The sequence below is a fragment of the Pecten maximus genome, chromosome 12 (genome assembly GCF_902652985.1).
Source record: "Pecten maximus chromosome 12, xPecMax1.1, whole genome shotgun sequence".
In the NCBI taxonomy this organism is placed as follows: domain Eukaryota; kingdom Metazoa; phylum Mollusca; class Bivalvia; order Pectinida; family Pectinidae; genus Pecten; species Pecten maximus.
The window spans coordinates 17025808-17086755 of NC_047026.1; the positions used below are offsets into that span (position 1 = coordinate 17025808).

At 38.0% G+C, this 60948-nt stretch overlaps 1 protein-coding gene across 1 annotated transcript; it reads right to left on the reverse strand.

Annotated features, from left to right (window-relative positions):
* Positions 1 to 4684: 4684 nt before the first annotated feature.
* LOC117339820 (cholecystokinin receptor type A-like) lies at positions 4685 to 59977 on the reverse strand. The gene is given in 3 exon segments (XM_033901530.1): positions 4685 to 5803; positions 5805 to 6213; positions 59382 to 59977. Coding segments are annotated over 3 exon segments (1179 nt in total). The 5' UTR covers positions 59725 to 59977; the 3' UTR covers positions 4685 to 5376.
* Between the last annotated feature and the right edge of the window lie 971 nt (positions 59978 to 60948).

Below are 60948 nucleotides of genomic sequence, written 5' to 3' on the forward strand. Positions count from 1 at the left end.
TGAAAAAGCTGAAATTTTAAATAATCATTTCACTAGAATATCTACATCATCCCCTGACCTAGAATTACCTCAAACAGCACAACCCTTCACATCATTTTCACTAACAAATATCCATATCACCGAACAGGATGTATTTGACCAACTAAACATTCTTAACACTAACAAACCACCAGGTCCTGATGGTGTTATTCCCAAAGTTGTTAACAAACTTAGTTCTTCTTTAAAAATTCCCCTAACATTACTATTTAACAAATCCCTGGAATCAGGCACAGTACCAAACACCTGGAAACAAGCAAACATTAATGCTATATACAAAGGAAATGTATCAACTAATGATGTCCTAAATTATAGACCCATCTCAATTACATCTTGCTTCAGCAAAATAATGGAAAAAATTGTTTTCAAGTATCTTTATAACTACCTTGTTGAGAATTCCATTTTAACAGAACATTAGTCTGGTTTTATACCTGGTGATTCTACAGTAAATCAATTATTATTTATTTATAATGAAATTGTTAGTAACATGGATCAGGGTAAGGAGTTAAGATTTGTATTTTGTGATGTTAGTAAGGCCTTTGATCGTGTATGGCATCAAGGCCTACTCTATAAACTTAACAAATATGGTATCAAAGATAATATACTTAATTGGTTTCAAAATAATCTAACCGATAGGTTTCAAAGAGTAAATACTGAGGGTTACTTTTCACAATTCAAGGTTGTTAATGCAGGTGTACCCCAGGGATCTGTTCTTGGGCCTTTTCTTTTTCTTCTTTACATTAATGACATAACTGAAAATATTTCTACTAATATCAAGTTGTTTGCAGATGACACCTCACTTTATGTAATCATAGATGAAGACCAAGCACTAGCAGCACAAGCACTAACAACTGATCTTACCAACATGACAGAATGGGCAAATACTTGGGATATTAAATTCAACCCAAGTAAAACTAAATCAGTTATATTCTCCAGGAAACAAAACACAAACCACCCTACTATAATATTTGAAAACAGCCAAATTACTGACACTACATCACACACACATTTAGGACTTACCTAAACAGAAGATGCATCATGGAAACAACATATCCAAAATACTTACAAAAAGGCCTACAATAGACTCAGCATCCTTCGCTACATTAAAACTAATGTCAATCGCAAAGCACTAATATCAATCTGTACTGCATTTATCAGACCTATACTAGAATATGCTGACATTGTTTGGGACAACTGCACACAACAATCCAAAAATCTATTAGAATCTGTCCAACTTGAAGCAGCAAGAATCATTACAGGCCTTCGTTCAGGAACTACACAAAACAAACTTTACATCGAACTTGGTTGGGAAACTCTGGCTGCCAGACGAGAAAAACACAAATATATAATGCTGTACAAATTGACACATGAGCTAGCACCGCAATACTTACAAGACATATTAACTCCCCTTATTAACAATCCTGATGACAACCCTTATCCTTTTCGACAAACTAGACTTTTTAATCCACCTATATGCAGAACAGATAACTACTTCGATAGCTTCATCCCATCTATGTGCCGCACTGCTAATACTAATGATAAAACTCCCCTAGATTCGAATACACTTCAAAATTTCATGCTACAGTTAGACAAAAACAAAATCCATGAAATGGAATCGGTTAAAATTTTTAAAAATGAAGGCGATAGACGAGCAAATATAGTTCTAACACAATTAAGAAATAAATGTAGCGACCTAAATTTTGATTTGCATAATGACCACCTAAAAGACAACCGAGAATGTACATGTACAAACCATTTAGAAACAGTATCCCATTTTTTTCAAGAATGCCCACTATACAATGACCTGCGTAATAATCTTTTTAACTTTCTTGATAACTGTGCTGCTAACCATAATCATACTTCTAGGGAAGTCCTAGTAAATGGATGCTCGAACTGTGATGGAAATACAAATAAACTGATGCTACACCAGATTCATTATTATATAGGTAAATCAAATCGTTTCAACTTATACAAAATATAAATTACATGATGCCATTATATCAAATATATTTAGAAATTGATTATGTTATACATATTAAATGGACAGTCTAATAATTAAACTATAATAACTCCTGTTAGTCTGAATTCAGTTGAACACTGCTGTGAATGTACATGTATTTTCACTTGAATAAAATTTAACTTGCCATCACTTCATATTATTTTAATTTTCCTCTATGTACAATTCAATGTATCATTCATGCAGTATTTCCTTATTTCTTTTATGATTACAGGTACATGTATGATGTAGTGAAATGTTTACTCTAAAAAAAACACAGCTTGGTAGATATGACTTATGCAAAATTTTGCATACGGACATTTGGTCTATCTGCCAAACTGTTTACTGAATAACTGTCGCCGGTACCAGCTGATAGCGGAAGGGTGGCAGATTACGGATAGCCAACAGGAGGCCATGAATCATCTCAGCAGGGTGATGAGTTGGTCGGTCCCCAAGACGTTCGATTTGGATCTAATGAATTTCCCGGCTGTCCTGTTGCATTGGCGGTGCCTGAAGATGGCTCTACCACCACTACCTTGGCGGATTTGAGATTCCACAACAGGTACCTGCAACAGTGGTTCATGAGGTGGCATCCGAAAGGGCTCCTGAACCCGTAGATCCGACGCGACGAAAGCGCCGGCTGTCCCCAAGGCGTCTGTGACCAATCTGGTGGAGACAGTACCTGTACCACCTCAGAAGGAGTCTGCACTGGAGATATCAGGGGTGGTAGTCTTCTGTGACCCTGAGACATATCCTCCAGGGCACAAAACTTAGTTTTTTGGGCGAGTTTGACGCAACGATGTACCGGCTACTTCTTCTACACTACTTATCTGATTTCAACGAAACTTCATGACAATAATCCTTATACATTATAGATGTGCGTAATCTATATCACGTCGTAATTTTTTGTATAAATCCCATTCACACTTTACCTTTCTCATAACCTTTTTAATTTTTTCTTTGTTATAAATTGATCAATTGAAAGATTTTCTCATGTGAAATCATTTCATAATGTCATGTACAACAATTTATTCATAATATAGATAAAAAAAGAATTAGGGTAACCAAGAAAACTGAATACGACTAAGTGAGATTTAACTGTATATCTCGTTTATTGTATAAATGAACACATAGTAACGATGGGGGTTGCAGGAGCGGGGGTATGAGTTGGCCCTCTGGACGACAGTTCTAGTTATGACCGATTTCAAATGCATGGTTGGTTTGTATGTTTGGGGCTAAATTGTCCAGAAGCCCTAGCAGATAGGAATTTTACGTTCGTCTCTTCAACTCCTCCTTCTTTCTAGAAGTTTCTTTGGAGGTGAGCTTTCCTGTCCGTACATTCTCTGGAGCATGGCAAAATGCATGTATATAATACGTTTAACCGTCAGTAGTTATCGGTCATTGTGTGTTGCAATTGCAGAATAAGTATATTTGTTCAATAAAAACCTGGCTTATATTCATATGCTTCAATCAATATCGTAACTTTCAGAGAGAAATCGGCAGTGTCTGCAATTATAACCGCCGCGAAACGATGTGAAGAGAGACAAAAAATAATTGCAGATTCCAAAACACAAAACGAGAGAGAAAAATCAGAACATAGATTATATTCGGATTTCTGCGGCGGATGTTACCTACTGGCTGAAAAGGATAGGAGCACGTTGATAAAAGACAATGAGGAAGTTTTATGTGTGACGTCATGTTCTCGTTAAAATAGTTTAGGTCCTTGTTTGATATGACGTCAGACGTGTTCAGTGATTGTTGATAGGACCATTCAATGAGTTTCCTTTTAAAGGGCCGGCTGAAAGCCATCATAGCTCCAGTCTTTTAGAAAGAATATCGCCGCTTCTCAATAGACTACCGTCCAGGTGTTCTGGCATCTGCCCTCAGCTGAAACTCCATGAACATATTCTGTGTCGCCATCTATTATGTTGAGACAAGTTTGCCCGGCACAGCGTCTTGTTATCTCTAAACCATGGATTAGGTGTTGGATACCATATGAATCCCGTCAAGGGATTCGGTTGTCTCTATGACACGGACCATTTAGACCACCATTTTCATTTTCAATTTTTCGAAAACACTTAGCACTGTGTCTCAACAACAACTCCTAAACAAGCTGGAATCGTATGCAATAAGATGCAACTTGCAGCTATGGAAATGAGCAAAGACGTGAGAACTCTAGGTGTAGGCGAATCCTCCAGTGATGGACCTGTTATGCGTCCGACAAGGAACAGTTCGCAGTCCCCTCCTATTTTTGGTGGCGTAAAAGTATCTGCCCGATACAGTTAAGTTTGCTTAAGACTGCTTACTGTTTCGCACTATCCGCTCACACAAAACCAATTTGCGCTGGAAGAGGACCTTAAAAACTTGAGACAAATAAAAGGAAGCAGCTAATTAATTAGAGCTCTCCAGGTTATGGAGTACTTTAGCCTATCACCCAGTAATGAAGGTTTATAGCATAATTGACCGTTTTGGTATGTACACAATTTGAGCCAATTTTCAACCATAATTGGCTAGACCGGTTTACCTCTTCGCTATTATTCATAACAAGAAATGGTTTGTCAATTTGAAATGTTTATTTACATGAAATGCTATTAGACATATACATTTACAATAAAAATATTCAAAATATCTAAATATGAGCAAGTATTATGTCATAGAGCGCATGACTAATTAAATTTAAATAACTGCCTACGCTAGGGATCGAACCCGGGACCTCTGGCTTACTAGTCTTACGCTCAACCGATTGACCTAAGGAGAAGATCTCTCTGACTGAGCGGTATATTACGGCTAGTATTTCCAGGGTTACAATTAAAAATGTTCTAAACTTGACATAAGACTGTTTGAGTACCATTGAGGTATCAAAGGCGAATTCCGGAATGTGCTGCCTTCTTAAAGAACTGAGGTCTTGAAGAGAAGACTGCAAATAATTCCTCATTATAAACAATATCTAAACGTATCAAATTGAATTTTAATTCTTCTGACTTTATGGTCAATAATGTTTCACTCCACTCTGTACATACTGATTTTAAACTTTGGTTTTGCTTTGGTTTGTTTTTGTTTAAAGTCCTATTAACAGCCAGAGTCATTTAAGGACGTGCCTAGGTTTTGGAGGTGGAGGAAAGCCGGAGTACCCGGAGAAAAACTACCGGCCTACAGTCAGTAACTGGCAACTGCCCCACGTAGGCTTAGAACTCGCAATTGATGTTAAACAATGCATAACAGAGTACCAATGTTTAAAAAGAAGTTGCATACTGATAAGTTGTAGTAAAATGCCTCGGATTATTCCGACATTGAATCAGTTTTCATTAACTAATATCTTGGAAATTTAAATCGACCACGTGTCATTATGAAATGGAATGAAACGAGATTTCTATACATATCCTCCGTGAATTGTTGCTATTAGTGCCCAGCTGATTTGTCGTGAAACGTTTCAGACTCAAATCTTTCCCGTGCACGTGCTGCTTATTCTTGTAAAGACGCTGACCACTCGCTGGACTGTACGTACCCCATACTCTTCGGACGGCCAGTTTGAACTTTGTAGAGGCCAAACTATATATAACTGGGTTACCAGCACTATTGAGGTAGACCATTGCCCGGACGAAAGCTAGGAGATTAAAATAGCCCTCCATACCGAGAGCTTCCACGTTTTGCGGGTGAGCGTATACAATCCACAAAGTTACTACTCGCAAAGGAAACATCGAAAGGAAAAATAACACCACGATTGCAATTAGCATGCGTACCACCTGATGGCGTGTCCTAATATTATAAATAGAACTGGGGTTTTTGTGTGATAAGATTGATGCAGAGTCGTATATAAGACAACGAATGATTTTGGCATACATGAAAACTAGAACGAAGAGAGGTACAATGAAGAAAACGGAAAGCATAGACAATAGGTAGCCATAATGCCACATTTTCTCGATTTTTGTACGACAGACTTGGCATGGTGTACCGTCGTAGAAATCGCGTGTCCTCTACGGATGTCATGAAGACAAAGGGCATTGCCGTCACGTAGGATACTATCCAAATCACAGCGATCACCTTGACAACCACCCGAGCCGTGAACTTGAGAGTCCGCTTAAGAGGGAAGCAGATAGCGTTGAATCGTTCTGTAGTAATGGCGAGGATGGTAAGAATAGAGGCATGTATCACAGCATTTTCCAATAGTGGTATGGCTTTACCTACAACGACAAAACAACAGATTTTGTAAAACAAAGGTAGATCTCAAATTATTACTCATTTTATGCTCATTTTTTTTTTTTCTTTTTTTTTTTTTTTTTTTAACTTTTGTTACTGTTTAGACCCATTTCCCGTGTCACGATAATGGACATATAGCTTCGATAAATGATGAATAGCACCATGTACCCAAATTGTACATTCTTTGTGACGTAAGTCAAACTTTTCTTGTTTCTCAGTGATTGATCGTTTAAATCACTGAGAAATGGAAACAAATAATTCAATATCTTATGTAGCGTGTAACATGATAAGCAAGCCATATGGGTCTCAGAAAAGGGTAAAGGATTTTATCGGAGACAAGTTATGTACTAGAATATTGAAATATGAATTTAGTGGTGGAAACAATGTAAGCCTAATTCTAAATATAGAACGGCACAATAAGCTGCTTCGTCCTTCTATATGTTTTTCGGCATAGTCGTATAATGTCCTTTTGGCCCCGGATATGACGCGACAGGTGGCGTTACTGGTCAAGATGATTGGTTTGGTTTATTTTGTTTAAGAAATAATTAACGATGATTCGTGTATTGTTGCAGGATATACAACGAGGACGAGGATATTTTGCAATTAAATTAATAACGAAGGCCGCAGGCCTGAGTTGTTAATTAAAATTGCAAAATATCCGAGTCCGAGTTGTATATCCTGCAACAATACACGAGTCAAAGTTGATTATTTCTATTCTACCATGTACGGTTTAGTTCTGAGATCGACCTCTTTCTAATAGAAAAACAGCAAAGAAACCCAGGAAAACCTTGTTATTTATTTCTTGAGTATTTGCTGATGAAATATACATGCCTTTACAGGCACTACAGTTTTACGATCAAGAGCATCTATCATATGGCATTGATTTTGAAAATTAAAAAAAAAAGATTAAAAAAAGAAAAAAAAAGGGGGGGGGGGGGGGGGGGGAGCCTCCATAGGATTCGAACTCGCGTCGTGATAAAAATTTGATGAAAGACTAAACCATTAGCCCACTCAGCTATGGTAACCTTATATGAAGAGTGTGAATATTAGATATATATGAAATTGTAACAGCCGTGACTCACGAGCGTGTGTTAATGACACGAGCGTGTATTATTGGCACGAGCGTGTATTATTGGAAAATAATACATGGTTTTAAACCAATCAAAACTGGCGTTGCATAGCAAACATGGTAGAATTAACGTTTAACTATTAACAGCTAAGGTCATTTAAGGACGGCCTCCCGTGCTTGCGACATGCATGCGTGTGATGAGTGCGTATGTGTGTTTTGGGAGGCTGCGGTATGTTCGTGTTAAGTCTCCTTGTGATAGGCCGGAACTTTTGCCGATTTATAGTGCTACCTCACTGAAGCATACTGCCGAAGACACCCAGCAGCACACCCCACCCATGAAGTATGTGATTGGTCAATGTAGCGGTAAATGCAAAATGCAGATATGCACTTAAAAACGAGACCATGTATTAAGATTGGATGCAAGCTGAATAACTGGATGCATCTTTTCAAATGACACATTGATAAAATTATATTCCTGATTCAAATGCAGTCTTATTATCACCAAAAATGGTTCAAACTGATATAATTTTGTTATTCGTGCTGAAACGCATTAGTTCGTTAATTTATTCCACCAGCAGTTTTACATTATAACCACCAACATTAGAACTATTCCGTTTATCTTTAGAAATTTCTTGTTATAGGACATTATTTTGCATTTCCTTCTTAATTCGTGATGTCTAAGGACTCAAACAGTCGAATCGCTACCGATTGCTATTCGTGTGTTAAAAAAGTAAATTTGTTTCTGGAGTAAGAAATCAATTTTATTTACCTAGCATGTATAGAATGATTATCTCAAATGTTTAAATGGTATTAGTCTGTATGTGTTCGGAGACCTAATTTACGACACGTATGGTGTCGTTGGGGGCCTCACATAGTAGAAGTATTAGTTCTGTATGATGTCGTGGGGACCTCACACATTAGAATTATTAGTTCTGTATGATGTCGTGGGGGCCTCACACAATAGACGTATTATTTCTGTATGATGTCGTGGGGGCCTCATATAGTAGAAGTATTAGTTCTGTATGATGTCGTGGGGGCCTCACACAGTAGAAGTATTAGTTCTGTATGGTGTCGTGGGGGCCTCACACAGTAGAAGTATTAGTTCTGTATGATGTCGTGGGGGCCTCACACAATAGACGTATTATTTCTGTATGATGTCGTGGGGGCCTCATATAGTAGAAGTATTAGTTCTGTATGATGTCGTGGGGGCCTCACACAGTAGAAGTATTAGTTCTGTATGGTGTCGTGGGGGCCTCACACAGTAGAAGTATTAGTTCTGTATGGTGTCGTGGGGGCCTCACACAGTAGAAGTATTAGTTCTGTATGATGTCGTGGGGGCCTCACACAGTAGAATTATTAGTTCTGTATGATGTCGTGGGGGCCTCACACAGTAGAAGTATTAGTTCTGTATGATGTCGTGGGGACCTCACACAGTAGCAGTATTAGTTCTGTATGGTGTCGTGGGGGCCTCACACAGTAGAAGTATTAGTTCTGTATGGTGTCGTGGGGACCTCACACAGTAGAAGTATTAATTCTGTATGGTGTCGTGGGGGCCTCAAACAGTAGAAGTATTAGTTCTGTATGATGTCGTGGGGGCCTCACACAGTAGAAGTATTAGTTCTGTATGATGTCGTGGGGACCTCACACAGTAGAAGTATTAGTTCTGTATGATGTCGTCGGGGCCTCACACAGTAGAAGTATTAGTTCTGTATGATGTCGTGGGGACCTCACACAGTAGAAGTATTAGTTCTGTATGATGTCGTGGGGACCTCACACAGTAGCAGTATTAGTTCTGTATGATGTCGTGGGGACTCACACAGTAGAATTATTAGTTCTGTATGATGTCGTGGGAACCTCACACAGTAGAAGTATTAGTTCTGTATGATGTCGTGGGGGCCTCACACAGTAGACGTATTAGTTCTGTATGATGTCGTGGGGGCCTCACATAGTAGAAGTATTAGTTCTGTATGATGTCGTGGGGGCCTCACACAGTAGAAGTATTAGTTCTGTATGGTGTCGTGGGGGCCTCACACAGTAGAAGTATTAGTTCTGTATGGTGTCGTGGGGGCCTCACACAGTAGAAGTATTAGTTCTGTATGATGTCGTGGGGGCCTCACACAGTAGAAGAATTAGTTCTGTATGATGTCGTGGGGGCCTCACACAGTAGAAGTATTAGTTCTGTATGATGTCGTGGGGACCTCACACAGTAGCAGTATTAGTTCTGTATGGTGTCGTGGGGCCTCACACAGTAGAAGTATTAGTTCTGTATGGTGTCGTGGGGACCTCACACAGTAGAAGTATTAGTTCTGTATGGTGTCGTGGGGGCCTCACACAGTAGAAGTATTAGTTCTGTATGATGTCGTGGGGGCCTCACACAGTAGAAGTATTAGTTCTGTATGATGTCGTGGGGACCTCACACAGTAGAAGTATTAGTTCTGTATGATGTCGTGGGGGCCTCACACAGTAGAAGTATTAGTTCTGTATGATGTCGTGGGGACCTCACACAGTAGAAGTATTAGTTCTGTATGATGTCGTGGGGACCTCACACAGTAGAAGTATTAGTTCTGTATGATGTCGTGGGGACTCACACAGTAGAATTATTAGTTCTCTATGATGTCGTGGGAACCTCACACAGTAGAAGTATTAGTTCTGTATGATGTCGTGGGGGCCTCACACAGTAGAAGTATTAGTTCTGTATGATGTCGTGGGGACCTCACACAGTAGAAGTATTAGTTCTGTATGATGTCGTGGGGGCCTCACACAGTAGAAGTATTAGTTCTGTATGGTGTCGTGGGGCCTCACACAGTAGAAGTATTAGTTCTGTATGATGTCGTGGGGGCCTCACACAGTAGAAGTATTAGTTCTGTATGATGTCGTGGTGGCCTCACACAGTAGAAGTATTAGTTCTGTATGGTGTCGTGCGGACCTCACACAGTAGAAGTATTAGTTCTTTATGATGTCGTGGGGGCCTCACACAGTAGAAGTATTAATTCTGTATGGTGTCGTGGGGGCCTCACACAGTAGAAGTATTAGTTCTGTATGATGTCGTGGGGGCCTCACACAGTAGAAGTATTAGTTCGGTATGATGTCGTGGGGACCTCACACAGTAGAAGTATTAGTTCTGTATGGTGTCGTGGGGACCTCACACAGTAGAAGTATTAGTTCTGTATGATGTCGTGGGGGCCTCACACAGTAGAAGTATTAGTTCTGTATGGTGTCGTGGGGGCCTCACACAGTAGAAGTATTAGTTCTATATGGTGTCGTAGTGGCCTCACACAGTAGAAATATTAGTTCTGTATGATGTCGTGGGGGCCTCACACAGTAGAAGTATTAGTTCTGTATGGTGTCGTGGGGGCCTCACACTTTAGAAGTATTAGCTCTGTATGGTGTCGTGGGGACCTCACACAGTAGAAGTATTAGTTCTGTATGATGTCGTGGGGGCCTCACACAGTAGAAGTATTAGTTCTGTATGATGTCGTGGGGACCTCACACAGTAGAAGTATTAGTTCTGTATGATGTCGTGGGGCCTCACACAGTAGAAGTATTAGTTCTGTATGGTGTCGTGGGGGCCTCACACAGTAGAAGTATTAGTTCTGTATGATGTCGTGGGGACCTCACACAGTAGAAGTATTAGTTCTGTATGATGTCGTGGGGGCCTCACACAGTAGAAGTATTAGTTCTGTATGGTGTCGTGGGGGCCTCACACAGTAGAAGTATTAGTTCTGTATGGTGTCGTAGGGGCCTCACACAGTAGAAGTATTAGTTCTGTATGATGTCGTGGGGGCCTCACACAGTAGAAGTATTAGTTCTGTATGGTGTCGTGGGGGCCTCACACATTAGAAGTATTAGTTCTGTATGATGTCGTGGGGACCTCACACAGTAGAAGTATTAGTTCTGTATGATGTCGTGGGGGCCTCACACAGTAGAAGTATTAGGTCTGTATGATGTCGTGGGGACCTCACACAGTAGAAGTATTAGTTCTGTATGGTGTCGTGTGGGCCTCACACAGTAGAACTATTAGTTCTGTATGATGTCGTGGGGCCTCACACAGTAGAAGTATTAGTTCTGTATGGTGTCGTGTGGACCTCACACAGTAGAAGTATTAGTTCTGTATGGTGTCGTGGGGACCTCACACAGTAGAAGTATTAGTTCTGTATGATGTCGTGGGGGCCTCACACAGTAGAATTATTAGTTCTGTATGATGTCGTGGGGGCCTCACACAGTAGAAGTATTAGTTCTGTATAATGTCGTGGGGACCTCACACAGTAGAAGTATTAGTTCTGTATGGTGTCGTGGGGGCCTCACACAGTAGAACTATTAGTTCTGTATGATGTCGTTGGGGCCTCACACAGTAGAAGTATTAGTTCTGTATGGTGTCGTGGGGACCTCACACAGTAGAAGTATTAGTTTTGTATGGGGTCGTGGGTACCTCACACAGTAGAAGTATTAGTTCTGTATGATGTCGTGGGGGCCTCACACAGTAGAATTATTAGTTCTGTATGGTGTCGTGGGGGCCTCACACAGTAGAACTATTAGTTCTGTATGATGTCGTTGGGGCCTCACACAGTAGAAGTATTAGTTCTGTATGGTGTCGTGTGGACCTCACACAGTAGAAGTATTAGTTTTGTATGGGGTCGTGGGGACCTCACACAGTAGAAGTATTAGTTCTGTATGATGTCGTGGGGGCCTCACACAGTAGAAGTATTAGTTCTGTATGATGTCGTGGGGGCCTCACACAGTAGAACTATTAGTTCTGTATGGTGTCGTGGGGGCCTCACACAGTAGAAGTATTATTTCTGTATGATGTCGTGGTGGCCTCACACAGTAGAAGTATTAGTTCTGTATGATGTCGTGGTGGCCTCACACAGCAGAAGTATTAGTTCTGTATGGTGTCGTGGGGACCTCACACAGTAGAAGTATTAGTTCTGTATGGTGTCGTGGGGGCCTCACACAGTAGAAGTATTAGTTCTGTATGATGTCGTGGGGACCTCACACAGTAGAAGTATTAGTTCTGTATGATGTCGTGGGGGCCTCACACAGTAGAAGTATTAGTTCTGTATGATGTCGTGGGGGCCTCACACAGTAGAAGTATTAGTTCTGTATGGATGTCGTGGGGCCTCACACAGTAGAAGTATTAGTTCTGTATGATGTCGTGGGGGCCTCACACAGTAGAAGTATTAGTTCTGTATGATGTCGTGGGGGCCTCACACAGTAGAAGTATTAGTTCTGTATGATGTCGTGGGGACCTCACACAGTAGAAGTATTAGTTCTGTATGATGTCGTGGGGGCCTCACACAGTAGAAGTATTAGTTCTGTATGATGTCGTGGGGACCTCACACAGTAGAAGTATTAGTTCTGTATGGTGTCGTGGGGGCCTCACACAGTAGAACTATTAGTTCTGTATGATGTCGTTGGGCCTCAAACAGTAGAACTATTAGTTCTGTATGGTGTCGTGTGGACCTCACACAGTAGAAGTATTAGTTTTGTATGGGGTCGTGGGGACCTCACACAGTAGAAGTATTAGTTCTGTATGATGTCGTGGGGGCCTCACACAGTAGAATTATTAGTTCTGTATGATGTCGTGGGGGCCTCACACAGTAGAAGTATTAGTTCTGTATGATGTCGTGGGAACCTCACACAGTAGAAGTATTAGTTCTGTATGGTGTCGTGGGGGCCTCACACAGTAGAACTATTAGTTCTGTATGATGTCGTTGGGCCTCACACAGTAGAAGTATTAGTTCTGTATGGTGTCGTGTGGACCTCACACAGTAGAAGTATTAGTTTTGTATGGGGTCGTGGGTACCTCACACAGTAGAAGTATTAGTTCTGTATGATGTCGTGGGGGCCTCACACAGTAGAATTATTAGTTCTGTATGGTGTCGTGGGGGCCTCACACAGTAGAAGTATTAGTTCTGTATGATGTCGTGGGGCCTCACACAGTAGAAGTATTAGTTCTGTATGGTGTCGTGGGGACCTCACACAGTAGAAGTATTAGTTCTGTATGGGGTCGTGGGGACCTCACACAGTAGAAGTATTAGTTCTGTATGATGTCGTGGGGGCCTCACACAGTAGAAGTATTAGTTCTGTATGATGTCGTGGGGGCCTCACACAGTAGAACTATTAGTTCTGTATGGTGTCGTGGGGGCCTCACACAGTAGAAGTATTAGTTCTGTATGATGTCGTGGTGGCCTCACACAGTAGAAGTATTAGTTCTGTATGATGTCGTGGTGGCCTCACACAGTAGAAGTATTAGTTCTGTATGGTGTCGTGGGGACCTCACACAGTAGAAGTATTAGTTCTGTATGATGTCGTGGGGGCCTCACACAGTAGAAGTATTAGTTCTGTATGATGTCGTGGTGGCCTCACACAGTAGAAGTATTAGTTCTGTATGGTGTCGTGGGGGCCTCACACAGTAGAAGTATTAGTTCTGTATGATGTCGTGGGGGCCTCACACAGTAGAACTATTAGTTCTGTATGATGTCGTGGGGACCTCACACAGTAGAAGTATTAGTTCTGTATGATGTCGTGGGGGCCTCACACAGTAGAAGTATTAGTTCTGTATGGTGTCGTGGGGACCTCACACAGTAGAAGTATTAGTTCTGTATGGTGTCGTGGGGACCTCACACAGTAGAAGTATTAGTTCTGTATGATGTCGTGGGGGCCTCACACAGTAGAAGTATTAGTTCTGTATGGTGTCGTGGGGGCCTCACACAGTAGAAGTATTAGTTCTGTATGATGTCGTGGGGGCCTCACACAGTAGAAGTATTAGTTCTGTATGATGTCGTGGTGGCCTCACACAGTAGAAGTATTAGTTCTGTATGGTGTCGTGGGGACCTCACACAGTAGAAGTATTAGTTCTGTATGATGTCGTGGGGGCCTCACACAGTAGAAGTATTAGTTCTGTATGATGTCGTGGTGGCCTCACACAGTAGAAGTATTAGTTCTGTATGGTGTCGTGGGGGCCTCACACAGTAGAAGTATTAGTTCTGTATGATGTCGTGGGGGCCTCACACAGTAGAAGTATTAGTTCTGTATGATGTCGTGGGGACCTCACACAGTAGAAGTATTAGTTCTGTATGATGTCGTGGGGGCCTCACACAGTAGAAGTATTAGTTCTGTATGGTGTCGTGGGTCCTCACACAGTAGAAGTATTAGTTCTGTATGGTGTCGTGGGGACCTCACACAGTAGAAGTATTAGTTCTGTATGATGTCGTGGGGGCCTCACACAGTAGAAGTATTAGTTCTGTATGGTGTCGTGGGGGCCTCACACAGTAGAAGTATTAGTTCTGTATGATGTCGTGGGGGCCTCACACAGTAGAAGTATTAGTTCTGTATGATGTCCTGGGGGCCTCACACAGTAGAAGTATTAGTTCTGTATGATGTCGTGGGGACCTCACACAGTAGAAGTATTAGTTCTGTATGGTGTCGTGGGGACCTCACACAGTAGAAGTATTAGTTCTGTATGGTGTCGTGGGGGCCTCACACAGTAGAAGTATTAGTTCTGTAAGGTGTCGTGGGGACCTCACACAGTAGAAGTATTAGTTCTGTATGGTGTCGTGGGGACCTCACACAGTAGAAGTATTAGTTCTGTATGGTGTCGTGGGGGCCTCACACAGTAGAAGTATTAGTTCTGTATGGTGTCGTGGGGACCACACACAGTAGAAGTATCAGTTCTGTATGGTGTCATGGGGACCTCACACAGTAGAAGTATTAGTTCTGTATGATGTCGTGGGGACCTCACACAGTAGAAGTATTAGTTCTGTATGGTGTCGTGGGGACCTCACACAGTAGAAGTATTAGTTCTGTATGATGTCGTGGGGGCCTCACACAGTAGAAGTATTAGTTCTGTATGGTGTCGTGTGGACCTCACACAGTAGAAGTATTAGTTTTGTATGGGGTCGTGGGGACCTCACACAGTAGAAGTATTAGTTCTGTATGATGTCGTGGGGGCCTCACACAGTAGAAGTATTAGTTCTGTATGATGTCGTGGGGGCCTCACACAGTAGAAGTATTAGTTCTGTATGGTGTCGTGGGGGCCTCACACAGTAGAAGTATTAGTTCTGTATGATGTCGTGGTGGCCTCACACAGTAGAAGTATTAGTTCTGTATGATGTCGTGGTGGCCTCACACAGTAGAAGTATTAGTTCTGTATGGTGTCGTGGGGGCCTCACACAGTAGAACTATTAGTTCTGTATGATGTCGTGGGGCCTCACACAGTAGAAGTATTAGTTCTGTATGATGTCGTGGGGGCCTCACACAATAGAACTATTAGTTCTGTATGATGTCGTGGGGACCTCACACTGTAGAAGTATTAGTTCTGTATGATGTCGTGGGGGCCTCACACAGTAGAAGTATTAGTTCTGTATGGTGTCGTGGGTCCTCACACAGTAGAAGTATTAGTTCTGTATGGTGTCGTGGGTCCTCACACAGTAGAAGTATTAGTTCTGTATGGTGTCGTGGGGACCTCACACAGTAGAAGTATTAGTTCTGTATGATGTCGTGGGGGCCTCACACAGTAGAAGTATTAGTTCTGTATGATGTCGTGGGGGCCTCACACAGTAGAAGTATTAGTTCTGTATGATGTCGTGGGGGCCTCACACAGTAGCAGTATTAGTTCTGTATGATGTCGTGGGGGCCTCACACAGTAGAAGTATTAGTTCTGTATGATGTCGTGGGGACCTCACACAGTAGAAGTATTAGTTCTGTATGGTGTCGTGGGGACCTCACACAGTAGAAGTATTAGTTCTGTATGGTGTCGTGGGGGCCTCACACAGTAGAAGTATTAGTTCTGTAAGGTGTCGTGGGGACCTCACACAGTAGAAGTATTAGTTCTGTATGGTGTCGTGGGGACCTCACACAGTAGAAGTATTAGTTCTGTATGGTGTCGTGGGGGCCTCACACAGTAGAAGTATTAGTTCTGTATGGTGTCGTGGGGACCTCACACAGTAGAAGTATTAGTTCTGTATGGTGTCGTGGGGACCTCACACAGTAGAAGTATTAGTTCTGTATGATGTCGTGGGGACCTCACACAGTAGAAGTATTAGTTCTGTATGGTGTCGTGGGGACCTCACACAGTAGAAGTATTAGTTCTGTATGGTGTCGTGGGGGCCTCACACAGTAGAAGTATTAGTTCTGTATGGTGTCGTGGAGACCTCACACAGTAGAAGTATTAGTTCTGTATGGTGTCGTGGGGACCTCACACAGTAGAAGTATTAGTTCTGTATGATGTCGTGGGGACCTCACACAGTAGAAGTATTAGTTCTGTATGATATCGTGGGGGCCTCACACAGTAGAAGTATTAGTTCTGTATGATATCGTGGGGACCTCACACAGTAGAAGTATTAGTTCTGTATGGTGTCGTGGGGACCTCACACAGTAGAAGTATTAGTTCTGTATGATGTCGTGGGAGCCTCACACAGTAGAAGTATTAGTTCTGTATGATGTCGTGGGGACCTCACACAGTAGAAGTATTAGTTCTGTATGGTGTCGTGGGGGCCTCACACAGTAGAAGTATTAGTTCTGTATGGTGTCGTGGGGCCTCACACAGTAGAAGTATTAGTTCTGTATGATGTCGTGGGGGCCTCACACAGTAGAAGTATTAGTTCTGTATGATGTCGTGGGGACCTCACACAGTAGAAGTATTAGTTCTGTATGATGTCGTGGGGACCTCACACAGTAGAAGTATTAGTTCTGTATGGTGTCGTGGGGACCTCACACAGTAGAAGTATTAGTTCTGTATGGTGTCGTGGGGACCTCACACAGTAGAAGTATTAGTTCTGTATGGTGTCGTGGGGGCCTCACACAGTAGAAGTATTAGTTCTGTATGGTGTCGTGGGGACCTCACACAGTAGAAGTATTAGTTCTGTATGATGTCGTGGGGACCTCACACAGTAGAAGTATTAGTTCTGTATGATGTCGTGGGGGCTCACACAGTAGAAGTATTAGTTCTGTATGATGTCGTGGGGACCTCACACAGTAGAAGTATTAGTTCTGTATGGTGTCGTGGGGCCTCACACAGTAGAAGTATTAGTTCTGTATGATGTCGTGGGGACCTCACACAGTAGAAGTATTAGTTCTGTATGATGTCGTGGGGACCTCACACAGTAGAAGTATTAGTTCTGTATGATGTCGTGGGGGCCTCACACAGTAGAAGTATTAGTTCTGTATGATGTCGTGGGGGCCTCACACAGTAGAAGTATTAGTTATGTATGATGTCGTGGGGACCTCACACAGTAGAAGTATTAGTTCTGTATGGTGTCGTGGGGGCCTCACACAGTAGAAGTATTAGTTCTGTATGATGTCGTGGGGGCCTCACACAGTAGAAGTATTAGTTATGTATGATGTCGTGGGGACCTCACACAGTAGAAGTATTAGTTCTGTATGATGTCGTGGGGGCCTCACACAGTAGAAGTATTAGGTCTTGATCATTTTCTCATTTCTTTCCTGGATTACGACACATCCCTAGAGGAACGGAACAATATCCATTGTTAAGTTGTATATTCATTGTACGGTGTATGCTGTATTTGTCCCCGATGCCTTCCTTCGTTAGTTCAATTAGTAGCAGGCGATCTTTGTAGATCTAGGTTCTGCAGCACTTCTTAACAAGCGGAAGTTAAGAACAATTATCAGCCCTCGAGTGATTATTTTTGGTAAATACAATACCGAGTAACTAAACCCATATCGTTCAATATATACACGGTTGTATTCATGCCGGGGAAGAATCGGTGTTTACTTGGAAATGATTTCGAGATAATCACGTACCTTTGGTCTGTACCAGGAGTATTAATTACATTTCTGTTAATGAAAACACTTTTCACTAATCCTTGTCTGTGCTTGAAGTCAAGACGGTTATGTTAGAATATTTTGTAATATACTCTTTGCTTAAAGCATACAATAATGCATAATGAAACGATGTGACTTCAACATTATGATCTGTGCTTGGTTTATATTGTATAATAAAACTTCGTCAATAAGACATTTCACCGTTCTAGGGCACAAATGCCGATGAAAGCAATGGTCATTTCGTATAGTATTTACAGCCTCGGTGTATATATGATTATACAAAGTGTAGCCTGTCGATTTAATAACAACTTCGTACACTTTCACACCTGAGTGTACATACGTTTTACTGGTCATTTGTCTGATGTAAACGACACAGCATTGTCACCAAAACGTGTCTCAGAAAATCAATACTGTTGGTTATTCGTCCAACATGGAAAGATTGTTTTATAGACAATTATAGATACTTTGGTCATTTTCTTTTGTTTGGTCAGACATTTCTCTGTATTATTCATGAAGATTAATCTCGTATTCCTCAAACACCAACAAATTAGCATTCGTAATGTAGAGCTTATTCAATGAAATCAGCAGGATCATATTCCATGGTCTGGAGGTATCTGCTCTGGTTTGAAATATCAGACATGGTAATCGTGTCCTTCCTCTCTACGGAAAAGATTAAGGGGTAAATGTGACTATATATTCTTATGAATATTCATGAATAAATTAGCATGATACTGTAACACATCTTTAACTCCTCTGGCTACATTAATGGTCCGAGTAATGCTTTCAAAAACGGGTCAAAATATAGAACATCAACAGCCAGGGTTATATAGAGACTAGTATCTAGAACATCAACAGTCAGGGTTATATAGAGACTAGTATCTAGAACATCAACAGCCAGGGTTATATAGAGACTAGTATCTAGAACATCAACAGCCAGGGTTATATAGAGACTAGTATCTAGAACATCAACAGTCAGGGTTATATAGAGACTAGTATCTAGAACATCAACAGCCAGGGTTATATAGAGACTAGTATCTAGAACATCAACAGTCAGGGTTATATAGAGACTAGTATCTAGAACATCAACAGTCCAGGGTTATATAGAGACTAGTATCTAGAACATCAACAGCCAGGGTTATATAGAGACTAGTATCTAGAACATCAACAGTCAGGGTTATATAGAGACCAGTATCTAGAACATCAACAGCCAGGGTTATATAGAGACTAGTATCTAGAACATCAACAGTCAGGGTTATATAGAGACTAGTATCTAGAACATCAACAGTCAGGGTTATATAGAGACTAATATCTAGAACATCAACAGTCAGGGTTATATAGAGACCTAGTATCTAGAACATCAACAGTCAGGGTTATATAGAGACTAGTATCTAGAACATCAACAGCCAGGGTTATATAGAGACTAGTATCTAGAACATCAACAGCCAGGGTTATATAGAGACTAGTATCTAGAACATCAACAGCCAGGGTTATATAGAGACCTAGTATCTAGAACATCAACAGCCAGGGTTATATAGAGACTAGTATCTAGAACATCAACAGTCAGGGTTATATAGACTAGTATCTAGAACATCAACAGCCAGGGTTATATAGAGACTAGTATCTAGAACATCAACAGCCAGGGTTATATAGAGACCAGTATCTAGAACATCAACAGTCAGGGTTATATAGAGACTAGTATCTAGAACATCAACAGCCATGGTTATATAGAGACTAATATCTAGAACATCAACAGCCAGGGTTATATAGAGACTAGTATCTAGAACATCAACACCAGGGTTATATAGAGACTAGTATCTAGAACATCAACAGCCAGGGTTATATAGAGACTAGTATCTAGAACATCAACAGCCAGGGTTATATAGAGACTAGTATCTAGAACATCAACAGCCATGGTTATATAGAGACTAGTATCTAGAACATCAACAGCCAGGGTTATATAGAGACTAGTATCTAGAATATAAACAGCCAGGGATATATAGAGACTAGTATCTAGAACATCAACAGCCAGGGTTATATAGAGACTAGTATCTAGAACATCAACAGCCAGGGTTATATAGAGACCAGTATCTAGAACATCAACAGCCAGGGTTATATAGAGACTAGTATCTAGAACATCAACAGTCAGGGTTATATAGAGACTAGTATCTAGAACATCAACAGTCAGGGTTATATAGAGACTAGTATCTAGAACATCAACAGCCAGGGTTATATAGAGACTAGTATCTAGAACATCAACAGTCAGGGTTATATAGAGACTAGTATCTAGAACATCAACAGTCAGGGTTATATAGAGACTAGTATCTAGAACATCAACAGTCAGGGTTATATAGAGACTAGTATCTAGAACATCAACAGTCCAGGGTTATATAGAGACTAGTATCTAGAACATCAACAGCCAGGGTTATATAGAGACCAGTATCTAGAACATCAACAGCCAGGGTTATATAGAGACTAGTATCTAGAACATCAACAGTCAGGGTTATATAGAGACTAGTATCTAGAACATCAACAGCCAGGGTTATATAGAGACTAGTATCTAGAACATCAACAGCCAGGGTTATATAGAGACTAGTATCTAGAACATCAACAGTCAGGGTTATATAGAGACTAGTATCTAGAACATCAACAGCCAGGGTTATATAGAGACTAGTATCTAGAACATCAACAGCCAGGGTTATATAGAGACCAGTATCTAGAACATCAACAGTCCAGGGTTATATAGAGACTAGTATCTAGAACATCAACAGTCCAGGGTTATATAGAGACTAGTATCTAGAACATCAACAGTCAGGGTTATATAGAGACTAGTATCTAGAACATCAACAGCCAGGGTTATATAGAGACTAGTATCTAGAACATCAACAGCCAGGGTTATATAGAGACTAGTATCTAGAACATCAACAGTCAGGGTTATATAGAGACTAGTATCTAGAACATCAACAGCCAGGGTTATATAGAGACTAGTATCTAGAACATCAACAGTCAGGGTTATATAGAGACTAGTATCTAGAACATCAACAGCCAGGGTTATATAGAGACTAGTATCTAGAACATCAACAACCAGGGTTATATAGAGACTAGTATCTAGAACATCAACAGCCAGTGATATATAGAGACTAGTATCTAGAACATCAACAGCCAGGGTTATATAGAGACTAGTATCTAGAACATCAACAGCCAGGGTTATATAGAGACTAGTATCTAGAACATCAACAGCCAGGGTTATATAGAGACTAGTATCTAGAACATCAACAGTCAGGGTTATATAGAGACTAGTATCTAGAACATCAACAGTCAGGGTTATATAGAGACTAGTATCTAGAACATCAACAGTCAGGGTTATATAGAGACTAGTATCTAGAACATCAACAGCCAGGGTTATATAGAGACTAGTATCTAGAACATCAACAGTCAGGGTTATATAGAGACTAGTATCTAGAACATCAACAGTCAGGGTTATATAGAGACTAGTATCTAGAACATCAACAGTCATGGTTATATAGAGACTAGTATCTAGAACATCAACAGTCAGGGTTATATAGAGACTAGTATCTAGAACATCAACAGCCAGGGTTATATAGAGACTAGTATCTAGAACATCAACAGTCAGGGTTATATAGAGACTAGTATCTAGAACATCAACAGCCAGGGTTATATAGAGACTAGTATCTAGAACATCAACAGCCAGGGTTATATAGAGACCAGTATCTAGAACATCAACAGTCAGGGTTATATAGAGACTAGTATCTAGAACATCAACAGTCAGGATTATATAGAGACTAGTATCTAGAACATCAACAGCCAGGGTTATATAGAGACTAGTATCTAGAACATCAACAGTCAGGGTTATATAGAGACCAGTATCTAGAACATCAACAGCCAGGGTTATATAGAGACTAGTATCTAGAACATCAACAGTCAGGGTTATATAGACTAGTATCTAGAACATCAACAGTCAGGGTTATATAGAGACTAGTATCTAGAACATCAACAGTCAGGGTTATATAGAGACTAGTATCTAGAACATCAACAGTCAGGGTTATATAGAGACTAGTATCTAGAACATCAACAGCCAGGGTTATATAGAGACTAGTATCTAGAACATCAACAGCCAGGGTTATATAGAGACTAGTATCTAGAACATCAACAGTCAGGGTTATATAGAGACTAGTATCTAGAACATCAACAGTCAGGGTTATATAGAGACTAGTATCTAGAACATCAACAGTCAGGGTTATATAGAGACTAATATCTAGAACATCAACAGTCAGGGTTATATAGAGACTAGTATCTAGAACATCAACAGCCAGGTTATATAGAGACTAGTATCTAGAACATCAACAATCAGGGTTATATAGAGACTAGTATCTAGAACATCAACAGTCAGGGTTATATAGAGACTAGTATCTAGAACATCAACAGCAGGGTTATATAGAGACTAGTATCTAGAACATCAACAGCCAGGGTTATATAGAGACTAGTATCTAGAACATCAACAGCCAGGGTTATATAGAGACTAGTATCTAGAACATCAACAGCCAGGGTTATATAGAGACTAGTATCTAGAACATCAACAGTCAGGGTTATATAGAGACTAGTATCTAGAACATCAACAGTCAGGGTTATATAGAGACTAGTATCTAGAACATCAACAGTCAGGGTTATATAGAGACTAGTATCTAGAACATCAACAGCCAGGGTTATATAGAGACTAGTATCTAGAACATCAACAGCCAGGGTTATATAGAGACTAGTATCTAGAACATCAACAGTCAGGGTTATATAGAGACTAGTATCTAGAACATCAACAGTCAGGGTTATATAGAGACTAGTATCTAGAACATCAACAGTCAGGGTTATATAGAGACTAGTATCTAAAACATCAACAGTCAGGGTTATATAGAGACTAGTATCTAGAACATCAACAGCCAGTGATATATAGAGACTAGTATCTAGAACATCAACAACCAGGGTTATGTAGAGACTAGTATCTAGAACATCAACAGCCAGTGATATATAGAGACAAGTATCTACAACATCAACAGGGTTATTTAGAGACTAATATCTAGAACATCAACAGTCAGGGTTATATAGAGACTAGTATCTAGAACATCAACAGCCAGTGTTATATAGAGACTAGTATCTAGAACATCAACAGCCAGGGTTATATAGAGACTAGTATCTAGAACATCAACAGTCAGGGTTATATAGAGACTAGTATCTAGAACATCAACAGTCAGGGTTATATAGAGACTAGTATCTAAAACATCAACAGTCCAGGGTTATATAGAGACTAGTATCTAGAACATCAACAGCCAGGGTTATATAGAGACTAGTATCTAGAACATCAACAGTCAGGGTTATATAGAGACTAGTATCTAGAACATCAACAGCCAGGGTTATATAGAGACTAGTATCTAGAACATCAACAGTCCAGGGTTATATAGAGACTAGTATCTAGAACATCAACAGCCAGGGTTATATAGAGACTAGTATCTAGAACATCAACAGCCAGGGTTATATAGAGACTAGTATCTAGAACATCAACAGCCAGGGTTATATAGAGACTAGTATCTAGAACATCAACAGCCAGGGTTATATAGAGACTAGTATCTAGAACATCAACAGTCAGGGTTATATAGAGACTAGTATCTAGAACATCAACAGCCAGGGTTATATAGAGACTAGTATCTAGAACATCAACAGCCAGGGTTATATAGAGACTAGTATCTAGAACATCAACAGCCAGGGTTATATAGAGACTAGTATCTAGAACATCAACAGCCAGGGTTATATAGAGACTAGTATCTAGAACATCAACAGTCCAGGGTTATATAGAGACTAGTATCTAGAACATCAACAGCCAGGGTTATATAGAGACTAGTATCTAGAACATCAACAGCCAGGGTTATATAGAGACTAGTATCTAGAACATCAACAGTCAGGGTTATATAGAGACTAGTATCTAGAACATCAACAGTCAGGGTTATATAGAGACTAGTATCTAGAACATCAACAGTCAGGGTTATATAGAGACTAGTATCTAGAACATCAACAGCCAGGGTTATATAGAGACTAGTATCTAGAACATCAACAGTCAGGGTTATATAGAGACTAGTATCTAGAACATCAACAGTCAGGGTTATATAGAGACTAGTATCTAGAACATCAACAGTCAGGGTTATATAGAGACTAGTATCTAGAACATCAACAGTCCAGGGTTATATAGAGACTAGTATCTAGAACATCAACAGTCAGGGTTATATAGAGACTAGTATCTAGAACATCAACAGCCAGGGTTATATAGAGACTAGTATCTAGAACATCAACAGCCAGGGTTATATAGAGACTAGTATCTAGAACATCAACAGCCAGGGTTATATAGAGACTAGTATCTAGAACATCAACAGTCAGGGTTATATAGAGACTAGTATCTAGAACATCAACAGCCAGGGTTATATAGAGACTAGTATCTAGAACATCAACAGCCAGGGTTATATAGAGACTAGTATCTAGAACATCAACAGCCAGGGTTATATAGAGACTAGTATCTAGAACATCAACAGTCAGGGTTATATAGAGACTAGTATCTAGAACATCAACAGCCAGGGTTATATAGAGACTAGTATCTAGAACATCAACAGCCAGGGTTATATAGAGACTAGTATCTAGAACATCAACAGTCAGGGTTATATAGAGACTAGTATCTAGAACATCAACAGTCAGGGTTATATAGAGACTAGTATCTAGAACATCAACAGTCAGGGTTATATAGAGACTAGTATCTAGAACATCAACAGTCAGGGTTATATAGAGACTAGTATCTAGAACATCAACAGCCAGGGTTATAGAGACTAGTATCTAGAACATCAACAGCCAGGGTTATATAGAGACTAGTATCTAGAACATCAACAGCCAGGGTTATATAGAGACTAGTATCTAGAACATCAACAGCCAGGGTTATATAGAGACTAGTATCTAGAACATCAACAGCCAGGGTTATATAGAGACTAGTATCTAGAACATCAACAGCCAGGGTTATATAGAGACTAGTATCTAGAACATCAACAGCCAGGGTTATATAGAGACTAGTATCTAGAACATCAACAGCCAGGGTTATATAGAGACTAGTATCTAGAACATCAACAGCCAGTGTTATATATAGAGACTAGTATCTAGAACATCAACAGCCAGGGTTATATAGAGACTAGTATCTAGAACATCAACAGCCAGGGTATATAGAGACTAGTATCTAGAACATCAACAGCCAGGGTTATATAGAGACTAGTATCTAGAACATCAACAGCCAGTGTTATATAGAGACTAGTATCTAGAACATCAACAGCCAGGGTTATATAGAGACTAGTATCTAGAACATCAACAGCCAGGGTTATATAGAGACTAGTATCTAGAACATCAACAGTCAGGGTTATATAGAGACTAGTATCTAGAACATCAACAGCCAGGGTTATATAGAGACTAGTATCTAGAACATCAACAGCCAGGGTTATATAGAGACTAGTATCTAGAACATCAACAGCCAGGGTTATATAGAGACTAGTATCTAGAACATCAACAGTCAGGGTTATATAGAGACTAGTATCTAGAACATCAACAGTCAGGGTTATATAGAGACTAGTATCTAGAACATCAACAGCCAGGGTTATATAGAGACTAGTATCTAGAACATCAACAGCCAGGGTTATATAGAGACTAGTATCTAGAACATCAACAGTCAGGGTTATATAGAGACTAGTATCTAGAACATCAACAGCCAGGGTTATATAGAGACTAGTATCTAGAACATCAACAGCCAGGGTTATATAGAGACTAGTATCTAGAACATCAACAGCCAGGGTTATATAGAGACTAGTATCTAGAACATCAACAGCCAGGATTATATAGAGACTAGTATCTAGAACATCAACAGTCAGGGTTATATAGAGACTAGTATCTAGAACATCAACAGCCAGGATTATATAGAGACTAGTATCTAGAACATCAACAGCCAGGGTTATATAGAGACTAGTATCTAGAACATCAACAGTCAGGGTTATATAGAGACTAGTATCTAGAACATCAACAGCCAGGGTTATATAGAGACTAGTATCTAGAACATCAACACCAGGGTTATATAGAGACTAGTATCTAGAACATCAACAGCCAGGGTTATATAGAGACTAGTATCTAGAACATCAACAGTCAGGGTTATATAGAGACTAGTATCTAGAACATCAACAGTCAGGGTTATATAGAGACTAGTATCTAGAACATCAACAGTCAGGGTTATATAGAGACTAGTATCTAGAACATCAACAGTCCAGGGTTATATAGAGACTAGTATCTAGAACATCAACAGCCAGGGTTATATAGAGACTAGTATCTAGAACATCAACAGCCAGGGTTATATAGAGACTAGTATCTAGAACATCAACAGCCAGGGTTATATAGAGACTAGTATCTAGAACATCAACAGCCAGGGTTATATAGAGACTAGTATCTAGAACATCAACAGTCAGGGTTATATAGAGACTAGTATCTAGAACATCAACAGTCCAGGGTTATATAGAGACTAGTATCTAGAACATCAACAGCCAGGGTTATATAGAGACTAGTATCTAGAACATCAACAGCCAGGGTTATATAGAGACTAGTATCTAGAACATCAACAGTCAGGGTTATATAGAGACTAGTATCTAGAACATCAACAGTCAGGGTTATATAGAGACTAGTATCTAGAACATCAACAGCCAGGGTTATATAGAGACTAGTATCTAGAACATCAACAGTCAGGGTTATATAGAGACTAGTATCTAGAACATCAACAGCCAGGGTTATATAGAGACTAGTATCTAGAACATCAACAGTCCAGGGTTATATAGAGACTAGTATCTAGAACATCAACAGCCAGGGTTATATAGAGACTAGTATCTAGAACATCAACAGTCCAGGGTTATATAGAGACTAGTATCTAGAACATCAACAGTCAGGGTTATATAGAGACTAGTATCTAGAACATCAACAGTCAGGGTTATATAGAGACTAGTATCTAGAACATCAACAGCCAGGGTTATATAGAGACTAGTATCTAGAACATCAACAGTCAGGAGTATATAGAGACTAGTATCTAGAACATCAACAGTCAGGGTTATATAGAGACTAGTATCTAGAACATCAACAGTCCAGGGTATATAGAGACTAGTATCTAGAACATCAACAGTCAGGGTTACTATAGAGACTAGTATCTAGAACATCAACAGTCAGGGTTACTATAGAGACTAGTATCTAGAACATCAACAGTCAGGGTTATATAGAGACTAGTATCTAGAACATCAACAGCCAGGGTTATATATAGAGACTAGTATCTAGAACATCAACAGTCAGGGTTATATAGAGACTAGTATCTAGAACATCAACAGCCAGGGTAATACTAGTACAAGTGTCAAAAGACAAAGAGACCCCAATTAACATGAAATAATATGCGTGCTTGACCACCAAAGCTGAAATTTTTTGATTTGATCGACGGAAAACACTTTTTTTTGGGAAATCGCCCTCTTTGCCCGGGTTTGAAATAAAATTTTGCTTGCCGTGTTTTAAAAAGGATGTTTGTAAAAGGGGGTATTTTTTTTGGTGTACTAGGAAAGGGAAAAGACAGTTGGTTATTTGAGTTGTTCCATAAAAGTTTGGGGGTATTAAAACAGGTTTGAAAATAAGTTTGGGTAATAAAAAAATTGGGAAAAATAAAGCAGGGGTTTATAGGGTAGTTTGAAAATAAAGGGTATTGGTGTACTAAAAAACCCGTTGGGGTTTTATAAAACAGTTTTGCCAGAAAATGTGTGTATTAAGGGTAGTTTGAAAAAATAAGGGTTATATTTAATGTTTGAAAAATAAAGGGGTTTTATAGAATGTTTTGAAAATTAAAGGGGGTTTTATGGGTTTAGAAATTAAAGAGGGTATTAGAAATGTTTGAAAATAAATAGGGGTTTTATAGGACTAGTATTTTGGAAAATAAAAGTAGGGGGTATATATGAATGTTGGAAAATCCAAAAAGGGGTTTGGTAATTAAAAAAGTTGGGGGTTTTTATGAATGTTTGAAACCAAAAATGGGGTTTATAAAAGTTTTGCTTAAAATATTATATGGTGTACTAGGGAAATTGTGGGTTATATAGGGACTAGTATTTGAAACATAAAAGGGGGTTTAAAAGGAATGGGGTTTGAAAAAATAAAAGGGGGTTATGGGTTCTGAAAAAAATTGGGTTAATGATAGTTTAAACGAAAAAGGTTGGTTATTATAGGTGTATTTAGGGAAAAAAGACAGGGTTATATAGGTGTACTAGAAAAAATTGGGTTTTAAAGGGCAAGTTTTTACCAAAAATATTTGGGGTTTTAGAATGTTTGAAAATAAAAGTAGGGGAATTTGGACCAGTTTGAAAATAAAGGGGTTTTATAGAGGTTTTTTTAGGAAATTCAACAGGAAATTTTTGGGTGTACTAGAAAAAAGGTTATATGAGAAAATTCTGACTAACAAGGGGTTTTAGAAAGGGTTTGAAAATAAAAGTTGGGTTATTAAAAGGGTAGTTTGAAAACCAGTAGGGGGTTTTATAGAATGTTTGGACCCCAAAAGTTTGGGTATATGGTGTAAATTTTGAAAAAGTGGGGATTTTCAAGATATTTGAAAAAACATAGGGTTGTTGGAATAGTATTTGAAAATAAAGGGGGGTTATTAGAATGTTTAAACATAAAGTTGGGGTTTTATGAACGGGGACAGGAAAACCAAAGTGGGTTTTAAAAATGTTTTTGCTGTGGGGACTATGCGCTTATAGGTTTACTGTAAGGTACTGCTTTTCGTAACAAAACTGTTCATAAGCGTAGGATATTTTTCTTATTTTTAAAAACGATATGAGTATTTCACAATTGAATAGAGATGAATAACTATGTCGTAATTACGAGATAACTAAGTCGTAATTACGAGATAGCTTAGTCGTAATTACGAGATAACTAAGTCGTAATTACGAGATAGCTAAGTCTTAATTACGAGATAACTAAGTCGTAATTACGAGATAACTAAGTCGTAATTACGAGATAGCTAAGTCTTAATTACGAGATAAATCAGTCGTAATTACAACATTAAAAGTTTACTTTATGTGTCGCTAGCCGACTTCCGTATATTTTGAACAGTTAATGGGGATAGTACGTGTGGAATGCAGGGTTAGGAAACTCAGGGGTCTGATAATTCTCTAACAGGGACTGACAATCATCATTCTTCTCCCAATCAGAAGTTGTCGTGAGCTCAATACCTGTCAGTGTATATAGCGAATAACTCCCTTTCGAAACTCATTTTTAATACATCCATTGAAACGGTGTTATCACATTCTCGGGAGACAATCCCGTTCATCTCAGACGGATGATCTCTCCTAATACCTTGGTTTCAACGCGATTGATAATTTGTTGACAAGATTACACTTTTCCGCAACTCTGGGGATCATTGGGCTTCAAATTTAGACTAGCTGATGTTTACATAGATCTTTAGCGTGGTTTGTTAGGTTTCATAATTTTTAATATCTTTAAAATAAACATAGGAGAGATTTTTTATTGTTTCAAATTCTTTTCATATTCAACAATTTTCACTTAAATATCTGTTAGATCTGTTATTTCTTTCCATATCAAATTAGTTTGTACTATCGTTTCATTAAAAAATACGTCTATCCCCTTGGCATTCCACATAAACAACAAATAGTTGATAGCTGCTGTAGCAGAACAAGAGAACAGAAGACAATGACGGCTTCGATCTGGATATAATTCTCTACAAAAGGTCACCATCAGCGCTATTTATAGCTATTCCACGTCGCACACTGATAATGGGAGTCGATGTTTATACGATCGGTATCTCGTTCGGACCGTTTAATGATTTGCAGAATACATCCTGTACGTCACAACTTTATTCTTGTGAACAATGGCTGGTTCAGAATACGTCCAAGAACTTCAGGTTCAGTTAAGTTTAGCGAGAACATCAACATTAAAACAAAACAATTCCAACTCGACAAAATCAGGCCAAAATACGAACAAGAAATATTGACTCGAATGGAGATCACTGAAAAAGTAGAAGGAGAACAGGACCAGGTGATCCGGGAGGGTAGACGTCTTCGTCGACACCTGCCAAACAAATCACGGTAAAATCTGGGTTAAGCCACATTGAGAAGTTAAGTGCTGATAACGGAACTGACTAGACATATCAAAAAGCATCCTATACATCTGACTTCCTGTCGCAGAAAGAAGTTCGAAATGAGATCAAGATATAAACAGCCAAACGTTCCTATGCTTTTCATCAATCTGTTTCTCGGGGAACCTTGCACTGACAGTTTTCGTCAGCTGTCGACATCTGTTACGAAACTCGCGATTATGATATCGAATCAACTGGGACATATTAACACAGTTGGGAGGGGAAGCAGGGATGTTACCATCTAGAAAGGGAAATTTAACAATTGGGAAATTGAAGTCATCACGCTTTTCCCCTGTTAGTTACGTTAATAAGTGATAAAATCAAAGGGACATATGTTTAAGTAATTTTTTTTCTAAATCCCTGCTTGATTTCCACACTTTCACTCTGGCATCACTGACAATTCACAAAACTTAGCTAAGAAGACCAAGTAGCTGTATGGCGCAGTGTTATATCAATCGTTCAGCATATGTATATCTACTGTATATATTTCTAGATTCCTATTTGAAGGCTGCATACCCATATAAGGAAAGTGTATTCCTTTTACATGGCTTCGGTAATATGTAAGAAAACATACAGGTTGCTCCATTCCAACATAGACAAAGAACAGCTAGATTAATATAAACTAGATCGTCTTAATAGCAACACCAAATTTTCTGTTGTGTTGAACATTTTCAGTGCTATTTTTAAAAGATAACTTAATGTCTGGCCCATGAAATGGATATCATTTGTTGAAAATATTGACAGGTACATATTCCTTTTTATACAGTTACAATTTAATCGTCTCATTGGTATACGTGTACTTGTATACGTGTTGTTTGAGTAGTCCCTGCTCCTGTTCTCGTTTTGAGAATGTAAAATATCTCGATTTGACCTAGATTTGTGTCGTCGTTTAAACAAATAAAACGAAAGACGCATACACTGCCGGAACATCTGGTTTTATTTTGAAATGTGTCCTTGTAAATATATATATTGTTCATAACTTGCTTAGTTTTATCGACTTGGAGTTACAAGTCAATATCCTTATGCTATATCCCTTATACTGGTACGAATATTTTGTGATTCAAGTTAGATACTGTAAATCAATTTTTTTTCGCGGGCGATTAAAATTCACGAAAATTAATCGTCGCGAAATAGTTTCAATCACAGGTACAGTAGAACTTTTATGACCGTAAATAGCGAAATTAAATCGCCGCAAAAAAGTCATTAAGTACAAAAACGCGAAATCTTTCAAATTGGTATCAATCGTTAACATCCTTTCTGGATACTATTCGTCCCTGCAATATCAATGTACTCTTTAATTGTCAGCCTACTTGTATAAAACCTCAAGAGGATTTATGTTGTGTCAACAAAACAACAAGCTAAGATGTCATTTATTTATGGAGTAATGTCGATATCCTCATGTTATATCCCTTATACTTGTACGTATAGTTTGTGATTCAAGTTAGATACTGTAAACCAACTTACTTTCGCGCGCGATTAATTTTCGCGTAAACGCAGGCGATTACGAAATTGTCGACCTGACTATACTATACTAGGCACTCAATCTCTGTTTTAGTAATTTAATAAATTCAATTCTTATGGGTAGGTCATTTAACGGAATCCTAGAAAAATGTTTTTGATTAAAAAGTCCAAGAGATAATCCCGCCTTGAGAAGAGGTTCTGTTTAGAACTGGGTTGAAAATGACTCTTTTTGTCCTATTTGGGGTATATTTGTATGAAACCATTATTCCATATGTCGACGATTTACCTCCTGTTTCGCTTAATATAAAAATAATGTACCAATTACCTGTCATCTTGAGGAAGTGTTATCAATCAAATTGACCCCAATATTCTGCCAGCCATATTTCCATGAAATACCTTCACAGATGACACGTTGAGAAATAACGTGCCATCACTGTACTCATTAACCGCATGTTGAAGTTGTTGGGGCTAATTATCATTAGTCAAATCAAAAGCAAAATACTTGGGACGGAGGGGGGTATAAATAGTACATGCTTGGCTCATATTAACTTGTAACTAGTCCGGTACAGTGTTAGTGAGGACAAGGACTGTTCGTCACGTACATGTACAAAATACTATTGGGAAAGGTTAACAACCAAGTGAATAGAAGATATTACAGATTTTTCATCTCAGATATAAGACATATTAACAAGTGCTATCAACAAAGTTGGTAGGTGGTAGGAGAAGCAGGGATGTTATCAAACAAAAACAGAACAGAACAAAAAAACAGAAACAACCAAAAAACTATAGTCGGGGAAAAACATTAGAATTGTACAGATTTTCACTGTTTCGAATATATCTCTGCAGAAACCTTATCACAACTAGTGATGGCATTTCATCGATATAATTTAGATGTGTCTAGTTTCAGAAGTGATGTTAAAAAAAATCTGTCAATTTTAAAGTTGGTACATCGCCGATAGGATATAAAATGATTGTCATAACAAGAGACACAAAGGGCTTGTATCGCTAACCTGGATATTGTATTGAATATGGGCTCTACTTTTGTACAGACAAAGACAGAATTTGCTGCATTTCCCGCCCCTCATGCCCCACCGGTTGTTCAAAATGTGTTCCTCTTCACATGGACAAAATCTTTTAATTCTACAAAAGAAGAAGGATTATTTCTAATGCTCTATTTGCTCTATTGGGGTCCGCCCCGCATGCCCATAAAAGGAAAGACCGATCATTTTTATACAAAACGTGTTTCCTTTCACCCAAGACTGCTTCAGACGAGATTTCGTCGAAATCCGATGAGACGTTCATGACCTGTAGTCAGCGATTTTTCGGTAAAGATGACGATTTTTATTTGTGCCATGAACGGGTCTCGGACAATAACATTAGTGCCGTTGATCGTGAGTTCAAGGTCCGGTCAGTGAAAAATTCAGAAATTGTTTTCCTTCGTCAATAGTGTTCCTAACAAATATCTAGTTACCAAATACAATGCATCATATACATGTATTATACACTACGTATTGTTGATAAGAAGGTTTAACTGTCTACAGTAACTGTATCTAATACAGAGCATCTCTCATTTCCTGGAGAAATATACATGTGTATATAAAAACAATGACAATGTTCTACTGATTGTATGTTATTGATGTGTAAATGATCCTCTGTGTAATTAGAATGTGTACGAGTTGGCTGAACAAGCTATACGTGTATCGTATAATCCCATGGTTTAACGGTAGCCTGACACCAGGTGAAGTGTAATGAGGATAGATTTGGGCGGTACTGGACGGGAGAGGATACAGTTTCAAATAATAACAGCCGGGTTTAAAGTCGTATGGCATCGCTCATATTTTGTTTATGTGACATTTACTTGTTTCTTTACTATATCGTGTGATTGGTAACTGTAAACATGATCTATTTTACATTAACAGCGAAATAAGTCACATTAAACTGCGAGGGGTCTTACTGTGGGAGGAAACCGGAGGATCCGGAGAAATTCCTGGCGGTCAGGCAGGTAACCCCATACATTTCTACGTCTTATCAGGGAAATTGTCGGGTAGGAAACTCTGCTGGTGTAGTTTGTGTCTCCTAGAATTGTCGTTCTCCTGTTTGCCAAGTCTTTATTCTTTCTTTAGATCTTACCGGTGTGTTTTACAATTGTCTGACATTCATTATTAAAATAATTTGTTGAATTATCGGGTTTGCATTCCTTGTTTAGACTTAGAATTTACAAAAGACGAAGAGAATCCAAGCACTTTTATATTGTTCAAATATCGAAAAAAATCAGATCTGTTCCAATTATAGGTATAGTATTATCCCCTTTGTAATTTAACATTTGCTTGTCGAATATGACTCGCCTTGCTTCCTTTCCATAGATTTTCACATTTTTGGTCCCTAATATCACCAATGAGTCCTAGAATGACAGAACAGCCTAAAAACATCACTGACGAGACCTAGAATGACAGAACAACCTAACATCACTGACGAGTCCTAGAATGACAGAACAGCCTAACATCACTAACGAGTCCTAGAATGACAGAACAGCCTAACAATTAACAACACTGACGAGTCCTAGAATGACAGAACAGCCTAACATCACTAACGAATCCTAGAATGACAGAACAGCCTAACAATATCACTGACGAGTCCTAGAATGACAGAACAGCCTAGCAACATCACTGACGAGTCCTAGAATGACAGAACAGTCTAACAACATAACTAACGAGTCCTAGGATGACAGAACAGCCTAAAATCACTAACGAATCCTAGAATGACAGAACAGTCTAACAACATCACTGACGAGTCCTAGAATGACAGAACAGCCTAACTTCATTGACGAGTCCTAGAATGACAGAACAGCCTAACAACACTGACGAGTCCTAGAATGACAGAACAGCCTAACAACATCACTGACGAGTCCTAGAATGACAGAACAGCCCAACAACATCACTGACGAGTCCTAGAATGACAGAACAGCCCAACAACATCACTGACGAGTCCTAGAATGACAGAACAACCTAACATCACTGACGAGTCCTAGAATGACAGAACAGCCTAACAACATCACTAACGAGTCCTAGAATGACAGAACAGCCTAACAACATCACTGACGAGTCCTAGAATGACAGAACAGCCCAACAACATCACTGACGAGTCCTAGAATGACAGAACAGCCTAACAATTAACAACACTGACGAGTCCTAGAATGACAGAACAGCCTAACAACATCACTGACGAGTCCTAGAATGACAGAACAGCCTAACATCACTAACGAATCCTAGAATGACAGAACAGCCTAACAATATCACTGACGAGTCCTAGAATGACAGAACAGCCTAGCAACATCACTGACGAGTCCTAGAATGACAGAACAGTCTAACAACATAACTAACGAGTCCTAGGATGACAGAACAGCCTAAAATCACTAACGAATCCTAGAATGACAGAACAGTCTAACAACATCACTGACGAGTCCTAGAATGACAGAACAGCCTAACTTCATTGACGAGTCCTAGAATGACAGAACAGCCTAACAACACTGACGAGTCCTAGAATGACAGAACAGCCTAACAACATCACTGACGAGTCCTAGAATGACAGAACAGCCCAACAACATCACTGACGAGTCCTAGAATGACAGAACAGCCCAACAACATCACTGACGAGTCCTAGAATGACAGAACAACCTAACATCACTGACGAGTCCTAGAATGACAGAACAGCCTAACAACATCACTAACGAGTCTTAGAATGACAGAATAGCCTTACATCACTCACGAGTTCTAGAATAACAGAACAGCCTAACATCACTCACGAGTCCTAGAATGACAGAACAACCTAACATCACTGACGAGTCCTAGAATGACAGAACAGCCTAACAACATCACTGACGAGTCCTAGAATGACAGAACAGCCTAACAACATCACTGACGAGTCCTAGAATGACAGAACAGCCTAACAACATCACTGAGGAGTCCTAGAATGACAGAACAGCCTAACAACATCACTGACGAGTCTTAGAATGACAGAACAGCTTAACATCACTCACGAGTCCTAGAAGGACGAAAACAACAAAGAATACCGACATAACATTGACACCATAATTCAAAATCAATAACGATTAAACGAGGGCAAAACATAAACAAAAATATAGATTTATATGTAGTCTCCTGAACAAATACATGGAAAATACAAATCTAGGTCACAGCGACACCCGCCATACAAATCTAGGTCACGACGACACCCGCCATACAAATCTAGGTCACGACGACACCCGCCATACAAATCTAGGTCACGAGGACACCCGCCATACAAATCTAGGTCACGACGACACCCGCCATGCAAATCTAGGTCACGACGACACCCGCCATACAAATCTAGGTCACGACAACACTCGCCATACAAATCTAGGTCACGACGACACCCGTCATGCAAATCTAGGTCACGACAACACCCGCCATACCAATCTAGGTCAAATCAGGGTTAAGTTACAATCTCAAAATGAGAACTAGGGTGGTGACAATAGAATAACCAGACATATAAAGAAGCATCAACACATTCCCATTGTTTCATCAACCCCCATCTCTCAAAATACTGTGTTGTTAATTTCTCTGTCAAAAGTAGACAATTGTTACGGAAATCGTGGGAATAAGCCCTTGCATTTGGTTATCGAATAAAATGGAACATGTAAACACCGTTAGTCGAAACATCGAATTCGGCAAGCATTCGGCATATACATTACGTTGAACTATTACTTAATTCATTATAAAGGTACTATTTGCTTTTGTGACGTTTTGACATGTGTTGGTTTTAATATAAGTTTTTTTTCTGTATTGAATACATAAATACCAAACCAATATTAAATTCCTCCGGAGTCCAACATCCCTCCTTGGATCAAATGTTATAGCGGGCAGTTTTCCCCCTGTCGGGACATCACGTCAGTTGTACTTATATTAACATGTCCTTCTACGGGCTGTAATGTATTCCGTAATATGCACTTCACGTACATTTAAGTCCTGTCATATACCCATTAGGATCAATATCCATATCCATGTTTGTGTCAGTCACTCACTCGATACAATGCGATATTGACGTGATGATATCAGTCCTTACTTCAATCTCATGAGATATAGAGCAAAAAAATACGTGCCAAAAATGTCAACATTAAACAGACAATCAGAACCGAAAGGCGAATATAAAAGAAAACGCAATATCCTTCACCTTAGGCCATGTTTTCCAAGACCAGCATCTCGTTAAGAAATATCTTCCCCACTGTTGTTCTAACATACATAGATACATACATGCATACGTCTTAATGGTTTTCGTTTATTTTTTTTCTGATTTGTAATCCGTAAAACGATTCCTTAATTATTCCTTTAAGTTTGTTATCCTTTTTTTAGAGTATTGTTTTAAACATTATCACATCCCCCGATCAAAACCTATTGTATTGTTTTAAACATCATCACATCCCCTGACCAAAACCTATTGTATTGTTTTAAACAGTATCACATCCTTTTACCAAAACCTATTGTATTGTTTTAAACATTATCACATCCCCCGATCAAAACCTATTGTATTGTTTTAAACATTATCACACCCCTGACCAAAACCTATTGTATTGTTTTAAACAGTATCACATCCTTTTACCAAAACCTATTGTATTGTTTTAAACAGTATCACATCCTCTTACCAAAACCTATTGTATTGTTTTAAACATTATCACACCCCTGACCAAAACCTATTGTATTGTTTTAAACAGTATCACATCCTCTTACCAAAACCTATTGTATTGTTTCAGTTACTGATAGCCTGATCAGTTCTACCGAGATTTGGTCATGTCAACTCTTACCGCATAAACTGAGCTGTCGGCGTAATTGACCAGTCCCCACATTGAAACTACGATATTATGAACAAAAAAGTAAGACTTATTTGATCTATTTTTATATTAGTTGCGTGTTTTAATTCATATATAGATACTGACATAACATGAAGGTTTTTGTTCACTCCAATGAAATTAAATATATGTTTTGAGATATCAAAACCTATGGTGGCTCGTTAGGGCCAATTATCAAATCTCGCTTTCTCGCACTCTCGACCTTAAGTCGAAAACGCGAGAATGCGAAAACTCTACGGCGAGAATGCGAAAACACGACGGCGAAAACGCGAGATAATTAATCTCGCGTTTTCGCCGTCGTGTTTTCGCATTCTCGCCGTAGAGTTTTCGCATTCTCGCGTTTTCGCTAATCTCGCGTTTTCGCCGTCGTGTTTTCGCATTCTCGCCGTAGAGTTTTCGCATTCTCGCGTTTTCGCTCTTTCGCAATCTCGCGTTTACGCTCTTTCGCAATCTCGCGTTTTCGCTCCCTCGCCGTCGCGTTTTCGCATTCTCGCGAACCTGACCTGAGGTCGAGAGTGCGAGAATGCAAGATTTGATAATTGGCCCTAACGAGCCACCAAAAAAAAAAAAAAACGTTTTATTTTTTTCTTGCCACATATGTTACAGTCACTCTTCGATTTTAATGTCTACGGCAGCCACTTACTACGATTTGTTTTATTTATATTCAACATAATAAGTTTATAGTTTATTATTATTTTTTTACAGAGTCTTTAGATCGTAATATATTTTGTCACTTTTATAGGATTTTTTGTTTATTTTTAACGTCTCAATTTTCCTATTTCTCTTGTCGTTTAATTAAGTCATGAATATACTCTCCGTCTAATTGCTCATATTAATTCCCAGCGGTAACCCCTTCGTTGTCCCCTTGATTCAGACCAGACACGTCTTCAAACTCTTCTACATTTCTATAGCGACTATATGTATAATATCACAAAGAGAAAAAGATACAAAACAAGAGTTTGTTACAATACTGACACTTTCTATTTATAGCTAAATTTACCTAAAATTAAAAGTGACTTCAACAATTCTTTGTTGAAATCTAAGAAATAAATAATGTAAAAAGAACGGTTTAATCTTACAGACCGACCTCCCTGTTTTCTGAGGGCGAAATCTAATAGTCGCTTAAAATTAAAGCTTTTGGTATGTCTTCATATTTCAAAATTAGTATAGTGTTGTCGGCTAACTGTGATAGTTTAGTTTTATATTTGTTAACTTTAAAATTCCCTCTATATCATATAATTTCTGATTCTACAGACCTTTACCTCTCCGCTATTAAAAGAAGTATGACTTTAGAGTGAAGAACCATGCTTAAGGGTCCTCCTAAAGATAGGAATGGACCTGAATCTAGACCGGAATGGGTTTTTATAGGAGTAAATGGCTTATACATGTTTTGTTTCATAACGTTTTATGGAAGAACGAATGTTATTACATATTAAAGTACCATTTTTATTAAAAAGTATATTTATAGTGATATATTTTAAAGCTCGATAAAAGGGTCGTTAATCGAATCGACAAACATGGCGGACTATTCATGTTTTTACGAGGATCCCTCTTCTTACATCTCGTTATTTCATAGTCTTCTGTTATCAAGTTGCTATTTTTAACACAGCCCTTAATTTTTCAATATTTTTTTAACCACTTGTCAACAGAATTTCCAAATCTTGTGTCAAACGCTTTTGGAAAATGAAGCGAAAGTATATAAGCTTCTATACATTGAATTTTCCAGAATAATTCTATGATATATTGTATTTGTCTGATGTTGTATCCAATACATTTTTAAGTAACTATTTTGGTCTCTGTAGATAATATTTGGGTAGCTTCTTTTAATCATGAAGCTTATATAAGTGCAGCCATTGTATATTCTATGTTCAATAAAGATATTGGTCTCCTGTTCTCAAGCTTTTTTTCCTGCCAAACTTTGTCGATGTGTCTTTTTTTTACTGTAATCCCGTGTTTGTTTTTTGTTCAGTCTTCCTAGCTCACTTACTTATTTTTAATGGGTTTTCCCCCAATACACTGGTGTATACTATTGATATATTCTTTGTTGTCAAACATTTTATTTATTTTCAAAATTCCTTGAACAGCTGTATTTTTTTTCTTCTAGCAGTAATTTCATTGATATTTCTTTGTTATTTATGCATTTAATCTGTGCTGGTCTTATATCCAGACATTTAAAAAAAATGAAAATTCTTCCGTCAAAAAATATCAATTCTACTACTAGGACTTTGTTTTGTTTCCATGTTTGTTAATATTTTTCTTTATTTCTGTCTCTCCATATATCTAACAATTTCTATGACTGTCGGATCTTGTTTATATTTCGTGCTATAATATTCCTAGTGTTATTCCCTATGTTACTTTTCCTGTCATTCGAATTAAGAATACAGATCCTAATTTGAAGACTTTTGTTTTCATTTTTTTTAATCATATATTTCGATTTTTCCGTCATTTGGCGCACAAACATTTACTATCGTTATACTATTATTATCTGTCTCCAAATTCCATAAGACATATCTTCATTCATTTGAAACTTTAAAATTTACAACACTATCAGCTAATTAGCTATCAGTTATTATTTTGGAAAGTCGTCAGCTGTGATTGCTACCATAACTGTTATGACTATATCCATAATCTTGTATTTGCCGATGACCCTGGCTGTTAATAGGACGTTAAACAAAACAAACCAAATTATTTGCCGATTAATTGTATTAATCATATGTAAAATGTGTTTCTTGCAGAAAAACATGATATCAATTTAAGCCACTCTCAATCTTTTTCTCTATCTCTTAATCATAAGGTATTCGATGATATTACATGTATGTTTTTGTTTTCCTTTGTTTTACTTTTTTTTTTATCAAGTGTTGCCTTCTTTCCTTTCCCCTTGTCTTACGGCGAAGGCGGCGCTTCGATTTGTCGCGATCCATAGATTTATTGTAGCCCTGTTGTTCTTTAGAAAGGCGTCCTCTCTGAGAGCCTTCATTCCTGGCGACTTTTGCTGAGAGAAATTAATGAAAAATACAAGAAGATATATGTATTTCTACCACAATACCCTGTGTTATTCAACTCTCAGACCATCAGTTAATCATTACAGCTGTTGATTAACAATATGTTTATACCACACGTGGTATAAACTCTGTACGCATTTCGATTGGCTAACACGGTGAACTTTGACCCAAGCTGCATTTGTTATTGACGTCATCAATAATCTAATGGCGTCACATCACCGGGTCCCGGACGTCACCGGTACACTTTATTTGCATACGCGAAATTATACTTGGCCACGTTTCCCTTTGATTCAAGCCGATATTATTGTGGTAGAAACAGGTCACACGACTCGAAATTGTTGGATATGGAATTTATTTCACACTCGTAAGTTATTTTTTAAAAGTTGCAAAAAACACTCGCTAAAGCTCGTGTCTTTTGTAACTTTTAAAAAATAACTTACTCGTGTGAAATAAATTCCATATCCAACAGTCACTCGTTGTGTAACCTCTATGTATACACAAAAACATTAATTTCTTTTGGTTGTTGCGACTCTGCTGGTACCGATAAACCAGAAGCTAAAATGAAAGAGAGGGGCTGACTATAATGATACTCTAAAGATTTCCGGGAATGTCTTAACATCACTAACATCAAACACAAATTTAAATCAATGATGGAATTGTCTGGACAGGTTCAGTAATACAAAATACGATAACGAATGACAGTCTAGGGGTTTTCCGGAAAGTTCAGTGATATCACATCAGGCGGAAATCAATACATATCGGGTGTTTTTACTCAAATCTCTGGACAATATAATTGACATTTGTCATTGTCAACTAACTACTACGCAGGACATTTGCTAAAGTAGAGAGTATATGGTGACCTTACTAGCTTAGACTAGTGGGAATTTCCCTTTAGCCTAGTGGTAGGATGTTTGCTTTGAGAGCAAAGGACGCTAATACGAGCCCCAGCGCGGGCACGGTATTTTTCCATTACTCCTTCCTATTACACATTGCCAGTGTAAGTTAACTACGAGTTTTATGTTTAACTATCTTCATTTAAGCATTGATGTCATTTTTTTTAGTTTCATCGGGGTATGAAAAAAAAACGTGTTTTGTGTACAATTTTCCTGGTTTTATATGGGATTCTTTTTCTCAAATCAATACGCAACGTCAATTGTCGTATTGTGACGTCACATTTTTCGCGCCATTCTCGGAATTTTTTTTCATTGACATTGTACATGTAGCATTTCCTTCTGACATTGTAGCATTTCCTTCTGACATTGTACATGTAGCATTTCCTTCTGACATTGTACATGTAACATTTCCTTCTGACATTGTACATGTAGCATTTCCTTCTGACATTGTAGCATTTCCTTCTGACATTGTACATGTAACATTTCCTTCTGACATTGTACATGTAGCATTTCCTTCTGACATTGTACATGTAGCATTTCCTTCTGACATTGTACATGTGAATTTCCTTCTGACATTGTACATGTAGCATGTCCTTCTGACATTGTACATGTAACATTTCCTTCTGACATTGTACATGTAGCATTTCCTTCTGACATTGTACATGTAGCATTTCCTTCTGACATTGTACATGTAACATTTCCTTCTGACATTGTACATGTAACATTTCCTTCTGACATTGTACATGTAGCATTCCCTTCTGACATTGTACATGTAACATTTCCTTCTGACATTGTACATGTAGCATTCCCTTCTGACATTGTACATGTAGCATTTCCTTCTGACATTGTACATGTAGCATTTCCTTCTGACATTGTACATGTAACATTTCCTTCTGACATTGTACATGTAGCATGTCCTTCTGACATTGTACATGTAACATTTCCTTCTGACATTGTACATGTAACATTTCCTTCTGACATTGTACATGTAGCATGTCCTTCTGACATTGTACATGTAACATTTCCTTCTGACATTGTACATGTAGCATTTTTTTCTGACATTGTACATGTGAATTTCCTTCTGACATTGTACATGTAGCATTTCCTTCTGACATTGTACATGTAACATTTCCTTCTGACATTGTACATGTAACATTTCCTTCTGACATTGTATATGTAGCATTTCCTTCTGACATTGTACATGTAGCATGTCCTTCTGACATTGTACATGTAGCATGTCCTTCTGACATTGTATATGTAGCATTTCCTTCTGACATTGTACATGTAGCATGTCCTTCTGACATTGTATATGTAGCATTTCCTTCTGACATTGTACATGTAGCATTTCCTTCTGACATTGTACATGTAGCATTTCCTTCTGACATTGTACGTGTAGCATGTCCTTCTGACATTGTACATGTAACATTTCCTTCTGACATTGTACATGTAGCATTTCCTTCTGACATTGTACATGTAGCATGTCCTTCTGACATTATACATGTAACATTTCCTTCTGACATTGTACATGTAACATTTCCTTCTGACATTGTACATGTAACATTTCCTTCTGACATTGTACATGTAACATTTCCTTCTGACATTGTACATGTAACATTTCCTTCTGACATTGTACATGTAGCATTTCCTTCTGACATTGTACATGTAACATTTCCTTCTGACATTGTACATGTAGCATGTCCTTCTGACATTGTACATGTAGCATGTCCTTCTGACATTGTACATGTAGCATGTCCTTCTGACATTGTACATGTAGCATGTCCTTCTGACATTGTACATGTAACATTTCCTTCTGACATTGTACATGTAACATTTCCTTCTGACATTGTACATGTAACATTTCCTTCTGACATTGTACATGTAACATTTCCTTCTGACATTGTACATGTAGCATTTCCTTCTGACATTGTACATGTAACATTTCCTTCTGACATTGTACATGTAGCATGTCCTTCTGGTAGAAAATGACCTGTACCAGAGTATGAATTACGCCGTTACTAACAGAAAAGGTTTTATAAGTATTTCCGGCTGTCAGTGTCTGAAAGCTAACACACATCGGCGCCAAGGAAATTTCGTAGCAACAAGAATAAAAATGCAGTTAAAACGCAAGGAGTCGGATGAACTACTCTACTAACATACTTAAATGTATTTTCAACATGTATGTACTTATATATATAGACACGAACTACATTGTGAGTTTTGCCCCGAGACAATCTCAGTAACGGGAGACGGCACGTCTATTCTAGCATTACGAGGTGCGTTTAACTAGGGTGTTCTGAGCTATATATGTGTATTTTGTGTAATGATATAGTAATGCGATCTCAAGCACGACATATTTTAGTATTTTCATACAGATGTGTATAGCTTCATAAAATCCAACACCCACTTCAAGAGTTTATACAATAACTACTTTGCTTATGATTTTACACATTACGTTCATTGATTTTAGTGAAAATGCTTTGCTGTTTCAAGACATATTGTAGCATGGTAAATATCCGTATCTGCAATAACCACAAGAGAGTGTCCAATAATATGTCTGTTAAAACACCTAATATGTAATCTATATACATGTATATTGGTTGCATTGACATACGAGGCTAGTACTTATGGACGGTGTAAGTGTTAATTGTTTTATAATTAACCCAAAGCAACACTAAAATAATTTTTTATCAAAATGACGCATGGTAAAGCTAAACTGTAATATCTTGATTAGTGGAAGCAGTTCTTCTTTACTCCAAAACATGTGTATGTCTATTCCTTAAAATAGGCAGTTAGGAAGAGATTGAAGAGGTCTACATAATTTCATGAAATTTTGTCAAGATAGTTTTACAAGAAATAATTTTTATTGAGATATAAAAATTGTTTTTAATCTGCAATTAGCCTAAAAAACTTTTGAAAAACTAGGCCCTGGATTTTTTAAATCATGACAGTATAAAATAAAAACGATATGGTATTGCAGAGAGGTAAATGGGCCTTTGCCTTGAACAAATTTACTGCACGCTTGCTCGGGTAGCATGCGCTTGTCTCGTCCGTCAGTCCTTTTGTGTTTATCTGTCCGTTAGTTTCTTTGTCATTGCTATGAAGGCTGTATTTACGAACAGACTTTTGTGATACTTCACAGGTATTACTGCACTGGACAAGTTCTGATATTATTATGTTATATGCAAAACAGACACAATATCACACTCATGATAAATTTAGCAATGATAACGTGTATCGGGCGAATTTATTAGTTAAATGTAGACTACACAATACAGCTCTGTTTTCCTTCTAGTGATACTAGGGGCCAAAAATGTGGTAATACAAAAAGAAGCATTTAATATTACTACGGGGTGTCTTTACTCATTTTAATACCGTTCGTATGATCATGAGACTGGTGTACATTTTCTAAACCTGTGTCACTTTACAGAAGAAGTACATACAGGGCAGTGGCAAACCTCATGAACAGTTCACCTGCACACTTTATCACCCATATATCACAAAGGATTGAATGGAATCATCAAGGATCAAAGTCAGTATAAAACAATATTAATTATCTACCACACTAATTTCTATCACTCTCGTGGTATTGTATATAAACAATATTAATCCTACTTTTGAGGTATGCTAACATGTTGCTCAATCACGCCTTTATCCAAAACTCTTACTAACATGCCTAATACTTTCAAGTCAGGGCTGCAGTCCTATTGAAGTCATTTTTACTCTTAAAAGCGCCTCTTCCATCAAACCATTAAAACTTAATGGAATTTAAAAGGAACGCACTCGTTCTCCTGTTATGATGGCTTCATTTTTGAAAGAAAGGCGAACGACGTTTGCAGTACATGGTAGAAAACAATAATGAAGTATATTTCATTAAACATGCGACTGGGGCCCAGAGGAAATATACTAAAGATGAAATCGTTAGAATTATTGAATTTCGGGTCGACAACATCTTATTGTATTTGGTAACATTTTCCCCTTCCAGCTGGTTATTATCAGCAGACTCATGGAAACTGTGTCCCTCACCTTTCCAACACGTTTTTGTTTTCATACGAAGCTGATATATTGAACAGCTCCAAAGAACATGTAACAGACATTGCAATGTCCTTCTATAGATACATAGATGTTGTGTTGTCTTTAACAACAAAACCTTTATTGAGCTGTCTGTTAGGTATACCCTGTAGAATTGGAAACACAACATCAGCAAATTACCACGATCTTTATTACAATGTAAACAGCAAGGACAGTTTACAATCTAGATATGTGATAAACTTGATGATTTTAATATCCTTCTTGTTAATTTTCCATTTCTAGATGATGATATCCGTTCTTCCCCCAACTACGATGTTTTCAAGTCCCAGTTGATTCAACATTCGGAAACTTTTTCCAGTTATCACGATTTCCGCGACGGATATTGGCTAGTGACGGCATAACTAACAGCACAGGGTTTTCGAGAGATACAGGTTGAAGAAGACCATGGTCGACATCATAATCTCGTTTGAAAATAGTTAGTTAATTTCCTAGTGAGGTTTGTTTGTTTGTTTGTTTTTTGTTTAACGTCCTATTAAAAGCCAGGGTCATTTAAGGACGTGCCAGGTTTTGGAGGTGGAGGAAAGCCGGAGTACCCGGAGAAAAACCACCGGCCTACAGTCAGTACCTGGCAACTGCCCCACGTAGGTTTCGAACTCGCAACCCAGAGGTGGAGGGCTAGTGATAAAATGTCGGGACACCTTAACCACTCGGCCACCGCCGCCGGCCCCTTACCTCCTAGTGAGGTAAGAAGTCACACGTGCCCTAAGCCTACTAATACGACTGTCGGTCCGGTTGTCACTAACCTAGCTCTCATTTAGAGGATCTATACAATCTATACTTTGTTCGTATTTTGCCTTTCCTTTATCGATTTTGAGTTTGCTTGGCGGCATTCTCTGTTGCCTTTGTCATTCAAGGAAAGTGTTTGAATGTCGGCTTGATTGGTCAAATGTGTACTGGTACCACAGTACTTGTTCACCGTTACAGTCTCTGTCACTATTGATGTTGTCCTTTTTTCTTCTTATTTTGATGATAATTCACATCGATGTTTGCAATGAAAATTAATGTTAAATATTGCTTTGATCGGTAATAAGGTCGTGTGTCCAGTTGGTCTTTTATCGAATTATCTGTGTTAGAATTACGTTTTCATCATCACGTCGCTATTCTTTGTTGCTTAAGGTGTACGTTCCAAATGATTCAGTACAATTTTGGAATTTATCGTTGAAACATCCATTTTGATTACTATGTTTCGCTATAACATTACCTTAACTTTTCTCATCCAAACTCGGGGCTACAGTTTTTGTTTTGATTTAGGTTTACGGCTCAACTACCTCTTCTTAAAACCCATCAAGAGTAAAAACATCATACATACATGCACAAGTCTGTTTTAAATTCGTCGGGCGGACGAATCCGAAATCCACGGTAACAACACGTTGCATTCGCTCCTCTCCTCGTCAGACCGTCCGACGAAATATTAATTGACCAGTCAACACACGGCTGCCACTGATATATGATTCAAAGCAATTTAAACAATAGGCAAGACCAATCGATTTTTCAAGTGAATATCATGTAAATCATTACTGAATCCATGGCACTCCCATTTCATCCTTGTAGGGGGCTTGTTGAACTTTGAACGGAAACTCGTTTTTCAGTAAGTCTATGCTTTATACAGTTGTAATACTAGTATTAAATTGTTTCTTTTCACGTCAGTGATATACACTTCTTCTATTTCTATAAGCACTTGCTGAAACTGGTATCATTACACGAAAGTCGAACACCAATCCAGCGTTTTGTTTGCGTAACCACCGGCTTGAATGCCCGTAACAGCGGAAGCATTCCACATCGATAAAAGGTATATCGAATTTAGTAGCAATGTTTTATAATTAATGCTTGCACACTGTAGTCAGTACGAACACGGACGCCTACGTACAGTTCTTTGTAAGGATCCAAATAGTATTAAGCTATTGCGGATATACATAGCATTACAAGAATTCGGGAATACCTCGCCGCCATTCGTTTCACTTGAAATCGGCTATGTCATAAAACACATACAATTGATATATGTTAAATGTTTGAATGAGCATAAATTCTTTTATATTTTAGTATATACTTGTACTTAATTGAAGGCATGAGCACATTTAAAATTTAGAATAGCTTTTTTGAAGTTCTCAAAATCTCTCTGAAGTTAATATCTTTCCTAAACTTTAATCAAATCTCTTCCTCTGACACTCTATGATCTTGGCATACATCATAATGGCTGGAATAATACTTTTGAGACATTAAGCTCAATTTAATCTCTCAACTTTGTTGCTGGGTGTTTTGTTTGGTATAGGGGTTAAACGTCCTCGCAACAGCCAGGGTCATATGTGGACGGGCGTCATGGAGACACGAAAAGGCAGGGTCATATGTGGACGGGTGTCAAGGAGACACGAAAAAGGCAGGGTCATATGTGGACGGGCGTCATGGAGAAACGAAAAGGCAGGGTCATATGTGGACGGGCGTCAAGGAGACACGAATAGGCAGGGTCATATGTGTACGGGCGTCAAGGAGACACGAAAAGGCAGGGTCATATGTGGACGGGTGTCAAGGAGACACGAAAAGGCATGGTCATATGTGGACGGGTGTCAAGGAGACATCAAGAGTAATAAAACAAAGCAAAGACAAACAGGACAATGAGGAAAGAAATTATAGCTCAAATAACCCAGTCTTCCAATTGGGCAGAACATCTATTAGAATCTCTTCAATGTCATCCTAATAGAGGACACGGAAGTAAAATCCGGATTCTTCAGGGGACCTGGTTTAGTCGTCTTCTACGATCAACACGTATTGGGATACAGTGTTCTTTGAAGCTGAAGCCAACGAAAACTTAACATCTTTATCCCGCTTCGGCTCTTTTGTCGCGGGAGATAATTGATGGTTTATATCCTTCCGATTGTAAAACAACAATATAATATATCTATTCTACATATGTGAGTATTCTTGTAACAATCTATAGTTTTCAGTCGAATTCGCCTCGTTCCGTAATCGTTTTAATGTGAATATTGTTGTTATTGAGATAGTTTATGGCTACTTATGTAATGTGTCAGGTTGGTTGATGTAAACCCTGAGCTTTTCTATTTCTCTGTGTTCCTGTGTAGAGTCATTTGATATCAATGACATCCCATATTTAATGTTGATCTTCAGCTTCTATTTTAGGACATTATCTTTAGGACTCAACCGTGAAATAAACAATGCATTAAAATCCCGGACATTAACTTATGGTAATACAGAAATGTGATACAATTCATAGGCTCCGCATTACGGATTAAGCATGTAAAAACAGACTCGCACCGATCGGTTTTCCATAAAATCTATATTCGGTAAATATCTATTTCTTGATGAAAATAACACTATGCGAAATCAACTGTATACAGTTCATCAAAAGCGTCCTTCTTTGTCAAAAACATTGTCGTTGAGTTAAAATGAATAATGATCGACCATAAGCACAGACTGTTTTGTTTTTTTTCCACATGTTCATCAGATGAATCGGTATAAATCGTACATGTATTTAAATGTGCACCCAAAAGGAATCAGTAATTGACATCTAGTTTCCAAATGGACCATACCTACGTAAAGACGACGCTTGCGCTCCCAGAACACCTGGTCCTATTTCCCTAGTATTTTTAATGATCTCTGTCAAAATCTATATTTTGTTTTTTCACTCAATTAATAGATTGTGAGTTAGAATTTCAGTTGTTTTTACATGTTAGTATTATCTATTGTTTCTGTTGAACTGTCTGTATATACGCCAATTATGGTAACAACAATACAAGCGTAGGTAACATAGGAGATTGTGTCCTACTCGCTTCAGGCATCGAAACCAAATAACATAACTATATTATGACACTGTATAGTCTAGGAGGGAATTGATAAAAATTAACCCATTATAATCTGATATATATTGTGTGTATTTACCCCGAAAATTATACTCATGTATAATTTATATCATATGGATTTTTCCTATTTAGTAATCGTAGCACTGTGTTATTGCAACACTGAAATTAGAATGAAAGGTCGTCTGACTGGCATCGAGCAGAGGTCAATAGTTCAAGCCCTAAACAAAAACTGTCGAGGGATTGTAAAGAGACACACATGTCAGCATCTTTTGGTACCAATTGAGAGTTAGAATAGAGTAATGAAATTGAATTAAGCAACCCATGCAGCTGTTTTGTCCCTCTAGAACTAGGATAAGTCAGTGGTTTCAAGGATCATTAGTTTGAATGTATATGTATCTTCTTGTAAGAAGCGATGGAGGAAATTCAAAAAAGTAGAAACAGTGCCCCATAATTCTATAAACTACACAAATTTCAATATTGGATTTCATGAGAACTTCAAGCACATGTATATAACAGTTAAACACGCTAATATTCAAAATCTACATATGTATGCATTTGTCATCACTTCGCTAGGACTAAAGTCCACCAGCAGTGTATCGTTTGCAATTTCAAAGGATTGTACTAAAGACAAAAAGTTATTGGCATCTACATCATACAAACGCTTCGTCTATCTAAGACTCGTCGTCAGTGTTAGGGTCTAATAGTGTCGATAGGAGGCTACAGAAGAAGCTCAATGATGAATATTTACATTTGCTCCGCATTTCCCCATTGACACAATGCTAAGAGGCAGTTGCCACCATACGCCTATAACACCCAGTGCCTCTGGCTATAACACCCAGTGGGTCATGTTTGGGTCATTGGCAAATGTAGCATGGGAACCCTAACGGGTCCCATGCCATTTGCCCACCATACCTCTTGCTGCCATATCGACTGTAACAACATTAAAACCACTGTTCATTGCTTAAATGTAGCCGTGGAAGGTGATTATCACTAAAAAAAAAAAAATTTAAAAAAGGAAACAAAAAAAAAAAAAAAAAGGGAAGGAAAAAAATCTGGTTCAACTATTGATTTCGCTGATATGAAGTGATATGAAGTTCAAAAGTTTTCAGATTCTTTGATTTTGTCATTCAATATTTCATGGTTACATCGAAGACCTTGAATTTAGCCGTCAGGAATGACATTTCTAGCGATCGATATCAGGTTCTGGTACCATTGTTTTGAGCGAATGATGAACACATGTCGTTAACTGTGGTATCCTCAATACATAGCTTGACCACTTCTCAACATATCGATAATAATCATCTAAAATGTAAATGAGGCCATTCGTGTAATTCGTCGTCGTGTTGATGTTGACGAGTTCCCGATTGTATGATTGGTTGGTGATTTGAGAAAGTTCACGGAAAAGACACTCTCTGGTCACGACCCCTCAGCAGCCATTTATAGGGAACTTCTATCACTTTACGAGAATTCTCCCAAGGCAATAATAGCCCCCAGCTCGTCAACATCAGGGATTAACTTATGCGTGTAGTGATTTGCATGTTATTAGTTTTACCAATATCTTTTTGTGAGTATTTTATGACGTGTCATCCTGCTGTTTGTCCAAATAGTGCGTAAACACAGCGAAATGAAAAAAGATTTTTGATGACAATAATTTTGAAACATAGATCTCATACATGTACAAGTGTGAGTGTATTTTTGAGAATGATGTGTGATGCTGCGCATGCGTGAGGCTAGTACATGTTTGTGGGAAGGGTGTGTGAAACGGTGAATGTGCGGTGTGTATTTAATTACCGAAGGTACCAGCTTCATAAATCCATGCTATTATATACATAAAAAAAACTTCTATGGTATGAATGAGATTGAAGAATGAATTATAGAAGACAGAGAAATCGGCAAATGAAATGAAAATGAATGAAAGAAAAGAGATGGAAGATGGATAAAAAAAACATTGTCCTAACCCTAGCGTCCTTCCTTACTTGCTTGGAAATAAAATGTTATTTCAAATGACTAAAACAAAATGAATAAGATAGGTAAAACATACCAAACCATAACGGGGAAAAAAGTCTATTTTAGTGAAGCAATTGCCTTTATCCAAACTTCTTACTCATACCGATCTTTGTCTCTTTGTGTGTCTGATGAATGTCATAATGTGACATTCTATATTTAAGAACTGGAACTAATGAAAACCCTCAAGACAATATTGGCGTGAAGAACACTGTAAACTCTAGCTCAAAGAAAAATCTATGCCAGGATCGTAAAACGCCTTCATACGTATTAACGACCATTGAACACGCCGAACTCCATCTAGCATAGGTACGTGAAATATCCTTTAATAAGCTGATAACGACGCCCATAAATAACCCCAATAGCCCTTTGTCACCAAATTTATAGGTCATAGAAATCGTGATATTGAGGAAAAGTCCTTGGATATCGAATCAAATGTGACAGGTAACCGCATAACAAAATTGGGACAGTAGTTCATTTTGCGAACATTGCATGTTCATTGATTTATATGGCGGATGCAGTATTTGATACACGACCTATTTCTAGTTGTTACTCTCTTTCTCTAAAGACAGATATCAAACATCGGGAAGATATCAAACATCGGGAAGATATCAAACATCGGGAAGATATCAAACATCGGTGAAGATATCAAACATCGGGAAGATATCAAAAAGAGATATCTGTCGTATCTGTCAGAATATGAATAAATCATTTTTGTGAGGCCTACACAAAAATACTTAACACAGTACACTCAAAGCCATGTTTTTGTTTAAATGCAGGGATTGGGATAGCTTGAGTAGCAGATCATCGGTAAATGTAACCTTAGCTGAAGATTCCAGGCTATATCATAAACTGTCCTGTCTTTTTTTCCAAAATCACTTGACTCAAATTGCATTGGATACCAAGCAACGTGCTCCCTTACGATGAATAATGAGGAAACCATCAGCTACTACAAGGAGCATGCGACTGTTTCGTGATGAAGCCACCAGCTGCTACAAGCAGACTCCGCCTCCAGGTGTCCCTGACTGTTCACGGAGCGATAAACAAATATTCACATAGATTTTGTTTGGATGGAGATGAAGACATGATATTACATCGTTGTGGTAAGTGTTGGTTCCAAATGTCATAGGACCTATTTAACTACAAATATAAATATTTTGTTGGAAGCGGACAAACTGCTGGTAAACAGTCTAAGTAAGAGTACGCTTACGAGTGGGTACAGGTGGTATAATTAATTAGAAGCCATCACTAATGACATTCCTTAATTACTCATTAACACAATTCTACATCGTGCAATAAACCATGTGATGGATAACCTCAGCTCTGTCAGTTACTGTGGTATGACGCAATTAATTCGTAAACATCCCAGGAGAAATGTATGCTTACGGTTTTAATTTCCAGTCATAGAGTTGCCTTATCATCTTCGTTAACGAGATATGAGGAATGTTTACACGCCTCCATTTTATGAAAACTCCTCTTTAAATATTTCATTTCTACGAAAAGAATTAATTTGTCCATTCAATTTGTCATACTTAAACAAAATGCAAGTCATCCACAATAACGAAGACGAATAATAGAACGAGTGAATAAAAGTGAAAAGAGAGCCAAATATCATTCATTTATAGATTGCATCAAACGCAACTTTCAAAAATCTCATTAGAAGTGGCAATTTAGCTAACGAAGAAGGAAATACAATTCCACAAGGAATTGAAGAAAAAAATGGTTTCAGGTAGGAATTTACTTCGTGTATAATAAACATTTAATTCCAACCCGAATGAAGAATAGCATATCTAATTTGAGGTTCCCCGATCTACTTTTTATTCATTTTCATTTAGATTTTTCCAACTTTTTTACCCTTAGCATCACTGACGAGTCTCAAAGGGACGCAACGGCTAAACAGGCAGCAGTTTTATTCTTATTCGCCGGCATTAATTACTTAAGAATAATGTATCTCTAAATTCGATATCTAAAAGTTATTTTCACCTGTGTAACTATCATTGAGAGCGTGGCATTACTCTGTGTAATATAACTTCAAGTGAATCTATATCTTTGAATAAAAAAGTAATTATAATGAAATGAAAACAAGAATGGACTGATTTTTCCTTTTTTAAATTTAAAGGCAATCCCTGTCCGACACATATCATCGATTCACGGGACGCTAACCATAAAGGAACAGCTGGTCTTATTATCCTTCTACTTTCTCAAGAAACTTCATTTAAGTTTAAATTGTGAAGTCGAGTACGGAAAAACATGAAATTTATTGGTTAAAGGTATTTTGCACTTCCTCGTCAAGATAAGTTATTCATTGACCTATTTCGATTTTTCAACTCCAATAATTAGCACTTAAAGCCCTGACAAGTTCTGGAAGCATTAAAACAAAACGGTTGTGTGATGAAGTTTCATCAACAATTTGAGCCCTCTGATGGCTATCGCCGATAAGTTTTATTTTTGTATATGAATAGGTGGCCAAGATATTCAGGTCAGGTCAGTGGCCATTTCGAGTTATGAGTAGGTAAAGTCGGGGTCAATTTTCCGATTGGCTCAATTTTGACAAAACGTCACGATATTTTTTTTTTAAATCATAATTATGATGCATTGATAAGTTGAAAATAAAACCATTTGAAAAAATAACCCAGTCAAAAAATAGGTCACAGTGACTCGGTGATAGAGGGCCCAAATTGGCACCTCTCCTTTGTGATTCTACTGCAGCTACCTCTCAGTTTGTTTTGAAAAAGTGTCTATCATATCTCGTGTGTCTTTTGTACTGGTTCTGTCGATTTAGAGCAAGAATTAATGTTTCGTTTGAAAGGTGATTTGCTCTGTTGCACTTGGTATGACCTGTGATCCGGGATGTTATTCGACGTGGAGAGATTAAGAGACATAAGGCGATCTATTCCGTAACAGCTGGTCTCTCAATTCTTTCTCTTTTTGGTTATATTTGCTTTGGTCTTCGTTTCAACGACATTTATGTTTTATGCCCAGGTTATAAAGCTGTCTTTTAGGTAAAAAAAAGAAGATATTTCATGATAATAATAGCTTTTATTTATTGATAACATATTGAGCATATAGCTCGTCTCATATGGTCAAAATAAAATGCATGATATATAGAATGTTTACAAAGAACCAATTATTTTATAGGCAACAGATAGTTCAATTATGGTCTAGCTGAATTAATTGATCAATCAATTAATTCACGTTTTAATGAAATAATCAATTCATTAGTATTTTAATCAATTAATGTTTTAATTGATTAATCAATGGTTTGACATATTTGATGTCTTGAATAAAAAGTTAAACGAGGTTTAATTCATATATAAATTACGATCGATAATTATGGAGGTGTCTTGATTTTAAATAACTATGTAGAAAACACGATCCCAATCATATTGCATATAAGACAAGCATTAGTTATGTACATAGCATAAGTGAGCAGTACCTTTAAACATATCTAAAACCCAGACATAAGATATACAACATATAAGTATATGATTAGTATATCATGAGTGTGTATATCTTAGATAATTTTCTATTTATATCTTGAGGGTTAAGCTCTTATATAATTTTCTCGCAATAACTCAGTTGGTTTGAGTGCCGGCCACGGTCTGTGCTGTCCTGACTGTAACATTGGCTAGACACTTCACCCTAATTGCTCTGAATGGGATTTGACGGACATCCCGTATATTGTTCAGTGAGGTAGTCACCAACTACTACACTCAAAATGGCCCTTGCTGTTCATGGGGCGATAAACCCAGCAAACAAATAGCATTTGATCTTAAATTAATATTTCCTGATCTTGAATATTTAGGTCTCTGATAATTTTCCATCAAATACATTACATTATTAACTTTAAACAAAAAGTATTAAATGTTCAGCCCTTGTATAATTTGCTATAAAATACATAACATTATTGATCTTAGATAAATATTTTTTTTTTTTTTTTTAGCTTAAATGTTAAAGCTCCCAGATAATTTTTCATCAGTTACATTACATCATTTATCTTAAAAAAAATAAATCTTATATCTCAAATGTTTAACTCTCATAAAATTTTCCATAAAATATATTTTCTTAACTCGACTGTTTAGGTTTCAGATAATTTTCTATAAAATTGATGACATAAATACATGAATTATAGCTTTAGTTTTTTATGTCTCGTATAATCATCTATTATTTGTGTAGGTTCCTTATTCGTTGACGAAAGAACACTCCATCAAAAATTACCAGATAGCAGTGACGCTTAGTTTCTGGCTGAAGACCAGGTGTTCCGGAAGAGTAAGTGTCTTACGTTTCACCGACAGCATCCGTCATGGAAATCAAGGTCGAATCTAAGCAACGTCACGTTCCTAGAATCGAGACAGTGACGACGAATCCGCTAGACAGTATGAAGAACGCCAAGTACTGTGAACTGATTAACAAGTTAATCTCTCAAAACCGCCAGCAGTAAACATTGTTCGCGTAAATTTTGATATTGTAAACAAATCTTACGGGGCATGTGAATACCGCATGTTGTTACTATAAAGAAATGGAAAAGTCACCATATGGATTTGAAAACATTTCTGTAATCATATACGTGAGTGGTAAATAGTCCCTGTTTCTTACGTTCAGATCAAGGTTAGAGGGTAAAGACGAAGTGTTCCTGTGGTTCAACCTACCTCATTTTTAAGGGGATATGTCAGAAAATGTTTTAATATCTACGAATGTCAATCAAGGATTTGGTAAAGTCTTTGTTTACAGTTCTGGTGATAAATTCAACGTCATATGGAAATCCTCTTAATTTTTGTATCTTGACGTTAGTCATGATTAATAACATATGTTCTTCCATATGCTCAGTCCACGACAACGTATTTGTAACATCATCGCCGTTCAGATATACTTAAATTCAAATACATTGGATCCAACAGCGAAAAACATACTCGTCATAGGATTTAAACATTCAGCTGTCTGATACCACCCTAAGCTTAGCGTCACTCTAATTCTTAACTTATCATTAACTAATCCTGTCTGCATGTTTGAAAAAAAAATCAGTAATTTCCTGTAACTTTGCAATCTAACACGCGGTTTCCATTGCAACCAAAATAATTAACACCCCCGTTTGGTCAAATCGATTTCTCTCTTCGACTCCAAAAATAATGTGATGCGTTCGTTGCGTGTTTGAAAGGGAGTGTTAGGTTTTATAAATATGTTTGACGATGGCCTTTTCGTCGAGAGAAAACATGTCAAAACCATATTTAGGTTTATAGAATTGATATTCGCCGTACGAATGCAAGCTTAACGCTATGTTTTCAGTATCAGCTGACTTGTTTGGTGTTCAAAACAATTTCGTTTGCAGTGCACTAATGTCATTGTTGCAGAACCAACATTAGAACAATGACATTCCCTTCGACCTTCGAGTGTTGGTCTACTCCTTTGATTCACAAACTTTTGGCCCCAAGCAACACTGAAGAGAAGGAAGCAACAGCTACATGATGCAATTTAATTCATTTTGGCTCTTTTGCATCCATCTTCGCTACCATGGGTGTTCTATACAATACATAGAGGATATTGAATGGTTCCACGTTTAATATAACATATATTTCACGAGTATGACAGAATATCGATATTTCAACGAGTGCGAAGAACGAGTGAAAATGTTCTGTCATAGAGTGAAATATATGTTATATTCAGCGGGAAACCGTTCAATTTTCTTTTAATTGCGTTTTATGCTGAAAAACAAAATGAAAGACATCGAAAAGTTAATAGTGTCAAAAAATGCGGGAATCAGTTACGTAATGCATGATGATGTGTCTTTTAGAGGTTACTCCACGTCAACTTGACGGTGCCATTTTGAAAGAACTAATCAACGCAATTTAAGCGTTTTCTGCTGTTATCGAAGAATATATGTATGAAGCTAACGTTAATCGAGTATATGTTGTCAAAAACTAGTCTGAATTTTTCATAAATACAGCAAAATAGCCCATTTCTCTATCTTCGCTTCGATTGGAAAAATTGGCAAGACTTAATGAGGTGATTACAAAGCATCGCTCTGATTTGTGAAAAAGGAAAATCTTTTTCACTGCAAAACATATATTTTCATCGCAAAATCTAACTGCTCATCGCAGCAGTAAAATATAAGTTATATTGGTCTGATCAATTTCTATATTTCTCTGGCAAAAATGCAATAAATCACAATACTTTCCCTTAATTACAAAAATTAAAAGTGTAAATAAACGTATCTAAATCAGTGCAAACCTAAATGAATGCATATACTACCGCTCGTAAGCAGAACACTGCGCTGACTCGTCTATCAAACCCACGTGACTCATTCGCCTTTCTTCGTGTATCATTGTTTACAAACCCAAAACGAGTTAACCAATGTATAAAACCTGTAACAGATATCTACAGGCTAATTTTACAGTATAGGATCATGTATCACTATGTCTCCTCGTTTAATGAGTTTGAAATCTACAGTTATTGTCGCTTTAAGCAAATGATATGACGGTGCTTCAGCACTAATCTTTAACGTGGTTATTATTTTTCATTATTTGTTATAACAATATTTTGACGTTAGTCTATGAAGTTCTTTGAACAGCAAAGTCTATATACAGTATATGATGTCGTAATGAGATAGGTGTGGTCACAATAATTTTCATCACAAATATTTATAGGATTTTTTTTTTCATTCCGTACGAGATTTTAACGATCTTTCATTTTTCATTTTCACGAACCTTTACGAGTTTCATAAAATCTCATATGAAATGAAAACAAAATTTAGATATTTTTATCAAATAAGCGAGGACAAATTACATGCTTGTCGGTTTGAAATAAAAAATAAGACTGACAAACTCTAACGGAGACGGTCATTTTGTTGTTCCATTTTCAATTCATGACGTAACGTCATTACTTATATTACGACGTCACGGTCTATTTCTGACTGGCACGGCCAATGAAAAACGCTTCAGATTATATAATACTAGTTATACACACTGGCTAACAGGCTGGTTATATGGTAAATAGCAATCTCAATGCATTGCGATGGGAAGGTGATGAGTACATGTTATCTCTGACACAATGTATATTTAAGTGATGCATACTACTACTCCAAATATCCTGTATTCTATGGTTGAAATCTTGATCTCATTTGGAATTCTACTACCCTATGCGATATGAAGTCAGACGTGTTCGATACTTGTTGAAATGTCTGATGGTTCCATTGCCATCACACTAGCTTCTCATTTTGAGAATGTGACCTTTCCCGGGTTTGACATAGATGTGTATGGCGGGTGTCATCGATGAAACAGACGACGCTAACTCTTCCGAAACACCTAGTCTTATTCTCCTTGTACGTTTTCGGGAGTTTCCATACAAATCTATATTTTTGTTAATATTTAAACTTCGTTTTACGATTTAGAGTTGGAGTTATGGTTTCGTTGTTATGTCGGTATTCTTTGCTGTTATTGAACAACTTTCTAATATTATGAAGTAACCTGTATATTTATGTAAACTTTATTTATTTCACAACAATTGCGAAACAAGTTATATCAACTTATATCAATCACGCTTGTTGGCCCGGATGGAAGCGCGCGAGGGGTCTTACTGTGGGAGGAAACCGGAGTACCCGGGGAAAACCCACGTGGTCGGGCAGGTGACCACAAACCTTTTCATGTCCGATCGGGGAATCGAACCCCGGCCGCCTTGGTGAAAGGCAAGTGTGTTACCACTGTGCCACCCGCCCACCACACTACAACTTGTATATTTCTGGAGTAAGAAAGAGAACATCTGATAGGTACTGTAATGTGTCAGCTTTGTTTACATTAGCGTATTATAACTCAACTAATGTTTTAATTTGCGTTATTTTTCCTCATTCTTTAGTAGGAAAGGACATGAAATACTCATAAATTAGAAACTTTGAACGCAGTTATATAATAACTAGTATGATACTTACAGAGCGTCTGTCCGATGTACCATCGGTCCTTGGCGTAGAACTCGAGTAATGCGGACGGTTGACAGATGAGTAGAACAAGCAGATCCGCTATACTCAGGTTGACAAGGAAATAGTTTGTCGTAGTGCGCATGTCCCGCACCTTGATCACAACGATTATTACCATTATGTTGCCGACAACTCCCGTGAGAAAGATAACAGCATTTACTACGGTTACCCATATATAGATATACAGGGACGCCTCTACGACAATGGTCGTTCTACTCAGGTTGCTGGCCGCTACGGTAAACATGGTAGAGTCCACTGGGGTGTCCAGTGTGATCTGTCGATTCAGACTCAAATTCATGATGGTAGAATAAGATTTTGGATTGGTGTTGTCTGTTTCAGTATTCCATTTGGTAAATCCCACTTAAGCACGTTTTAGATAGGGACTAGTGTGTTAATTGTTGCAACAAAATCACACTCCAAATCAAGTACACACAGGAGTCGTTGACTTAAAGCAAACAATAGACATTCCAAAACGATACGAAGTACATACCAGAGTCAAGTTGATTGTTGTTGAGTAAAATCACAGTTTACATTTGACTTGTTTAGCAGACATATAACATCAGGAAACAAGTACACGCCAATGTCATTGAGCAGAATCACAATTTCCTTGACTGGTTTATAAACAGTTGATTTGACATTCCAAAACTTTCACAGCTTACATTTGACTTCTTAGCTCTTCCAAATTTCAGGGTCGACTGTAGAATTGGAACACGATTGTAGTCGTTCATATACATAAATAAAAACTATGAATGGCTGTTTCCATCATATTGTTCAGCGTTGTATTCCAGAGAAAAAAAGGAGGATTAATTAAGATTTATCTCGGGTACAATCTCAACACATTTGTAGTGAGAAATTAATGACGATATCCAGCTGAACCAGTCAAAATCCAATGGAATGCATTGCGTTTCTTCTACCAAAAGTAACCGTAGTATAGGACGTTATTCCGGTATTCTCATAGGCCCAATATGGACCATACAGACTGTCTACGACCTTTATCACACACTTGTACCTGCTTCCTGCCCTCATTAATGAAATCTTAAAAGAACACTATATGTCTATTGAGTGATCCGAAGCTGTAAAGACAGGCATTAAAACCGAACACAGTTATTTCAATTAAGTGCTGAGCAATAGTTTGTCTGTTATGTTGCTTCTATTGGAGCAGTTATTGCTTTAACCTTCACACTCCTGAATTTACACAGTCCCAATGGATCTGATTCGGGGAAAATCAGACAAACGAAATGGGTTGGATTCGGAGTCTCTATACAGTTGTGATTGTGCTCACTGCTCCTCCACGACTGCCCCCTACCGCTGCAATACCGCAGTACAGGCTCCGGATGAGTTCATCAATAATCCATTGGCGAGTATAAACTGACTGTATGAAAGAAAATGAATATCAGCTTTAAACGTGAAAAGATACGGTAAACCTATTGGTTAAAGAAAATTTCCATAATGTCAGCATTGATTTCTATTTCGAAAAGCTAATTTAACATAACTTACTTTCGGTGCACATTCAATGAAATAG